Source organism: Salvelinus namaycush, unplaced genomic scaffold, assembly GCF_016432855.1.
Source record: "Salvelinus namaycush isolate Seneca unplaced genomic scaffold, SaNama_1.0 Scaffold18, whole genome shotgun sequence".
NCBI lineage: Eukaryota > Metazoa > Chordata > Actinopteri > Salmoniformes > Salmonidae > Salvelinus > Salvelinus namaycush.
Window position 1 is genome coordinate 638,811 of NW_024058563.1, and position 72,089 is coordinate 710,899.

At 44.0% G+C, this 72,089-nt stretch overlaps 1 long non-coding RNA gene and 1 pseudogene across 1 annotated transcript; one reads left to right on the top strand and one right to left on the bottom strand.

The window, feature by feature from the left end:
- The first annotated feature begins 319 nt into the window (after window positions 1–319).
- On the top strand, window positions 320–2,884 carry LOC120037645. Its single transcript, XR_005474837.1, has 5 exons — window positions 320–341; window positions 1,129–1,259; window positions 1,813–1,975; window positions 2,306–2,498; window positions 2,853–2,884. It is a non-coding gene; the product is annotated as an uncharacterized LOC120037645 (long non-coding RNA).
- Window positions 2,885–22,560: 19,676 nt separating this feature from the next.
- LOC120037653 lies at window positions 22,561–24,750 on the bottom strand (annotated as a pseudogene).
- Between the last annotated feature and the right edge of the window lie 47,339 nt (window positions 24,751–72,089).

Genomic DNA, 72,089 nt, shown 5'->3' on the forward strand with positions numbered 1-72,089 from the left:
TTGGTGTCTTGAAGTTTCCTATGACCTATAGGCCGAGGGAAATGCATTCATTTTGCAATGTATTAGCCTATTTCTTAGGTCTATAGAATATTTACTACACAACTGAAATATCAACATCAGTCATGTCGATTGTATAGGATTCCAGCGCCTTGACAGATGCACACACACCACTGTGGTGACACGTCCCCTATATGACTATCTCTGTCCCCACGTTGTGATTCCCCTCCCCCACTCCACTTTACCGCGCAGAGCCAGAGAGGGAAAATCACTTTCATCTGGAGAAGCTCGTCCGGTAACACGGGGCGGCCCATCTGCAGCTCCCCGCTGTTCCTAAAAGAAAGGTGAGCAATATCATATTTTCAAGAATTGAAATGATATGGAAAGTTATTTTCATGCTGTAGTACAATTCCACCACCATAAATCGTTGTATTGGTTTATGAACTATGTTAGCCTAGTTAGCTTGTTTGTTGCTAGTGCTAATGTTCGCTCACTATCTAGCTAATGCACTAGTGAGCCAATTTTGTTGACATTTGGGCGGGTAGCTTGATTAGTTAACATAACTGTGGATAAAGAGACTGATATTTTATGGCTATTTCAGTCAATTCTATCAGTGTGGTTATAAGTAACATGCATAGACAGCTAAATGGGACACGTGATCCCCATAGATGAACTTGAGTAGGTAGCAGTTTGATAACATTAGATGGTGTTAGTTTAGCAGCTAAAGTTGGCTGGCTGGAAACCAGGTGTTGTGCACCCCACCTTGCATCTCATAGCAGAGTGGAAGAGGGAAAGTCACATATGGAATTTTTTACTGCTTCTAACGTGCTTGTTTTGTAGTCATCTAACAAACATACATTATGTCTCTTCTAAATTGTAGGTTAAGCCATGAATGTTGATTGTCTGACAGCCTTGGTATAGTTAAGCAGTAAAGCACAAGGAAAGGTTGAGGACTGTTCTTACGTAAGAGGCAACGCGGAGTGCCTGCCTGGTTACAGCCCTTAACCTTGGTATATTGGCCATATACCACAAACCCCCGAGGTGCCTTATTTCTTACATATACCACAGTTTCAGCCAATCAACATCCAGGACCCAAACTACCCAGTTTATAATGTCTGCTTTATTCCACAGATTAAGGATTTGAGTTGGCCTGACGGAGAGATCTTCCAGGCGACTCCGGCCCATGGAGGATGCAGAGCATCACATCAGATCAAACATTGATAAACCAGTACTTTACCAGCGTTTTATCAATATCTTTAAAGGTAAGGTGAAGATTGAATATATTTCTGACAGTCCTAAATATGACAGCTATGAATTAGATGAATCAGATGTACATTTTAGAGGTTAGTGGGAAACAGTGAATTGGGATATATGGGCACAGTCACCCAGGAAAAAAGGTTTAAAGGAATAGCTTGCCATGTCTTTGTATTATGGTCATAGGATTCTTAAAGGTCCACTACAGTCACACGATGCTCCATCTGAAATCTCCTCCCACCTTGAAAACGAATCATTGGTTTAGAAGACAAAGTAAGAGTGACAACTGAATCTAGCCTCTTGAAAGACAGAGCAGCGCATCCCCCTCCCTAAACCCCCTGCTGCACACCTGAACCTCATTTTGATTGGCAGTGATATGTGTGAGATCACTTTTAGACAGTGTGAGGTCATTTTATGAGAACAGTTGTTTTTGGAGAAGCTTGGCAAGTTGAATGGGGTGATCATGTGACCGGAGTGGACCTCCAGACAGTGATTATTCTCTGTAATAATTGACAAGCACAATGCAATATCTCCTAATGTTTGTATTTTGTGTCTGCAAAGGACGGGGAGTTTTTGCCACTGAATTCATATCCAAAGGAGACTTTGTTGTGGAGTACCGAGGTGAACTGCTTACACAACAGGAGGGCGAGGTCCGAGCTGATCACTACAATGATTCTGCAAAGGTGTTTCTTTTCCATTTCCAATGGAAAGGAAGAACATGGTGGTAAGTAGGATTGATGAGAACAAAATAAACATATTAATGCCTTTTGAGATCTAAAAAAAAGCAACAACATTAAAATGGAGACAGACATTTAAATGGTTGGTGGCACAATATGCACTGTAGGCCTATCTCAGGCCCAGATACTAATTTGACCTTGTCCCTGACCTAAACAGTAAGGAACAATATTAGTCTTCAAACCAACTGGTTCGCTATCAGAGCATCTGCACTCCTTTTTTAAACAACGCGTTAGGGACTTTTCTGCCCCTTTTCTGAAATAGAAACCCTGTGCTGCAATATCTTCATTAAACTGTGACATGTTATGTTTCTATGCAGCATTGATGCATCTGAAGAAGACTCCTCCCTTGGGAGACTCGTTAATGATGATCACTAAAGACTCAATCTCAAAATGAAGGCCATACAAGCAAACGATGAGCCACACTTGTGCCTCTTCGCGACTCGAGATATTGCAGCTGGCGAAGAGTTGACTTATAGTTACGGTGATTCAGACTGGCCATGGAGAACACAGGTGAGGATTTTTTTCTTTAAGATGCTAGATGAAATTACCCCCCATCTTCATTAAACACAGGAGAGGAACTCTCTTTATTAAGATGCTAGATGAAATTACCACCCATCTTCATTAAACACAGGAGAGGAACTCTCTTTATTAAGATGCTAGATGAAATTACCCCCCATCTTCATTAAACACAGGAGAGGAACTCTCTTTATTAAGATGCTAGATGAAATTACCCCCCATCTTGGAAGAGCCGGGAGGATGAGCAATTCACTACCCTGTCATGCAATATGTTGTGATGCAGACAGTGTCTCTTAACTACTAAGATGTAATTCATGTCTAATTGTTGTCTTGGTTCACTTTTTTCAGGTCATCAAAGCTGATGTGTCGTCCAGCCCAAAACTTATGGCAAGAACTTTACTAAAGTCATAGATGAAATTAGGATTTATTTTTTCACATTTTCTTTTATTTATTTATTTACTATTTCACGTTCACAAATACACATTTATAGTCTAACATCAATTGCACTGGAATGCAGTGCACTTGTTACATACATCAAAAGTTAACTAAATATACAATACATTGAAATATATGAAATAAAAACATTATCAATAAGAACTCAGTAGTTAGGCTCTTGTGGGCTCATTTAGTAGCCCAACTCATGAGGGTATTGCTCTTCTCCTGAAAAGTTCAGTCCTGCATCTGACCAGAATAGGATGTTCAAAACTAAACGCTACACCAGGCATTTCCTGTGGGCTTTCTTATAGAGTAGGTCCCCAGATGTATACAATGCATTAGATCACGTTTTTTGATTTGAGGGGATTTTTCAGTGTTTAAAAAAATGTTGATTATGTTTCAGCATCCAGGGGTGTGTCAGTTTCTACTAAAACAGTCTCTTAGTGCAGAGATGTCTGTGACTATTTTGCCTGTTGGTCACAGGCTGGGAGCATCCAGGGGTGTGTCAGTTTCTACTAAAACAGTCTCTTAGTGCATAGATGTCTGTGACTATTTTGCCTGTTGGTCCCAGGCTGGGAGCAGAACAGGGGCTGTGGCAGAGCAGAGCACTTAGGGGTGAAGTCCCTTGCTCAAAGGCAAAACAGCAGTAGGTAGTACACAGGGATATTGAAGCCGGTAACCCACCGGGCTGCAATATCACCGTATACTACCTACTGCTGTTGTGCCCATCAGCAAGGCACTTTACAACACACACATCACAGGCTGATAGCAGGACAGGGTCTCCAAAAAATGATTGTTCTACGTAATAATTGACTAGCACAATACAATAACTCCTAATGTTTGTATTTTTGTGTCTGCTAAGGACGACAAGTTGATTTACGGGGAGAGGTCGGGTAATGTAATTATGTGCCCGAGCACAAAACAACATATATGTCATTTTTGTCCTGTCTAAATCTGCCATGTCAGTCATTTTTAATTCCAACCAGAATAACCTCATGTTTTTTGGTCACCTGAAAGTACTAGTCCCGTGCGAATCAACATCAAGTTTTATTTGTCACATGCGCCGAATAAAACAGGTGCTGACTTACAAGCCCTTAACCAACAATGCAGTTCAAGAAATAGAGTTAAGAAAATATATACTAAATAAAATAAGTCAGCTTTTGCAGACACGTCTCGCCCCGCATCAGTATAGAAAGGGTCCCTAGCAAACTGCATCACCTTTGTGGGGAGACTAAAATCATCAAATCTTGTTGCAAAGTTACAATGTGTATATCATTGACCGCTAGCCAGAAATAAAGCACACCTGGCACCATCGAGGTGCAGCTGTTTACTTTCTACACGGGTTGTTATTTTTCAGTTTCGTCCTAAGAACAGATTGTAGTGGTAAAATAAAAAGGGATACATTTTTCTGGTGCCATTTAGGTGAAATTGATCTCCAAGCTTCACTCCAGTCAAAACGGGCTTTGCGAGTGTTTGATTCCATTCATTTGCTATGGGCTGGCGCTAGTGCTCCAGCTTATTTGTATTTAAAACAACTTTTTAAACTTTTATTTAACTCGTCAAGTCAGTTAAGAACAAATTCTTATTTTCAATGACAGCCTAGGAACAGTGGGTTTATTGCCTTGTTCAGGGGCAGAACGACAGATTTTTACCTTGTCAGCTCGGGGATTCAATCTTGCAACCTTTTGGTTACTAGTCCAACGCTCTAACCACTAGGCTACCTGCCTCCCCAGCTTAGCCAACGTTTGCTTGCCATTTTTCTTCCTTGACCTTTTCCATTGTCCAGCCTAGCCTTCTATAGTTACCCACTGTAGGGAAAAGGTTTTGGGGGGGCTCATATCAGAGGAAAAAAGAAAAGCAGTCAATCATGTCAATAACTGTTTCATCCCTCCTCTGTAGTCCCAAATTAAGTCCAAGTGATTGATGCCACTCAATAAACCAACCTCAGCTACAAACTCCTCATCAAGCATTTACACTAGTATGTGTTGGGTTTGTTGTGGCGGCAATTGCAGAGAAATGCAATTATCTCCTCCCTAAACTCTCATACTCTCTTGAGAGCATTAGGCCTACCCTTACTTAGCTACCTAACATCATTATGTAAAAGTAGATCATGATGCTCAGCAGACTACGAAACGAGCCATGTTGAAGGATAAATGTTGATCGGATAAAGTTTATGATAGTCAAAGCTGAGTCCATTGTTTTTTAAGTCAGCTGAGTTTAGCCAAAGCATGTTCAGGCAGTGTGGTCTATCTGCGGCGAAAGAGCCAATAGGCGGGCAGACAGACCCTTGTACCCCTGTTAGCAGCTCCGATTGGCAGTAACTGGTATGTTATGTGGGAGTAAATATTAATAAGAAGACAGAATATAAAGTTGTACATCAGACCATAGGAAGAAAAGGTGACACATGGACGTATAGAACAGCTGAACACTGAAAACAGACCACAGGAAGACAGGGCGACACATAGGCGCCTAGGACAACTGGACACACTAAGGATAGGGGAGACACAGAGTCTGCTGATCCCAATAAGGGCAAACATACCAGAGAGTACACTAAGAGGCTAACTGCTGAGCTAAAAACAGAGGCCAAAGATTAGGCCTATAGGATAGATAGACATATATTATTTTTAGGATAAGAGAGGGTCCTGCCACCATTATAATCTAACTGAAAGCAGATATGGGCGTTATTGGGCGTGAACAAGCAGGAAGCCTGAACTAAAAGATAATGGTGGCGAATGACTTAAGGGAAGAAACTTAATTTGCATGTGGGATGGACATAATGCTTTGTGTGTATAAATACAAGAACCAGGGCTCTGGGAAACGGGGTGTGTCTAAATACAAGAACCAGGGCTCTGGGAAACGGGGTGTGTATAAATATAAGAACCAGGGCTCTGGGAAACGGGGTGTGTATAAATATAAGAACCAGGGCTCTGGGAAACGGGGTGTGTATAAATATAAGAACCAGGGCTCTGGGAAACGGGGTGTGTATAAATATAAGAACCAGGGCTCTGGGAAACGGGGTGTGTCTAAATACAAGAACCAGGGCTCTGGGAAACGGGGTGTGTATAAATACAAGAACCAGGGCTCTGGGAAACGGGGTGTGTATAAATATAAGAACCAGGGCTCTGGGAAACGGGGTGTGTCTAAATACAAGAACCAGGGCTCTGGGAAACGGGGTGTGTATAAATACAAGAACCAGGGCTCTGGGAAACGGGGTGTGTCTAAATACAAGAACCAGGGCTCTGGGAAACGGGGTGTGTATAAATATAAGAACCAGGGCTCTGGGAAACGGGGTGTGTATAAATATAACAACCAGGGCTCTGGGAAACGGGGTGTGTATAAATACAAGAACCAGGGCTCTGGGAAACGGGGTGTGTATAAATATAACAACCAGGGCTCTGGGAAACGGGGTGTGTATAAATATAACAACCAGGGCTCTGGGAAACGGGGTGTGTATAAATATAAGAACCAGGGCTCTGGGAAACGGGGTGTGATCCGTGGACCATTCCTGGCTTCTGATACGTTGTATTAAAAGTCTATATTGAATCCACAAGTTCTTGTTAGTGTTATATTTTGAAACCGATTTTCCACAACATATTTGGCGAGCTTAGACCAGGAGTGACAGGGACTTGGACGTTCTTGGCTGACGACGGGTTCTTTGGACAATCTGACAAACAAAGGCGGCCGCCCAACTGTAAAAAGGTAAGCGTGTTCTTACATAGTTGAAATGTTTGTGCAGATTGTTTCAGAGATCCTGTCTCAGCGGGGGGGACGTCACGTAGGTCTCTCTCAAATTTCCTAAAAAGAAAAAACAGTAAACGCTAAAGAACTTTTGAATTTAATGAATTTGCATGCATGTGTGATTTTGGGGGTTGTGAAATGTAAATATATAGGTGCATGTGTCGGGCGGAGGGGGCATGCACTCTTTCTAATCGGACCGTTCAAATGTGTGGCCTGACTGGTGCGGTTGTTTGCGCCCTCTGGCTGAGATGCCTGGCTATAATGTGGGACAGCCCATACGGTCAAAACAGATAAAGTAGGTAGAAAATCCTGTAATACCTCTTCAATAAAATTAGTAGAAGGAAAGCTTGGACAGGTTACTTATGAATACAGCTCTAAAAAGGATAGAGGACTGCATAAATAAGTAGTTAGAAAGTCCACGATACCGCCCTTTAAAAAGTAACATTTTAGAAAGGGGTCCGCTTGGGTGGCATAATTCATGGCTACCGCTCCTAGAAGGGGGACTGAACGGATGAATAGAATATGAAGACAGGCTGATCTGATTAGACAGTAGTCTCGTCATATCGTGTGAAATCCCATAGTAGAATTCCGGCTTAAATTGAGGAAATGGATTAAGTTAGTAGGAAAAACTATAGGTGATTTTAGGTAGAAGTACAGGGTGTGTATGAATGAATGGAAAAATAAACGAATGGATGAGAATTCTCTGTGTTGAAATGAGCAGATTAGAAAAAATAGGAAAATAGTGTGTGTGTGTGTGTGTGTCTGTGACCAACTGGTAGGAAGAGGAATGTGCAAGCCTCTCTGACAGTTAAGTGTAATTTGAGACGGAGAGTGCATTTAACTCTCACTGGGAAGAGGAACAAAATCGATAAAGATTGGGCAAAATAAGTTATAAATGAGGATAAAACATTGACGTGATAACGTGTTAAACGACCATTGTAGGAATACAATAGGTGTTAAAATAAATAATAATTAAGGAGGTATTAAACAAGGCACGAATAGTATATAAACGGAAAGAAAGTTAAAAATAAACTGAAATTATACTTTAAGGTTAAAATAAATATCTGTAAAGGGAAAAACACAGCGATATTGGAGGTACTGTACTAGAATAAGACATTAAGTCATCTGTAGTATTCAGAAATATAGTACAGATATTATAAAGTAGGCTTTGATAGGAGAAATTAAGTGATGAGACTAATGAATTATTATCTGGGAAAGGGATTAGCTCTACCTTGGAAAAGTAGTTGGAGCGAGTAGTCGTATTTCGCTTCGCTCCACAGGTAGTATTACATTTCAGTTCATTTCATTACAGTACAACGGTTTGATTTGTCTGATCTTAGCTAGCTACATAGCCGTCTTTGTATCAAAGATAATTGTGTAGTTTAGAGTAATTATCGAGGTTAGCTAGCCAGCTATTTTCGCACTTCTAACGTAGTCAACACTGCTAGCTAGCCAGCTAGCCAACTTCTACCGAAGTTGCTATTCTACCGAATAGCAGCACTGTAGAAACTATTACATTACAACGGAACTATTTTCGTCCGCCGCGCCACCGTTCTCCTACCTAGTCAACACTGCTAGCTAGCCAGCTAGCCAACTTCTACCGAATAGCAGCACTGTAGAAACTATTACATTACAACGGAACGACTTGATTAGTGTAGTGTTAGCTAGCTACATAGTTGTCTTTGCTGTCTTTGTATCTAAGATAATTGTGTAGTTTAGAGTAATTATCGAGGTTACCTAGCCAGTTATCGAGGTTACCTAGCCAGCTACACTTTCAAACAAAGTCAACAACGCAGCCACTGCTAGCTAGCCTACTTCACCAGTCAGCAGTACTGTATCATTTTAATCATTTTAGTCAATAAGATTTTTGCAACGTAAGCTTAACTTTCTGAACATTCGAGACGTGTAGTCCACTTGTCATTCCAGCTACACTTTCAAACTAAGTCAACAACGCAACCACTGCTAGCTAGCCTACTCCAACAGCCAGCAGCACTGTATCATTTTAGTCAATAAGAATTTTTATTTTATTTTATTAAAAAAAAATAATAATTTGCAACGAAAGCTTAACTTTCTGAACATTCGAGACGTGTAGTGTCATTCCAATCTCCTTTGCATTAGCGTAGCCTCTTCTGTAGCCTGTCAACTATGTGTCTGTCTATCCCTGTTCTCTCCTCTCTGCACAGACCATACAAACGCTTCACACCGCGTGGCCGCGGCCACCCTAACCTGGTGGTCCCAGCGCACACGACCCACGTGGAGTTCCAGGTCTCCGGCAGCCTCTGGAACTGCCGATCTGCGGCCAACAAGGCAGAGTTCATCTCAGCCTATGCTTCCCTCCAGTCCCTCGACTTCTTGGCACTGACGGAAACATGGATTACCACAGATAACACTGCTACTCCTACTGCTCTCTCCTCGTCTGCCCACGTGTTCTCGCACACCCCGAGAGCTTCTGGTCAGCGGGGTGGTGGCACTGGGATCCTCATCTCTCCCAAGTGGTCATTCTCTCTTTCTCCCCTTACCCATCTGTCTATCGCCTCCTTTGAATTCCATGCTGTCACAGTTACCAGCCCTTTCAAGCTTAACATCCTTATCATTTATCGCCCTCCAGGTTCCCTCGGAGAGTTCATCAATGAGCTTGATGCCTTGATAAGCTCCTTTCCTGAGGACGGCTCACCTCTCACAGTTCTGGGTGACTTTAACCTCCCCACGTCTACCTTTGACTCATTCCTCTCTGCCTCCTTCTTTCCACTCCTCTCCTCTTTTGACCTCACCCTCTCACCTTCCCCCCCTACTCACAAGGCAGGCAATACGCTTGACCTCATCTTTACTAGATGCTGTTCTTCCACTAATCTCATTGCAACTCCCCTCCTAGTCTCCGACCACTACCTTGTATCCTTTTCCCTCTCGCTCTCATCCAACACTTCCCACACTGCCCCTACTCGGATGGTATCGCGCCGTCCCAACCTTCGCTCTCTCTCCCCCGCTACTCTCTCCTCTTCCATCCTATCATCTCTTCCCTCTGCTCTTACCTTCTCCAACCTATCTCCTGATTCTGCCTCCTCAACCCTCCTCTGCTCCCTTTCTGCATCCTTTGACTCTCTAAGTCCCCTATCCTCCAGGCCGGCTCGGTCCTCCCCTCCTGCTCCGTGGCTTGACGACTCATTGCGAGCTCACAGAACAGGGCTCCGGGCAGCCGAGCGGAAATGGAGGAAAACTCACCTCCCTGCGGACCTGGCATCATTTCACTCCCTCCTCTCTACATTTTCCTCTTCTGTCTCTGCTGCTAAAGCCACTTTCTACCACTCTAAATTCCAAGCATCTGCCTCTAACCCTAGGAAGCTCTTTGCCACCTTCTCCTCCCTCCTGAATCCCCCCCCCCCCCCCCCCCCCTCCCTCTCTGCAGATGACTTCGTCAACCATTTTGAAAAGAAGGTCGACGACATCCGATCCTCGTTTGCTAAGTCAAACGACACCGCTGGCTCTGCTCACACTGCCCTACCCTGTGCTCTGACCTCTTTCTCCCCTCTCTCTCCAGATGAAATCTTGCGTCTTGTGATGGCCGGCCGCCCAACAACCTGCCCGCTTGACCCCATCCCCTCCTCTCTTCTCCAGACCATTTCCGGAGACCTTCTCCCTTACCTCGCTCATCAACTCATCCTTGACCGCTGGCTACGTCCCTTCCGTCTTCAAGAGAGCGAGAGTTGCACCCCTTCTGAAAAAACCTACACTCGATCCCTCCGATGTCAACAACTACAGACCAGTATCCCTTCTTTCTTTTCTCTCCAAAACTCTTGAACGTGCCGTCCTTGGCCAGCTCTCCTGCTATCTCTCTCAGAATGACCTTCTTGATCCAAATCAGTCAGGTTTCAAGACTAGTAATTCAACTGAGACTGCTCTTCTCTGTGTCACGGAGGCGCTCCGCACTGCTAAAGCTAACTCTCTCTCCTCTGCTCTCATCCTTTTAGACCTATCGGCTGCCTTTGATACTGTGAACCATCAGATCCTCCTCTCCACCCTCTCCGAGTTGGGCATCTCCGGCGTGGCCCACGCTTGGATTGCGTCCTACCTGACAGGTCGCTCCTACCAGGTGGCGTGGCGAGAATCTGTCTCCGCACCACGTGCTCTCACCACTGGTGTCCCCCAGGGCTCTGTTCTAGGCCCTCTCCTATTCTCGCTATACACCAAGTCACTTGGCTCTGTCATATCCTCACATGGTCTCTCCTATCATTGCTATGCAGACGACACACAATTAATCTTCTCCTTTCCCCCTTCTGATAACCAGGTGGCGAATCGCATCTCTGCATGTCTGGCAGACATATCAGTGTGGATGACGGATCACCACCTCAAGCTGAACCTCGGCAAGACGGAGCTGCTCTTCCTCCCGGGGAAGGACTGCCCGTTCCATGATCTCGCCATCACGGTTGACAACTCCATTGTGTCCTCCTCCCAGAGCGCTAGGAACCTTGGCGTAATCCTGGACAACACCCTGTCGTTCTCAACTAACATCAAGGCGGTGACCCGTTCCTGTAGGTTCATGCTCTACAACATTCGCAGAGTACGACCCTGCCTCACACAGGAAGCGTCGCAGGTCCTAATCCAGGCACTTGTCATCTCCCGTCTGGATTACTGCAACTCGCTGTTGGCTGGGCTCCCTGCCTGTGCCATTAAACCCCTGCAACTCATCCAGAACGCCGCGGCCCATCTGGTGTTCAACCTTCCCAAGTTCTCTCACGTCACCCCGCTCCTCCGCTCTCTCCACTGGCTTCCAGTTGAAGCTCGCATCCGCTACAAGACCATGGTGCTTGCCTACGGAGCTGCGAGGGGAACGGCACCTCCGTACCTTCAGGCTCTGATCAGGCCCTACACCCAAACAAGGGCACTGCGTTCATCCACCTCTGGCCTGCTCGCCTCCCTACCTCTGAGGAAGTACAGTTCCCGCTCAGCCCAGTCAAAACTGTTCGCTGCTCTGGCACCCCAATGGTGGAACAAACTCCCTCACGACGCCAGGTCAGCGGAGTCAATTACCACCTTCCGGAGACACCTGAAACCCCACCTCTTTAAGGAATACCTAGGATAGGATAAAGTAATCCTTCTAAACCCCCCCCCCCCCCCCCCCCCCTTAAAAGAGTTAGATGCACTATTGTAAAGTGGTTGTTCCACTGGATATCATAAGGTGAATGCACCAGTATTTAGGAAAAATAAATAAATAAAGAGTGGCATGAAAACAAAAGGACTGTACCCCCCCCCTAGCATAGAGAGATGAGGGATTTAATAAAGCCATGGAGTCACTGAAAGAAGACTGTTTCTCCCTAGCATAGAGAGATGAGGGATTTAATAAAGCCATGGAGTCACTGAAAGAAGACTGTTTCTCCCTAGCATAGAGAGATGAGGGATTTAATAAAGCCATGGAGTCACTGAAAGAAGCGCACATTAGTTCTACTGAATTCGGATTGAATATGAAAACTGGATAATGGAGGACACCATTACTCGGTACACAGGATAAATAAAATAAACAATTCAGGGAGGCAATTGGGAATTGGAACAATCACATAAAACCATAATAAGAAGCTCGATTTGCAGGCGTTCTGATGTCAACATTCTATCATCAGAAAATACATTACGATGGGGGACAAATATGATTCTGCTCGTCCTCGCAGACGTGCGGGTGGTTAGCAGAGCTCTAGAAAATATCTAAAGCATAAGAAGATGGCTCCCTGTTTTGGATATGGGGATATCGGGTATGGGAAAAATGAGTGTCAGGTGACACTGGAACTTACTGCGGTAGCAATAAATGCCGCTATACAAGAGTGTGCATCTTTGTCAAATGAACAAACAACTAATCATTTTTGAGGTTAGTAAGAATGGAATTTTCACTTGGCGGTGTATAGTCTCTGATCGAACAAGGAGTGGTTCATAGAGATTACAGGTTATATGTGGTCAAGAAGAAGTATTAGATCACGTTTGACTTGACTTCTAGTAGAGTACCGATGGGATTTTAATTGTGTTAGACATTCTATACCGTCATTCTCTGAAACTGCTAAGACGCTTATAGAATAAAATGAATATATAAGTAATAGTATTGGCTTGCTGATTAAAAGGTAACATTGTGAATGTTGTTGTTGTTGTGCACATTTCTTTTCCAGAAAAAAAGGGGTTTAATCTTCTCTGGTCAAAATGTCATTGGAGACTGCGATACTGGGGAAAGCAGTTCGTTAAAGTCAGCCGCTTTAAAAATAAAAATATCTGGATAAGGCTAAAAATGAAGTTCCGGATAAGTGAGGCCAGTTCCTGTATGTTCTTGGCCTATGGTTCACTAGTAAGTACACCATATACCGGGAATGAATATGCGTTAGTGGAGGGTTTTTTTCAATTCAGTTTCAAATTGGGTATGCAGAAGGATGGAAATGTTTTTGAAAAATGTATTTAAGTTGTTCCTAAAGAAAGGGGAGTGGAAACATTTTAATGGTGTCAAAATGCCCTGAATCCTAAGAATTTCCCGTGAAGATTGATCACCTTCACTAGAAATTGTTGGAACAGGTGGGATTTAATTAAAAACACCAGTCTCTATTCAAAGTGTATAGTTACTTTGAAAATCTATTATTTACCTGGGAAAATTATGAAGAGTTGTAATCTTAAATTGACTAAAGTTATTCAAATAGGTTTATTTTTATTTAACATGGGTTCATAGGTAAAATTATCAGTTCCCTGGGGTTATGGCCTTTGGGTAAATACACAAATGTGCTTTGTTCATTCTGCATATAAAAGGAAAATATGTTAAGTGATGAAAGTTACTCCAAAGGGTTTATTGGAGTGTGGGTCTCTGTGAGGGTTATGTTGATAACTACATCATCTGTAATTCGTCTGAGAGATCACCAGTAGAATAAGGGAGTTATCATAAGAAGGTGAAGTCAGAATGCTTTAAGGCATGGGAGAGAATATCACCACAACAAGTGGGTGTGGAGCTCAAACCCACCCTAACCGACTGAATAGTGAGGGACAACTGTGTCTGATGACCTGTGAACTGTATCTAAAAACAGACATGCTGGAATGATATGTGCTGGGAGAAGAAAGACTAAAAGGGATTGGGGTACTGACCTTTTATTACCAGGCCACTCATGAGAGAAAAACTGAGACAAAAGGGCTAATTGGAAAATAGATAGTACTGGTAATAAAAGTTTAATATAAATGTTAATTATTAACGGGATGATGTGTATTGAATAGATAAGGTCAAATTTGAGTTAAAGTAAACACTAAGGACTGTTATCCTGAATATTGGATTGGAAAATGCATTTAAAAAAGAACTGTTTAGTTAAGATTTGGATATAGAACTGTTTAAATTTACTAGGCCTGGGGAAGCTCTGGAAACTAATTCTGAGACAGGGTGGTTGACAACTTACAGAATATTGGATTATTAAAGGTTTTTTGTTTCTTTTGTTTTATAATGTCATTGTAATTGTAATGATAAATTGTAATAATATAAACAACTGAATAAAAAGGTAGTCTGTTGTGCGATGATACCCAAGGATGAAGGAGAAAGAGACCGACAGAAACATTGGCTTAGAATGAAACGGATGGACGTCTTCCCCAGGTTTAATTACATAAAAAATAGTGGTAATTTATTGCAAATGTGCAGTTATTATAATTTACTTTTTCTCTTTTTCTTGTTTGGCCAATTTATTTTTTTAAGGAACATAAGTGTATATTGTTCCTGAGGAGGGAATGATATAAATTGATTAAAATTGAATTGAGAATGTTTAAGTATGTATCAAACTATGGAAGGAAATTAGGAGTAGTGACTCATGTGTTATGGGTTAGAAAAACTGGGACTACATTGGGGATATGAGGGGGCTCATAAATGAAGGTTATGGTAGTGAAGGGGTGTTATTTCTAGAAATTAGGTATATAATTAGAGGAGATAACTCACAGAAAAGGAAAGACAGCTGGCTGTGTAAAATATAGGGACAATTCTAAAGTAAATAGAACAATTCACATACCTAGATTATGGTAAAAGTAAGAAGTGGTGGCATTTTGAACACTAGAGCAAAAGTTTAAGAAACTTATGACTTAGTTTTGTGAGGATTGGATATTCTTCCAACTGGAAGACACTTGACTGATTACATGTTATTTTACAGCAGTTGCTGTAGGGACCATCATTTGACTATCATTATGAATATTTCTGTGGCAGGAGGCCAGGTATTTGAGGCAGAATGTTTACATAGGGCTATTATTTAAAAATTAAGAATTAGTGATCTTGCTATAAGAAGAAAGTCTGTTGTCAGGAAATAACCCATGTGTTAGTGTGTATGTCCTCAGGAAAAAACAGCCAGAGATGGAAGGGCTGAATTCTGGAGACTGAGTGTACATCAAGATACACCAAGCTGGGAGTATACTTCTTACAGCACTATAGTGGTAAAGATCATCATGTCTCTCTTTGGTGGGTGCATAAGTCTCACGAGAAGTGAGGTCCAGCTGAATAATGGGTGAGCTTGAAAACACCATGACAGAGGACGTGGAACCAGAGAGAGAGAGAAAGACTAGATTCCACTATAGACATACTGGGTTGAGTTTGGGGGCTACTTGTTTCATTTTTTAATGCATCATGTGAAAAAGAATAGATGTTAGGGTATTGTACTCTAAACAAACATGTTGAAGGCATTGATGTGAAAGCATATACAGTGTTGAATTACTTCAAGAAGAGATAATGTTGATTAAGGTTATGCACATGATTATCAGTTGAAATGGAGCAGATGGGAAACTAAGTAAAAAATGACATGATTTGGGAACACCTCTCAGAACCTGGGGCCGAAAGGGGAAGACTGGGTGGAAGCATGAGGAAGCTTTTTAGGGCTTTTATTTTTGTGGAGCCCAGCAGAAAAATATCCTGGAGGCATAGTCAGGCGAAGAGAGAGTGGGAATTGTCATGGTCTCAGATTTCAGTTTTCAGGAATATATTTATGCATAACACATAACATGGTCAATACTGTTATGTTTTGTCTGTTGTTTTCCAAGTCTTATGTTTAGGAAACCAGAAAGAGAGGGGTTCGCCAGCTTCAGCTGGAATGTCAGTTTGTTGTGTGATGAGTGATGGAAGTAAGAGGATGTATGGTGTAATCATAGAACAGAGGCCATAAGTCTCTAAGTCTGAATGCCTCACAGAAAGAAGGCAGAAACCTGAACCAGGACGAGAGGTTCTGCGTCTGATGATCCAAGGGGACCAGAAGGATCTCTCCCAGTGATACCAGGAGATCTAGTCCACGTTGGAGGGATCCGGAGGAAGTGGGATCAATCGAGGAGAGAAGGACCCTACGAGGTGGCCAAAGCAACAAGAACGGCCGTCCAAGTGAAAGGAAGCCAGACGTGGTACCATCTGAACCACTGCAGCTGAGTCCCAACAGAGAGAAGGACACAACCACATAGAGATGAGGACACAGAGGATGCTGATTCACCAGGAGGAAGCCTGGAGGGAGCAGGAGCAGCGGAAGTGATCGAGACGCCAGGGAGGAGCCAAGAAAACAGCAAATCAAGTGAAAGCCAAAATGCGACAGGTGCACCGACTAATGCACCCAGAAGAGGAGGAGAGGCCTCACAAGGTACAGAATGAGAACATCTCTTCCCTAAAATTGACATCCTTCCAGATGGAAGCCCAGTCCGGCCTGAGGAGGGAGCCTCAGGTGAAGAAAGAGGAGGAGAAGTCCTGCAAGCTGAAGAAAATGGGGATTTCCCCACAATTGACTTTTCAACTCTTGAATGATCTCCTTTACAGACAATTGAAGTTAGAACAACAAAAGAATAATGACATTGACATAACAGAAGTAACAGTGAATGCTAGTATAGAAACAACAGACTCATGCACATTCAAGATGTATGGTGGAAACAGGAAGAGAAGAGAGGAACCAGTTGAACAATCCAAAAAGACTGATAAGGTGAGAATCTCTGTTCCACCTCAACTCATAACAGAATCAGGAGAACTGAAATCTATCTCAATAATAAGGATCAAACCCTTACCGGAGATTGCACTCTGTGGATGGACACATCACCAAACAAAGGGACAAGTCGTTTGGGATCCGAAAGGATGTGACCTGACATTAATCAAAGAAAAAGACGAGAGGGTGCTCATCATGAATCAGATTGAACCAGTTGAAGGTGAAGAATTAATAGTTGAAATAAGAACAACAGTGACCGAAGGGAGTAGCACCACGGTCATTAAGATTGATCCTACCCCTGCACCTGAGCAGGAAGAACCTGTGACAACAACAAGGGTGGCGGTTGCTGTGACGACCACAGTAGCTACTACTAAGATGACATCGACCTCCCTTACCAAGCAGACCACCGTATCCACAAAGAACCCACACCGTATCCACCAAGCAACCTGAGACATCAGAGTCAGGAGAATTTTTTACTGACATTTGGAACTTTCTGATAATCTCTAATGATCTACCTCAAGATAAGAACATTGAAAAAGCAACAGAATTAGATGTATCAGAATCAGAACCACTCAAGGACACCACACGAGAAGGAGTGACGAACGAGTGATACGAATGGGCTAAGTATACGGCAAACAAACACAGAATGGACAATTGTATTTTGTGTAGAAAATCACCTTTGTCTGATCTTTTAATAGTCTCTGAACCGGCATCATTTAAAAACTGTAAGTTGGAAAAATGACCATTGTACCAATAGAAAGTATTCTATTCCCTTGTGTGACATAGAATGTAGGATTGCTCTGGGTAGCACTAGGGGTAGAACTATGTTGAATAAGACCATGCTGGGAGACAACGATTGTGCTGCCTATAACATTAGAACTGAATCAAATGGACCTCAATTAGACAGAAGTACCGTGGTTAAAGGAAGATATGAATGTTTTTACAGCCATAACACCGAAGGAATTGACGTAGGAAACACCACTGTTGAATGTGATACTATTTTGGTATTAGAGAATGTGGGAGTACGTAAAAGTAATGATAAAGGGTTGATTATGAATAGAAAAGGGTTGTGTGGTCACATAACTCAGGTTGCGCCATCTCTTACTATGTTGAAAAATCAAGACAGAGGTATTGCTGATAGTTTCTGGATGTGTGGAAAAAACAAATTGTTGAATGTATTGCCTAATGAATGGATTGGTCTTTGTGTCTTAGTAAGAGCAATTCAACAGGTTACCATTATTAAATCACCCCACGATGACTATGTTAATTCTAGAGTTAAAAGGAAGTATGAGAAAAACTCTGAGGTATACCTTGATGCAATTGGACAGCCTAGAGGTGTACCTCGAGAGTTCAAGGAAGAGATGAAGTTAAATCAGGATTTGAATCTATGTTTTTGTGGATAACACCAAATAAAAACTTAGAGTGGATTAATTATATATATTATAACCAACAGATATTCATTAACTATACTGATTCGGCTCTAACGGCGTTGGGGGAACAGGTACAGGCATGCTGACACATGCACATTTGTGGTCTGCTGGAGGTCATTTTGCAGGGCGCTGGCAGTGCACCTCCTTGCACAAAGGCGGAGGTAGCGGTCCTGCTGCTGGGTTGTTGCCCTCCTACGGCCTCCTCCACGTCTCCTGATGTACTGGCCTGTCTCCTGGTAGCGCCTCCATGCTCTGGACACTACGCTGACAGACACAGCAAACCTTCTTGCCACAGCTCGCATTGATGTGCCATCCTGGATGAACTGCACTACCTGAGCCACTTGTGTGGGTTGTAGACTCCGTCTCATGCTACCACTAGAGTGAAAGCACCGCCAGCATTTAAAAGTGACCAAAACATCAGCCAGGAAGCAAAGGAACTGAGAAGTGGTCTGTGATCACCACCTGCAGAATCACTCCTTTTTTGGGGGTGTCTTGCTAATTGCCTATAATTTCCACCTTTTGTCTATTCCATTTGCACAACAGCATGTGACATTTATTGTCAATCAGTGTTGCTTCCTAAGTGGACAGTTCTCATACACTGCCTGAGCAGCCTCAACCTCACCCGGCATTACCTCCTCTGAACAATGCAGACGATGCCATGGTAATGTATACTGATATGGTAATGTATACTGTGATTACACTTTGCTTGTGTCTATTTCCTGTTGGTAATATGATTCTCTTTCTCTCAAGTATATGGCCGATGACGAGGAGAGAGATGACTAGGTGGCAATCTATGGAGGCCTAACTATACCAACCCCTTTTATTCCTTTCTGCAATAGAGGTTGTGTTCTTTGAAAATGGATGCTGTCACGATGTCCTGCTGTGGGAATGGATGTATTGACATGTAATGTTTTGTAATGTACTATTTCAATAAATGTGACTGGTTATTCCATCTCTGAACAATATTGTCTTTATTCACATATAGATATGGACATTGAATACACCACAAGCACTTTGTAATGGCACATGTACCAAGCGATATGAGGGATTCCATATGCTATCCACCTATATCTTTACTAATCTACACAGTGTGTGGCATATCTGACACCTGGTTGATGTTCCAGGTCTTCACCCCCAACCATCTGGTTCATGGGTCGGGTTGCAAATATTACCTTTTCAAGGCTGCTGATGTGGGACAGTACACTTATGATCACTGAGAAGCGTGCACCTGTCCCAATCGTAAACCTCAAGTTATCAAACGCCACCTTGCTGCGTAGTAAGACCGATCTACCACGGCTGGTCTGGGCCCATCCATGTATCGGCCAGATGCACAGGTCAACAAGATCCGTAGACCTGCCTTGTATTGTGATCCACTGGCTATTAGAGACTGAGTAGATGTTGTCTTCCAGTTAAACACCACAGAAAACACAGAGACGTCAGGCCTTTACCGTAGTAGCAAACTAGAGTGATATAAACTCCCATCAAGTTTATACACACTGAGTAGATGTTGTATAACAGTTAACAGGCCGGTGCCGGTACACTTATGACAACAGCCCGTCCAAGTGCAGGGCGCGAAATTCAAAAGATATTCTTTAGAAATATTTAACTTAAACACATTAACAAGTCCAATACAGCAAATGAAAGATAAACATCTTGTGAATCCAGCCAACATGTCCGATTTTTAAAATGTTTTACAGCGAAAACACCACGTATATTTATGTTAGCTCACCACCAAATACAAAAAAGGACAGACATTTTTCACAGCACAGGTAGCATGCACAAAACCAACCTAACTAACCAAGAACTAACCAAACTAACCAAGAAACAACTTCATCAGATGACAGTCTTATAACATGTTATACAATAAATCTGTTTTGTTCGAAAAATGTGCGTATTTGAGGTATAAATCAGTTTTACATTGCAGCTACCATCACAGCTACCGTCACAAATAGCACCGAAGCAACCAGAGTAATTACAGACACCAACGTGAAATACCTAAATACTCATCATAAAACATTTCTGAAAAATACATGGTGTACAGCAAATGAAAGACAAGCATCTTGTGATTCCAGCCAATATTTCCGATTTCTTAAGTGTTTTACAGCGAAAACACAATATAGCATTATATTAGCTTACCACAATAGCCAGAAACACAAGCCATTTACCAGCAGCAAAAGTTAGTGATCGTAACAAACCAGCAAAAGATATATAATTTTTGACTAACCTTGATAAGCTTCATCAGATGACAGTCCTATAACATCAGGTTATACATACACTTATGTTTTGTTCGAAAATGTGCATATTTAGAGCTGAAATCAGTGGTTAAACATTGTGCTAACGTAGCATCTTTTTCCCAGAATGTGCGGATATTTTTATGACACTCAACTATTCTGACCAAATAACTATTCATAAACGTTACTAAAACATACATGTTGTATAGGAAATGATAGATACACTAGTTCTTAATGCAATCGCCGTGTTAGAATTCTAAAAATAACTTCATTACGACATCCAGCTTAGTTATAGCGAGAGAGTGCCCAAAATCTGGGCGCAAACTACTAGTTCACATGTTCGACAGATATATGAAATAGCATCATAAAATGGGTCCTACTTTTGATGATCTTCCATCAGAATGTTGTACAAGGGGTCCTTTGTCCAGAACAATTGTTGTTTGGTTTTAGAATGTCCTCTTCTCCAGTCAATTAGCATGGAGAGCTAGCAAAGTGGCGCGAAGCTCTCCTTCGTGAACAAACGCAGACAAAGCAACACGCCTAACGTCCCCAAAAAATGTCAATACTCAATAAAACTATATTGAATAAACATACTTTACGATGATATTGTCACATTTATCAAATAAAATCAAAGCCGGAGATATTAGTCGTCTATAACGACAGCAAAGTGTGGAAACACTTTGTTGCTTTTATGAATTTTGTCTTGCTGCTTTTTGTTCTATGTTGCTCTGTCTGTATGCTACGTCTTGCTTGTCCTATGTTGCTATGTCTTGCTTGTTCTATGTTGCTATTGTCTATATTGTAATTGTTTATAATAACCTGCCCAGGGACTGCGGTTGAAAATTAGCCGGCTGTCTAAAACCGGCACTTTTACTGAAACGTTGATTAATGTGCACTGTCCCTGTAAAAATAAAAATAAACTAAACTAAGCTTTACAGAAGGCAATACCAGGTCCCTTCTCGCGCGTTCCAGGAAACAGGAAATTGGGGTCACGTCATGCCAAGAGCTTTTATTCGACCTCAGATGATGTTATACTCTCCATTTCTTCTCTCACTGCCTGTTGAAATCTAGTGGAAGGCGTATGAAGTGCATGTATACTAATATATATCAAGCCCATTTATTGGCAGGCCCTAGAACAGAGCATTGATTTCAGATTTTCCTCTTCCTGTCAGGAAGTTTGCTGCAAAATGAGTTCTGTTTTACTCACAGATATAATTCAAACGGTTTTAGAAACTAGAGAGTGTTTTCTATCCAATAGTAATAATAATATGCATATTGTACGAGCAAGAATTGAGTACGAGGCCGTTTGAAATGGGCACCTTTATCCAAGTTACTCAATACTGCCCCTGCAGCCATAAGAAGTTAAACACCACAGAAAACACAGACGTCAGGCCTTTACCGTAGTAGCAAACTAGAGTGATATAAATTTGATAGTCTCCCATCAAGTTTATACACATGGTACGGTTTCATCAATGTCACCCGGTAAGTAACGTTCCAGGTGTCATATTCCCTACAAATGTCCCCGTAGCAATAACCTTTGTCTACCCCAATGAGGTCAGGCATAGAGTGGTCACTCAAACCACCTTGGATAGACCGGGACACTCTAGATCTCCCTTGTAACCCGGGTCTGTCAAACTCAGGTCCTCCACTTACAAACCCGTGTACTCCATCAAACTCAGGTTCCCCATCCATAACCTGGTATTCTCCATCAAGGTCAGGTCCCCCATCCATACCCGGGTATTCTCCATCAAACACAGGTCCGTCACTGATGTCACTGTGCTGTCCGTACAGATGCACACATAGATACAAACGCATTGCTGCAACAAAGATGAACAGATGACCTGTAACAGCCATGCTGAATATAGCTGATACCTCTTCCCCAGTCTTGAGACATGTAAACTGTTGTAACAACCCAACCTGTAGTTTAGGTACTTCCCTGTAGTAGTACGTTGGATACAATAGCAACTGTTTGATAATGGAGACGGGGTTGGCTACACTACTGATAAATGGATGTATTGTCACAGCTTTCGCATTCCACCCACGGGCCACTGTGTGCGTTCGCGCAGTCTGCCCCCCGTGTGCCCTTGGGCCCCGTGTGAGTTTGGGTATCGATTTTAAAAATGCCCCCCCTCTACACTACCGTCCCTGTGTTGTGGACATTGTGCCATTGGGTATGATTGTTATCCCTCCCGTCGTCCTTGCATTGTGTCTAGACCCTGCGTCCTCCGGATCACCCTGTCCTGTATTGGCTAAAGGCCCAATGGGCGCAAGTGTGACAGTATGTGTGTGAACAGCCTTTTCAGATGCTTTTATTACACCTGCAGCACACCGTGTGTGACTTGGAGTCCTTCTTCGGTGGGCAGAGCTGACACCTCTCCCTCTTACTTGCCCCGGTGGCCGGGGCGGCGAGCTCCTCGGGTTGTTGATCACGAGCCGCGACAAGGACTTTGACAAGCGCTGACGCCTCTTCGGTGCGGGGGAGATGCTGCCTTCTTTGGATCAGCGGCTTGACAAGTGCCTTTCCCAGCTGCTCCAGGAACACCCTCCTCTTGTTCCGCTTGGGAGGCATCCAGTCAGGCTTGATCTCTCGCCATATGACAAAAGCGTTGTAGGAGGACACGTCGAGGATGTTGTGGAAGACGACCAGGGGCCAGCGGGCAGTCATCCGTCTGCAGCTGTAGGTGCCGACCACCTTGTCTAGGTTGTCCACGCCGCCCTTGTTGCAGTTGTAATCTAGGATGAGGGCCGGCTTCCTGTCTCGGCGATCGCTGACTTGGGCCTCTGTGTGCAGTGTGCTCAGAAGCAGCACGTTCTTGTTTTTCTTTGGCAGATAGGAAACTAGAGTGGTGGTGTCCCCAGATAGGAAACTAGAGTGGTGGTGTCCCCAGATAGGAAACTAGAGTGGTGGTGTCCCCAGATAGGAAACTAGAGTGGTGGTGTCCCCAGATAGGAAACTAGAGTGGTGGTGTCCCCAGATAGGAAACTAGAGTGGTGGTGTCCCCAGGTAGGAAACAAGAGTGGTGGTGTCCCCAGGTAGGAAACTAGAGTGGTGGTGTCCCCAGATAGAAAACTAGAGTGGTGGTGTCCCCAGATAGGAAACTAGAGTGGTGGTGTCCCCAGATAGGAAACTAGAGTGGTGGTGTCCCCAGATAGGAAACTAGAGTGGTGGTGTCCCCAGATAGGAAACTAGAGTGGTGGTGTCCCCAGATAGGAAACTAGAGTGGTGGTGTCCCCAGATAGGAAACTAGAGTGGTGGTGTCCCCAGATAGGAAACTAGAGTGGTGGTGTCCCCAGGTAGGAAACTAGAGTGGTGGTGTCCCCAGATAGGAAACTAGAGTGGTGGTGTCCCCAGGTAGGAAACTAGAGTGGTGGTGTCCCCAGGTAGGAAACTAGAGTGGTGGTGTCCCCAGATAGGAAACTAGAGTGGTGGTGTCCCCAGATAGGAAACTAGAGTGGTGGTGTCCCCAGATAGGAAACTAGAGTGGTGGTGTCCCCAGATAGGAAACTAGAGTGGTGGTGGGCGTGAAGGTAAACTTTGACGAGAGGACCCCTCTGTCCCTTGACCCAAGCAGTGCAGGGGGGAGATCAGGCTTATTCTTTCCAACCGTGCCAACCATGGTGATGTTCCTCTGGAGGAGCTGCCATCCGAGTTCATAAGACATAAAGAAATTGTCACATGTGACATTGTGACGCCTCAGTCCCTGTGTCAGATCCAGGACAACCAACATCCGCTGGTCTTCTCTGGGCCTCTGTTGGTCGCTTTCCCTGTGTAGACTTGCATATTCCAAGCGTAGCTGGATTTGGCGTCGCAGGCCACCCATGATTTGATCCCGTATTTCGCTGGCTTGCTGGGCTGCCGGAAAGGACAGCGACCTTTCGAAACAAGAGATTAGCACGATGATGATGATGATGGGTAGCGATTAGTATCGGTGTCACAGAAACAGCCACACAAGTCAGTAGTGGAAAATGACCTTTATTATATACACACACACACGACCTCTGAATGGAACCCGTTGCTCGTCCACTGTCACGTCAGGCCCTGGGTTGTAAAGGACTGGCAGCCGCTTCACCCACTTGTCCCAGACCTCTCTTCTGGCTGCCAGTTTGTCCGTGGCGCGTCTTGCGGGTCTCGACTCACGGTCATCGAATCGTAGCAGTCTCGAGTAGTTGTGAAAGAGCTTGGGCGGCATGGTGGCACGGAATATGGCCCTTCTGCTCTCGGCATCCCATCTACTGGCTGCGGCCTCACCTGGGACCTGTGTACACCGGCTAAGATTAGCAGTCCTATGTAGGCGTGCAGGTCGGTGCCGTCCATGGCTTGCCAGCCGTCTCCGTTTTTTCCAACCCCCTCCAGATTTGTCATGTCCAAGATGATTCTTGGTATTGCCGGTGTGATGAACAGGGAGAACGTCGACGCCGTGTCACGGGCATGGGACACGGCGTAGGTTGTGGGTCCCCGGGTCATGCCCGGGCCCCTAAGCTCTGCCATCCTGGCCTGGTTGTGATTGGCCACAGAGGACCATTTGATGTTGCCGTTTTTTTACAGCAACGTCTCTCTTTCGGTCTGAGCGACGTCGACGTCTTCGTCTTCCTCTGAAGAGGACGAGTCCCGCTCGGGGTCGTATTCCTCCCCGTCTTCGTCTTCTGACACATCTTCTTCTTCTTTGGGATGCGAGTAGTCTTGCTGGACATTTGAAGAAAGCTGTTCTAGGACCTGCTCTGCAGTGAACCTCTCAGTAATGGCTTCAGCCCCCTTTGTGGAAGACCACGGTTCTGGACATGTAGGGACTGGACTGGACTGGGCTCAGTGTAGGACAGGTCGCCCAATCACAGGTTCGATAACACCTTGGAGGATGACTTTGGCTTCACTGAGCGACAGAGGCTATTGTGTTCACTGAGCCACATGTCTTATGGGAATGGCTATAAGTGTACTCCGCCCTTGTACCACTTGGCTCAGTGTAGGATGGCTCGTCCTTTCACATGTTCAATAATTACACCGTGGAGGATGACATTGGCTTCACTGAGCGAAAGAGGCTATTGTGTTCACTGAGCCACATGTCTTATGGGAATGGCTTGAAGTGTACTCCGCCCTTGTACCACTGGGCTCAGTGTAGGACGGCTCGTCCTTTCACATGTTCAATAATTACACTGTGGAGGATGACATTGGCTTCACTGAGCGACAGAGGATATTGTGTTCACTGAGCCACATGTCTTATGGGAATGACTGTACGTCTACTTGTACCACGGGGCTCAGTGTAGGACGGCTCAGCCTTTCACACGTTCAATAATATCACCCTGGTCATTGGCCCCACAAGTCCCGACATGTACGCAAGCACTTATACCCATGACAATAGTAGCACAGTGGATGTGGCGGAACCGGTTCAACCTGGCCACCAGGACAGCGGGGAGATGTTTGCACAAGCTCTCGCTGTCTCCCTCTCACAGATGCTACACAGCAAAATAAAGAACTATCATTCATCTTTTGGTAGTGGGGCCCGGGTCACTTTGACCCCAGGACAGCAGGGACCCTGTGATCAGGGCCAGGTCAACGGGACCCCAGGACAACGGGAGGGTTAAATATATTTTTATTTGGATTTCATGTAATGGACATACACAAAATAGTCCAAATTGGTGAAGTGAAAAAATATATATCTTGTTTCACAAAATTAAAACAAATTTAAAACTGAAAAGTGATGGGTGCATATGTTTTCACCCCCTTTGCTTTGAAGCCCCTAAATAAGATCTGGTGCAACCAATTACCTTCAGAAGTCACAACGTGGCTGGGGGAGGAGGGCCAGAGACGGACTGCTGGGAGACAACATGACCAGGAGATGAGGACCAGAGAGTGTCTGCAGGACGACAGAATTGCTGGGGGTGGGTTCGAGAGACAGGGGTCCTACACTGGGTTGAGTCCTGAGGAAGACCAGAGAGTGTCTGCAGGACGACAGAATTGCTGGGGGTGGGTTCGAGAGACAGGGGTCCTACACTGGGTTGAGTCCTGAGGAAGACCAGAGAGTGTCTGCAGGACGACAGAATTGCTGGGGGTGGGTTCGAGAGACAGGGGTCCTACACTGGGTTGAGTCCTGAGGAAGACCAGAGAGTGTCTGCAGGACGACAGAATTGCTGGGGGTGGGTTCGAGAGGCAGGGGTCCTACGCTGGGTTGAGTTCTGAGGAAGACCAGAGAGTGTCTGCAGGACGACAGAATTGCTGGGGGTGGGTTAGAGAGACAGGGGTCCTACACTGGGTTGAGTCCTGAGGAAGACCAGAGAGTGTCTGCAGGACGACAGAATTGCTGGGGGTGGGTTCGAGAGACAGGGGTCCTACACTGGGTTGAGTCCTGAGGAAGACCAGAGAGTGCCTGCAGGATGACAGAATTGCTGGGGGTGGGTTCGAGAGGCAGGGGTCCTACACTGGGTTGAGTCCTGAGGAAGACCAGAGAGTGTCTGCAGGACGACAGAATTGCTGCGGGTGGGTTAGAGAGACAGGGGTCCTACACTGGGTTGAGTCCTGAGGAAGACCAGAGAGTGTCTGCAGGACGACAGAATTGCTGGGGGTGGGTTCGAGAGACAGGGGTCCTACACTGGGTTGAGTCCTGAGGAAGAGAGGTTTATATGTAGGATGTTAATTTGATCACTCTTTAGTTGCTGAGAATTTCCCTGGAAATGCAGATGAGCTCTATGATTTACATACATTCACTAAACACACTAATACAAGGTTATGTTAATGGAGATTTACATACATTCACTAAACACACTAATACAAGGTTATGTTAATGGAGGATTTACATACATTCACTAAACACACTAATACAAGGTTATGTTAATGGTTGATTTACATACATTCACTAAACACACTAATACAAGGTTATGTTAATGGATGGAGGACGGGTGGCTGAACATTGGGGGTTGAGGTCAGAAAGGATTGTTGGACAACTGCTGGAACGTTGCAGGAAGGCTCTGTCAGCAGAAGAGGGGTGTCACGATCGTCTTGAGGACAATGAGTGGACCAAGGCGCAGCGTGTGAAAAATACATCTTCTTTTATTGGAAGACGACAACGAACGAAAACAAAACAACAAACGTGAAGCTATAAAAGACTAAGTGCTAACATGCAACATAGACATATACAATTACCCACAAAGCCTAATGCCTATGGCTGCCTTAAATATGGCTCCCAATCAGAGACAACAATAAACAGCTGTCTCTGATTGAGAACCAAACCAGGCAACCATAGACTTTCCTAAACATCTCTACTGAACACAACCCCATACACTCAACAAAACCCCCTATACAATACAACCACCCAAGACGAGACAAATACACACAAACATCCCCCCCTGTCACACCCTGACCTAACTAAAATAATACAGAGAACAAAGATAACTAAGGCCAGGGCGTGACAAGGGGATTCTGCTCAAGAGTTACTACAGAAAGACAAGATGAAGACGCTCCATTTCCCAGACTAAGGATTCCACCCAACATCCCAGAGTCAGACAGACTAAGGATTCCACCCAATATCCCAGAGTCAGACAGACTAAGGATTCCACCCAATATCCCAGAGTCAAACAGACTAAGGATTCCACCCAATATCCCAGAGTCAGACAGTCTAAGGATTCCACCCAATATCCCCGAGTCAGACAGACTAAGGATTCCACCCAATATCCCAGAGTCAGACAGACTAAGGATTCCACCCAATATCCCAGAGTCAGACAGACTAAGGATTCAACCCAATATCCCAGAGTCAGACAGACTAAGGATTCCACCCAATATCCCAGAGTCAGACAGACTAAGGATTCCACCCAATATCCCAGAGTCAGACAGACTAAGGATTCCACCCAATATCCCAGAGTCAGACAGACTAAGGATTCCACCCAATATCCCAGAGTCAGACAGACTAAGGATTCCACCCAATATCCCAGAGTCAGACAGACTAAGGATTCCACCCAATATCCCAGAGTCAGACAGAAAGGCTTTAGTAGTGGATGTGAGAGGGTTGGAAGAGGTGGGTTTGGATGAGGTGAATGGGAAGGAGATTTATATAGAGGGTTGGAAGAGGTGGGTTTGGATGAGGTGAATGGAAGGAGTTATATAGAGGGTTGGAAGAGGTGGGTTTGGATGAGGTGAATGGGGAGGAGTTATATAGAGGGTTGGAAGAGGTGGGTCTGGATGAGGTGAATGGGAAGGAGATAACTCCTTCTCATTCACCTCATCCAAACCCACCTCTTCCAACCCTCTATATAACTCCTTCCCATTCACCTCATCAAACCCACCTCTTCCAACCCTCTCACATCCACTAATAAAGCCTTCCTGTCTGACTCTGGGATGTTGGGTGGATTCCTTAGTCTGTCTGATTCTGGGATATTGGGTGGAATCCTTAGTCTGTCTGACTCTGGGATATTGGGTGGAATCCTTAGTCTGTCTGACTCTGGGATATTGGGTGGAATCCTTAGTCTGTCTGACTCTGGGATATTGGGTGGAATCCTTAGTCTGTCTGACTCTGGGATATTGGGTGGAATCCTTAGTGTTGGAAATGTGGCGTCTTCATCTTGTCTCTTTGTAGTAACTCTTGAGCAGAATCCCCTCTTCTGCTGACAGAGCCTTCCTGCAACGTTCCAGCAGTTGTTCAACAATCCTTTCTGACCTCAACCCCCAATGTTCAGCCACCCGTCCTCCAACCATTAATATAACCTTGTATTAGTGTGTTTAGTGAATGTATGTAAATCAGCCATTAACATAACCTTGTATTAGTGTGTTTAGTGAATGTATGTAAATCAGCCATTAACATAACCTTGTATTAGTGTGTTTAGTGAATGTATGTAAATCCCCCATTAACATAACCTTGTATTAGTGTGTTTAGTGAATGTATGTAAATCAACCATTAACATAACCTTGTATTAGTGTGTTTAGTGAATGTATGCAAATCATCTATTAACATAACCTTGTATTAGTGTGTTTAGTGAATGTATGCAAATCATCTATTAACATAACCTTGTATTAGTGTGTTTAGTGAATGTATGCAAATCATCTATTAACATAACCTTGTATTAGTGTGTTTAGTGAATGTATATAAATCATAGAGCTCATCTGCATTTCCAGGACAATTCTCAGCAACTAAAGAGTGATCAAATTAACATCCTACATATAAACCTCTCTTCCTCAGGACTCAACCCAGTGTAGGACACCTGCCTCTCGAACCCACCCCCAGCAATTCTGTCGTCCTGCAGACACTCTCTGGTCCTCATCTCCTGGTCATGTTTTCTCCCAGCAGTCCCTCCCTGGTCATCCTCCCCCAGCCATGTTTTCTCCCAGCAGTCCCTCTCTGGTCCTCATCTCCTGGTCTTGTTTTCTCCCATCAGTCCCTCTCTGGTCCTCATCTCCTGGTCTTGTTTTCTCCCAGCAGTCCCTCTCTGGTCCTCATCTCCTGGTCTTGTTTTCTCCCAGCAGTCCCTCATCTCCTGGTCTTGTTTTCTCCCAGCAGTCCCTCTCTGGTCCTCATCTCCTGGTCTTGTTTTCTCCCAGCAGTCCCTCTCTGGTCCTCATCTCCTGGTCTTGTTTTCTCCCAGCAGTCCCTCATCTCCTGGTCTTGTTTTCTCCCAGCAGTCCCTCTCTGGTCCTCATCTCCTGGTCTTGTTTTCTCCCATCAGTCCCTCTCTGGTCCTCATCTCCTGGTCTTGTTTTCTCCCAGCAGTTCCTCATCTCCTGGCCTTGTTTTCTCCCATCAGCCCCTCTCTGGTCCTCATCTCCTGGTCTTGTTTTCTCCCAGCAGTCCCTCTCTGGTCTTCATCTCCTGGTCATGTTTTCTCCCAGCAGTCCCTCTCTGGTCCTCATCTCCTGGTCATGTTTTCTCCCAGCAGTCCCTCTCTGGTCCTCATCTCCTGGTCTTGTTTTCTCCCAGCAGTCCCTCATCTCCTGGTCTTGTTTTCTCCCATCAGTCCCTCTCTGGTCCTCATCTCCTGGTCTTGTTTTCTCCCAGCAGTCCCTCTCTGGTCCTCATCTCCTGGTCTTGTTTTCTCCCATCAGTCCCTCTCTGGTCCTCTAACCCCAGTCATGTTTTCTCCCATCAGTCCCTCTCTGGTCCTCATCTCCTGGTCTTGTTTTCTCCCAGCAGTCCCTCTCTGGTCCTCATCTCCTGGTCTTGTTTTCTCCCAGCAGTCCCTCTTCTCCTGGTCTTGTTTTCTCCCATCAGTCCCTCTCTGGTCCTCATCTCATGGTCTTGTTTTCCCCCAGCAGTCCCTCATCTCCTGGTCATGTTTTCTCCCAGCAGTCCCTCTCTGGCCCTCATCTCCTGGCCATGTTTTCTCCCAGCAGTCCCTCTCTGGTCCTCTAACCCCAGTCATGTTTTCTCCCAGCAGTCCCTCTCTGGTCCTCATCTCCTGGTCATGTTTTCTCCCAGCAGTCCCTCTCTGGCCCTCATCTCCTGGTCATGTTTTCTCCCAGCAGTCCCTCTCTGGTCCTCTACCCCCAGTCATGTTTTCTCCCATCAGTCCCTCTCTGGTCCTCATCTCCTGGTCTTGTTTTCTCCCAGCAGTCCCTCTCTGGCCCTCATCTCCTGGTCATGTTTTCTCCCAGCAGTCCCTCTCTGGTCCTCATCTCCTGGTCATGTTTCCTCCCAGCAGTCCCTCTCTGGTCTTCATCTCCTGGTCATGTTTTCTCCCAGCAGTCCCTCTCTGGTCTTCATCTCCCAGCCATGTTGTCTCCCAGCAGTCCCTCTCTGGTCCTCATCTCCTGGTCTTGTTTTCTCCCAGCAGTCCCTCTCTGGTCCTCATCTCCTGGTCATGTTTTCTCCCAGCAGTCCCTCTCTGGTCCTCATCTCCTGGCCATGTTTTCTCCCAGCAGTCCCTCTCTGGTCCTCTAACCCCAGTCATGTTTTCTCCCATCAGTCCCTCTCTGGTCCTCATCTCCTGGTCATGTTTTCTCCCAGCAGTCCCTCATCTTCTGGTCATGTTTTCTCCCATCAGTCCCTCTCTGGTCCTCATCTCCTGGTCATGTTTTCTCCCAGCAGTCCCTCTCTGGTCCTCATCTCCTGGCCATGTTTCCTCCCAGCAGTCCCTCTCTGGTCCTCATCTCCTGGTCATTTTTTCTCCCAGCAGTCCCTCTCTGGTCCTCATCTCCTGGTCATGTTTTCTCCCTTGGTCTCCCCCTGTAGGTCAGACCTCCCTGCTACCCACATGAACCATTAGTTAGGTCTCCAGCCTCTCCAGAAAGTACAGACAGGGGTGTGGAAGTACACAAGCTGTGAGTGATGTCTAGGAGAGAGAGGGCCCGGTATGCACAGTTCTAAACCTGCAGGAAGACTCTTTATAATCAAGCTGTAATCATGACTGTAATGTAATCTGATGTCACATGCCACACACTGCCATCATGCCCTGAAGCAAGGCCTTTGACCTGAGGTGCTGCGTACCAGTACATTCCCAGCTTCATGGTACAGCAGCTGTAAAACGGTGAGCACATAACTCATGAACAACTTCTATTGAATGTCAATGACTATCGTTGTCTTGGATGGTTTCCACTGGATTTAGTTTAGTTTAGAGTTTATTTCAGAAAGGAAACACCACATAGAAATATGTTTAACCATTCATTAAATAATGAATACTGCAAGTGCTTGTGATATAGTCTCTGCTCCTTCAGGGTAGCTCACTGCCCAAGCACAGCGTCATTATATAAAACTACCTACAAGCTGAGAGTGCAGTAAACTCTACCAATCCCCCCGGCAGGAGCACAGAACCCAACAGTTAGAGGCTGGGGTGGTGGTGGGAGAAAGAAACCAGCACATAGTAGCAGGAGCATCAATGTAGAGCAAGAACATCAATGTAGAGCAAGAAACAGCACATAGTAGCAGGAGCATCAATGTAGAGCAAGAAACCAGCACATAGTAGCAGGAGCATCAATGTAGAGCAAGAAACCAGCACATAGTAGCAGGAGTATCAATGTAGAGCAAGAAACCAGCACATAGTAGCAGGAGCATCAATGTAGAGCAAGAAACCAGCACATAGTAGCAGGAGCATCAATGCAGAGCAATAAACCAGCACATAGTAGCAGGAGCATCAATGTAGAGCAAGACACCAGCACATAGTAGCAAGAGCATCAATGTAGAGCAAGAAACCAGCACATAGTAGCAGGAGCATCAATGCAGAGGAAGAAACCAGCACATAGTAGCAGGAGCATCAATGCAGAGCAATAAACCAGCAAATAGTAGCAGGAGCATCAATGCAGAGCAATAAACCAGCACATAGTAGCAGGAGCATCAATGTAGAGCAAGAAACCAGCACATAGTAGCAGGAGCATCAATGCAGAGGAAGAAACCAGCACATAGTAGCAGGAGCATCAATGCAGAGGAAGAAACCAGCACATAGTAGCAGGAGCATCAATGCAGAGCAATAAACCAGCAAATAGTAGCAGGAGCATCAATGCAGAGCAAGAAACCAGCACATAGTAGCAGGAGCATCAATGTAGAGCAAGACACCAGCACATAGTAGCAAGAGCATCAATGTAGAGCAAGAAACCAGCACATAGTAGCAGGAGCATCAATGTAGAGCAAGAAACCAGCACATAGTAGCAGGAGCATCAATGTAGAGCAAGAAACCAGCACATAGTAGCAGGAGCATCAATGCAGAGGAAGAAGCCAGCACATAGTAGCAGGAGCATCAATGCAGAGCAAGAAACCAGTACATAGTAGCAGGAGCATCATTGTAGAGCAAGAAACCAGCACATAGTAGCAGGAGCATCAATGTAGAGCAAGAAACCAGCACATAGTAGCAGGAGCATCAATGTAGAGCAAGAAACCAGCACATAGTAGCAGGAGCATCAATGCAGAGGAAGAAGCCAGCACATAGTAGCAGGAGCATCAATGCAGAGCAAGAAACCAGTACATAGTAGCAGGAGCATCATTGTAGAGCAAGAAACCAGCACATAGTAGCAGGAGCATCAATGTAGAGCAAGAAACCAGCACATAGTAGCAGGAGCATCAATGTAGAGCAAGAAACCAGCACATAGTAGCAGGAGCATCAATGTAGAGCAAGAAACCAGCACATAGTAGCAGGAGCATCAATGTAGAGCAAGAAACCAGCACATAGTAGCAGGAGCATCAATGTAGAGCAAGAAACCAGCACATAGTAGCAGGTGCATCAATGTAGAGCAAGAAACCAGCACATAGTAGCAGGAGCATCAATGTAGAGCAAGAAACCAGCACATAGTAGCAGGAGCATCAATGTAGAGCAAAAAACCAGCACATAGTAGCAGGAGCATCAATGTAGCGCAAGAAACCAGCACATAGTAGCAGGAGCATCAATGTAGAGCAAGACACCAGCACATAGTAGCAGGAGCATCAATGTAGAGCAAGAAACCAGCACATAGTAGCAGGAGCATCAATGTAGAGCAAGACACCAGCACATAGTAGCAGGAGCATCAATGTAGAGCAAGAAACCAGCACATAGTAGCAGGAGCATCAATGTAGAACAAGAAACCAGCACATAGTAGCAGGAGCATCAATGCAGAGCAGGAAACCAGCACATAGTAGCAGGAGCATCAATGTAGAGCAAGAAACCAGCACATAGTAGCAGGAGCATCAATGCAGAGGAAGAAGCCAGCACATAGTAGCAGGAGCATCAATGCAGAGCAAGAAACCAGTACATAGTAGCAGGAGCATCATTGTAGAGCAAGAAACCAGCACATAGTAGCAGGAGCATCAATGTAGAGCAAGAAACCAGCACATAGTAGCAGGAGCATCAATCTAGAGCAATAAACCAGCACATAGTAGCAGGAGCATCAATGTAGAGCAAGAAACCAGCACATAGTAGCAGGAGCATCAATGTAGAGCAAGAAACCAGCACATAGTAGCAGGAGCATCAATGTAGAGCAAGAAACCAGCACATAGTAGCAGGAGCATCAATGTAGAGCAAGAAACCAGCACATAGTAGCAGGAGCATCAATGTAGATTCAAGAAACCAGCACATAGTAGCAGGAGCATCAATGTAGAGCAAGAAACCAGCACATAGTAGCGGGAGCATCAATGTAGAGCAAGAAACCAGCACATAGTAGCAGGAGCATCAATGTAGAGCAAGACACCAGCACATAGTAGCAGGAGCATCAATGTAGAGCAAGAAACCAGCACATAGTAGCAGGAGCATCAATGTAGAGCAAGAAACCAGCACATAGTAGCAGGAGCATCAATGTAGAGCAAGACACCAGCACATAGTAGCAGGAGCATCAATGTAGAGCAAGAAACCAGCACATAGTAGCAGGAGCATCAATGTAGAACAAGAAACCAGCACATAGTAGCAGGAGCATCAATGTAGAGCAAGAAACCAGCACATAGTAGCAGGAGCATCAATGTAGAACAAGAAACCAGTACATAGTAGCAGGAGCATCAATACAGAGCAAGAAACCAGCACATAGTAGCAGGAGCATCAATGTAGAGCAAGAAACCAGCACATAGTAGCAGGAGCATCAATGTAGAACAAGAAACCAGCACATAGTAGCAGGAGCATCAATGTAGAGCAAGAAACCAGCACATAGTAGCAGGAGCATCAATGCAGAGGAAGAAGCCAGCACATAGTAGCAGGAGCATCAATGCAGAGCAAGAAACCAGCACATAGTAGCAGGAGCATCAATGTAGAGCAAGAAACCAGCACATAGTAGCAGGAGCATCAATGTAGAACAAGAAACCAGCACATAGTAGCAGGAGCATCAATGTAGAGCAAGAAACCAGCACATAGTAGCAGGAGCATCAATGTAGAGCAAGACAAAGGCACATAGTAGCAGGAGCATCAATGTAGAGGAAGAAACCAGCACATAGTAGCAGGAGCATCAATGTAGAGCAAGAAACCAGCACATAGTAGCAGGAGCATCAATGTAGAACAAGAAACCAGCACATAGTAGCAGGAGCATCAATGCAGAGCAGGAAACCAGCACATAGTAGCAGGAGCATCAATGTAGAGCAAGAAACCAGCACATAGTAGCAGGAGCATCAATGCAGAGGAAGAAGCCAGCACATAGTAGCAGGAGCATCAATGCAGAGCAAGAAACCAGTACATAGTAGCAGGAGCATCATTGTAGAGCAAGAAACCAGCACATAGTAGCAGGAGCATCAATGTAGAGCAAGAAACCAGCACATAGTAGCAGGAGCATCAATCTAGAGCAATAAACCAGCACATAGTAGCAGGAGCATCAATGTAGAGCAAGAAACCAGCACATAGTAGCAGGAGCATCAATGTAGAGCAAGAAACCAGCACATAGTAGCAGGAGCATCAATGTAGAGCAAGAAACCAGCACATAGTAGCAGGAACATCAATGTAGAGCAAGAAACCAGCACATAGTAGCAGGAGCATCAATGTAGATTCAAGAAACCAGCACATAGTAGCAGGAGCATCAATGTAGAGCAAGAAACCAGCACATAGTAGCGGGAGCATCAATGTAGAGCAAGAAACCAGCACATAGTAGCAGGAGCATCAATGTAGAGCAAGACACCAGCACATAGTAGCAGGAGCATCACTGTAGAGCAAGAAACCAGCACATAGTAGCAGGAGCATCAATGTAGAGCAAGAAACCAGCACATAGTAGCAGGAGCATCAATGTAGAGCAAGACACCAGCACATAGTAGCAGGAGCATCAATGTAGAGCAAGAAACCAGCACATAGTAGCAGGAGCATCAATGTAGAACAAGAAACCAGCACATAGTAGCAGGAGCATCAATGTAGAACAAGAAACCAGTACATAGTAGCAGGAGCATCAATACAGAGCAAGAAACCAGCACATAGTAGCAGGAGCATCAATGTAGAGCAAGAAACCAGCACATAGTAGCAGGAGCATCAATGTAGAACAAGAAACCAGCACATAGTAGCAGGAGCATCAATGTAGAGCAAGAAACCAGCACATAGTAGCAGGAGCATCAATGCAGAGGAAGAAGCCAGCACATAGTAGCAGGAGCATCAATGCAGAGCAAGAAACCAGCACATAGTAGCAGGAGCATCAATGTAGAGCAAGAAACCAGCACATAGTAGCAGGAGCATCAATGTAGAACAAGAAACAGCACATAGTAGCAGGAGCATCAATGTAGAGCAAGAAACCAGCACATAGTAGCAGGAGCATCAATGTAGAGCAAGACAAAGGCACATAGTAGCAGGAGCATCAATGTAGAGGAAGAAACCAGCACATAGTAGCAGGAGCATCAATGTAGAACAGGAAACCAGCACATAGTAGCAGGAGCATCAATGCTGAGCAAGAAACCAGCACATAGTAGCAGGAGCATCAATGTAGAGCAAGAAACCAGCACATAGTAGCAGGATCATCAATGTAGAGCAAGAAACCAGCACATAGTAGCAGGAGCATCAATGCAGAGCAAGAAACCAGCACATAGTAGCAGGAGCATCAATGTAGAGCAAGAAACCAGCACATAGTAGCAGGAGCATCAATGCAGAGCAAGAAACCAGTACATAGTAGCAGGAGCATCAATGCAGAGCAAGAAACCAGCACATAGTAGCAGGAGCATCAATGTAGAGCAAGAAACCAGCACATAGTAGCAGGAGCATCAATGTAGAGCAAGAAACCAGTATATAGTAGCAGGAGCATCAATGCAGAGCAAGAAACCAGCACATAGTAGCAGGAGCATCAATGTAGAGCAAGAAACCAGTATATAGTAGCAGGAGCATCAATGTAGAGCAAGAAACCAGCACATAGTAACAGGAGCATCAATGCAGAGCAAGAAACCAGCACATAGTAGCAGTGGCGTCAAGCGGCAGCAGGATGAGTGAACAGACCCGATCAGCTTAAATAGACCACCAAATAAGGTAGGAGTGATTGTGCTCGTATCTAATTGGTTCCATCTCAGCTGATGGGACTCCTTTCTGAACTGCCTTCACTTCATTGGTCACATGCACAGGGTCACAGATGTGATTGGAGGGCGCACGTGTGTTTATCTGTATGTGTGTATGTTTCCACCCCCTCTCTGTCCAGTGAAGAAGATGTCAATAACCATTGAAACAGGGTTACACCTCTCTGTCCAGTGAAGAAGATGTCAATAACCATTGAAACAGGGTTACACCTCTCTGCCCAGTGAAAAAGATGTCAATAACCATTGAAACAGGATTACACCTCTCTGTCCAGTGAAGAAGATGTCAATAACCATTGAAACAGGGTTACACCTCTCTGTCCAGTGAAGAAGATGTCAATAACCATTGAAACAGGGTTACACCTCTCTGTCCAGTGAAGAAGATGTCAATAACCATTGAAACAGGGTTACACCTCTCTGTCCAGTGAAGAAGATGTCAATAACCATTGAAACAGGGTTACACCTCTCTGCCCAGTGAAGAAGATGTCAATAACCATTGAAACAGGGTTACACCTCTCTGCCCAGTGAAGAAGATGTCAATAACCATTGAAACAGGGTTACACCTCTCTGCCCAGTGAAGAAGATGTCAATAACCATTGAAACAGGATTACACCTCTCTGTCCAGTGAAGAAGATGTCAATAACCATTGAAACAGGGTTACACCTCTCTGCCCAGTGAAGAATATGTCAATAACCATTGAAACAGGGTTACACCTCTCTGTCCAGTGAAGAAGATGTCAATAACCATTGAAACAGGATTACACCTCTCTGCCCAGTGAAGAAGATGTCAATAACCATTGAAACAGGGTTACACCTCTCTGTCCAGTGAAGAAGATGTCAATAACCATTGAAACAGGGTTACACCTCTCTGTCCAGTGAAGAAGATGTCAATAACCATTGAAACAGGGTTACACCGCTCTGTCCATGTCAATAACCATTGAAACAGGATTACACCTCTCTGTCCAGTGAAGAAGATGTCAATAACCATTGAAACAGGATTACACCTCTCTGTACAGTGAAGAAGATGTCAATAACCATTGAAACAGGATTACACCTCTCTGTCCAGTGAAGAAGATGTCAATAACCATTGAAACAGGATTACACCTCTCTGTACAGTGAAGAAGATGTCAATAACCATTTTAACTTATCTGTTTTTCTGTTCAGGAAAAAATGGTCATGTCTGTAAAACAACAATCAAAAATAGTCAATGGGTGATGAACATGTTTAATTTGACTTCGTTAAACATTAACATACAACACAAAGGAGGGTTTCCATCAGAACTGGACCAGTTTGCTCCATTCTCTGTATTATTCACTATAGTGTTATGAACATAAAAGGTGGGAAACCAAAGTAAGCCCAGTCTTCTGCTATGTAAATCATTACAGAGTTTAAGACTAAAGTATATGGAATGTAATGGAATGGGAAATTCATTAACACATATATTTATACACTGCATATTTTGCATTAGATATATTAGACATCAGCAAACAATAAGAAAGGTAAATACATGTTTATAATGTTTATAATGTAGCACAGTTTTGCCAGTTAATTTTGTTATCTAGCATTATCAGGGTTGTGTGATTGAGCCCCTTTATACACATCTCATTCTCAACTGACTAGAGAGAGTTTTATCTGAGAACTAAGTCAGCACTAGCACTGTCCCTATATAGCACTGTCCCTAGAACTGTCCCTAGAACTGTCCCTATATAGCACTGTCCCTAGAACTGTCCCTAGCACTGTCCCTAGAACTGTCCCTATATAGCACTGTCCCTAGAACTGTCCCTATATAGCACTGTCCCTAGAACTGTCCCTATATAGCACTGTCCCTAGAACTGTCCCTAAAACTGTCCCTGGAACTGTCTCTATAACTGTCCCTAGAACTGTCCCTGGAACTGTCCCAATAACTGTCCCTAGAACTGTCCCTAGCAGTGTCCCTAGCAGTGTCCCTAGAACTGTCCCTATATAGCACTGTCACTATACAGCGTCCTTTATGGCATTGACCTCTTCTTCTGCCTCCTCTAGTGTTAACTCCTCATCCTGGAGAAAAGGTGTGATACCCTCACATGCATGGAGTGTATCCTTTAATAGTCCCTCTTTAACTACGAGGGTGCGGTCAACTGGCAGATGGAATGCCAGGGTCACATGGTCCCACATGAAATACTCATAATCACGTCCTAGTTCTTCTGTTTCAACTGTTCCACTCTCTCTGTTGATGATCAGCTTCTTTGTCTGGGTTTCACATATTGCTTCTGCACGCCAGACAATTTGACCATCTTTATAAATGCATATTGCCTCATCATCCTCATCAGCAAGAAGTGGGTACTCATCAACCTCTGTCACCTCTGGACCGTGGACAACCACAACGTACATCCTCTGGACCGTGGACAACCACAACGTACATCCTCTGGACCGTGGACAACCACAACGTACATCCTCTGGACCGTGGACAACCACAACGTACATCCTCTGGACCGTGGACAACCACAACGTACATCCTCTGGACCGTGGACAACCACAACGTACATCCTCTGGACCGTGGACAACCACAACGTACATCCTCTGGACCGTGGACAACCACAACGTACATCCTCTGGACCGTGGACAACCACAACGTACATCCTCTGGACCGTGGACAACCACAACGTACATCCTCTGGACCGTGGACAACCACAACGTACATCCTCTGGACCGTGGACAACCACAACGTACATCCTCTGGACCGTGGACAACCACAACGTACATGATCTCCTGCCGGTGAAACACGGTTTCATAGACTCTCAGGACAGGCTTCTCTCCCTCACAGATCTGCTCTGTGTACATCTGCATGAGATCCTCCAAGGGGAAGGTAACGTTCCCATACCGAGATCCCTTTTGGAAGACAGGGGAGGTGGTGAATTCCCTCAGGAAGGTAACGTTCCCATACCGAGATCCCTTTAGGAAGACAGGGGAGGTGGTGAATTCCCTCAGGAAGGTAACGTTCCCATACCGAGATCCCTTTAGGAAGACAGGGGAGCTGGTGAATTCCCTCAGGAAGGTAACGTTCCCATACCGAGATCCCTTTAGGAAGACAGGGGAGGTGGTGAATTCCCTCAGGAAGGTAACGTTACCATACCGAGATCCCTTTAGGAAGACAGGGGAGGTGGTGAATTCCCTCAGAAAGGTAACGTTCCCATACCGAGATCCCTTTAGGAAGACAGGGGAGGTGGTGAATTCCTTCAGGAATGGATTGTGTCTTTTTTCTTCACCCGTTTTTGGGTCAAAGGAAAGCTGTTCCTTTTCAAGGAAGCGATTCTCTGCTGCCTCAATTTCATCTTCTGTAATGTGAAGAGCCCACCATGTGAAACCCCCTCTCTGCCCTGCTGTAAATCCACTCAGATCCATGACTCCTGTCAGGCCTGTTGGAGTGGTTACATGACAGACTTTGTCCATGTGAAACCCCCTCTTTGCCCTGCTGTAAATCCACTCAGATTCATGATTCCTGTCAGGCCTGTTGGAGTGGTTACATGACAGACTTTGTCCACGTGAAATTCCGCTTTGTCAGCTTTGGGGTACAGTGGAATGTCTTTTGAAATATAACGTCCACAACTTAGTACGGGCACCATTTTCAAGGTTTCTATACTCTTATGCTCCCCAGGGAAATAGGTCTCCGTTATTCCTCTTCTGTTTTGTCGCTGCCGTGGACAACCACAACGTACATCCTCTGGACCGTGGACAACCACAACGTACATCCTCTGGACCGTGGACAACCACAACGTACATCCTCTGGACCGTGGACAACCACAACGTACATCCTCTGGACCGTGGACAACCACAACGTACATCCTCTGGACCGTGGACAACCACAACGTACATCCTCTGGACCGTGGACAACCACAACGTACATCCTCTGGACCGTGGACAACCACAACGTACATCCTCTGGACCGTGGACAACCACAACGTACATCCTCTGGACCGTGGACAACCACAACGTACATCCTCTGGACCGTGGACAACCACAACGTACATCCTCTGGACCGTGGACAACCACAACGTACATCCTCTGGACCGTGGACAACCACAACGTACATCCTCTGGACCGTGGACAACCACAACGTACATCCTCTGGACCGTGGACAACCACAACGTACATCCTCTGGACCGTGGACAACCACAACGTACATCCTCTGGACCGTGGACAACCACAACGTACATGATCTCCTGCCGGTGAAACACGGTTTCATAGACTCTCAGGACAGGCTTCTCTCCCTCACAGATCTGCTCTGTGTACATCTGCATGAGATCCTCCAAGGGGAAGGTAACGTTCCCATACCGAGATCCCTTTTGGAAGACAGGGGAGGTGGTGAATTCCCTCAGGAAGGTAACGTTCCCATACCGAGATCCCTTTAGGAAGACAGGGGAGGTGGTGAATTCCCTCAGGAAGGTAACGTTCCCATACCGAGATCCCTTTAGGAAGACAGGGGAGCTGGTGAATTCCCTCAGGAAGGTAACGTTCCCATACCGAGATCCCTTTAGGAAGACAGGGGAGGTGGTGAATTCCCTCAGGAAGGTAACGTTACCATACCGAGATCCCTTTAGGAAGACAGGGGAGGTGGTGAATTCCCTCAGAAAGGTAACGTTCCCATACCGAGATCCCTTTAGGAAGACAGGGGAGGTGGTGAATTCCCTCAGAAAGGGATTGTGTCTTTTTTCTTCACCCGTTTTTGGGTCAAAGGAAAGCTGTTCCTTTTCAAGGAAGCGATTCTCTGCTGCCTCAATTTCACCTTCTGTAATGTGAAGAGCCCACCTCTTTGCCCTGCTGTAAATCCACTCAGATCCATGATTCCTGTCAGGCCTGTTGGAGTGGTTACATGACAGACTTTGTCCACGTGAAACCCCCTCTTTGCCCTGCTGTAAATCCACTCAGATCCATGATTCCTGTCAGGCCTGTTGGAGTGGTTACATGACAGACTTTGTCCACGTGAAATTCCGCTTTGTCAGCTTTGGGGTACAGTGGAATGTCTTTTGAAATATAACGTTCACAACTTAGTAGGGTCACCATTTTCAAGGTTTCTATACTCTTATGCTCCCCACGGAAATAGGTCTCCGTTATTCCTCTTTTGTTTTGTCGCTGCATTTTCTTTCCCTGAAAAGATGAACGTTGACAATTAGATGAATCGTGTGTCTCTTTATTTAACTAGATTGTTTGCACAAAATCATTACGAGGTGATGACAAATGTTCTGATATAAAGGTTTAGATGGAGCTGGATGCAACGATGTGAACGTCCTGAAGATCCACATCATAGTTGTAATATAAAGGTTTAGATGGAGCTGGATGCAACGATGTGAACGTCCTGAAGATCCACATGATAGTTGTAAACATTTTGAAGCTGTGTCGCTTATTTACAAAGACAAAAGACAACAGAAACTTACAGTGGAATAATAGCAGATGTAATTGTGTGTTACAACAGCGTGAGACAGGATAAGTTCACAAGGTTTATTTCTATTTGATATTATTCTAGAATCAATACAGGATATCAAACAAAACATGAAAATAAAATTACAACAAAATAAGATTACTTTCAAAAAGAGATTCCATTGTAATGAGTTGTATCATTTGAGTATTTGTAATGTGTTTTAGACAAAGATACAATATCTATTGAACACAACTCCTGGAAGTAATCAGCTCTACAACTACATATATTTATAATCAAAAGACATCTGTATAATGTGTTCCTTTTATACGGTACATAAATAATACTAAATTAGGAACGTTTTCAGTCAAACCATTAGCTAAACAAATGTACTAAAATGTATCATTCTAAAACACAAACTAAACAAGCGTTTCCATAGCAGCGTTTGGATTCCTTCATTGTGTGCAGTAGGGTACTTAACGTGAGAGTATGTTTCAGGAAGTAAGACCTAGCAAATACTAACTGGATCTCTTGTCTTCACTTAACCAATAAGGCACGAGGGGGTGTGGTATATGGCCAATATACCACGGCTAAGGGCTGTTCTAAGACATTGCGGAGTGCCTGGATACATCCCTTAGCCGTGGTATATTGGTCATATACCACAGAGGTGGTAAACAGAGGTGGTAAACTGGTTACCAACGTAATTAGAACAGTAAAAATACATGTTTTGTCATACCCATGGTATACGGTCTGACATACCACAGCTGTCAACCAATCAGCATTCAGGGCTGGAACCACCCAGTTTACAATTAAATGACTAATACGTTTGCTTGGTTAAGTATTTATTCCCTGTCACTAAAACAGTCACACACTGTCATCGTTGCACTCTGCATACTGTACTGTAGGTTATATAGACTATATGACCAAAAGTATGTGGACGCATGCTTGTCGAATATCTCATTAAAAAATCATGGGCATTAATATGGAGCTGGTCCTCCTTTGCTGTTATAACAGCCTCCACTCTTCTGGGAAGGTTTTTCACTAGATGTTGGTACATCGCTGTGGGGACTTTCTTCCATTCAGCCACAAGATCATTAGTGAGGTCGGGCACTGATGTTGGGTGATTAGGCCTGGCTCGCAGTCGGCGTTCCAATTCATACCAAAGTTGTTTGATACATTTGAGGTCAGGGCTCTGTGCAGGCCAGTCAAGTTCTTCCATTCAGGCAGGTAGCGTTCTCCTGGCATCCACCAAACCCAGATGGTTAAGCGTGATTCATCACTCCAGAGAACGTGTTTCCACTACTCCAGAGTCCAATGGAAACGAGCTTAACACCACTCCAGCCGATGCTTGGCATTGCACATGGTGATCTTAGGCTTGTGTGCGGCTGCTTGGCCATGGAAAGCCACTTCATGAAGCACCAGACGAACAGTTATTGTGCTGACGTTGCTTCCAGAGACAGTTTGGAACTCAGTAGTGAGTGTTGCAACCGAGGAAAGATGATTTTTAAAGCGCATCAGCACGCGGCGGTCCCGTTCTGTGACCTTGTATGGCCTACCACTTCGCGGGTGAGCCGTTGTTGCTTCTAGACGTTTCCACTTCACAATAACAGCACTTAGGGTTGACCGGGGCAGCTCTAGCAGGGCAGACATTTGTTGAACTGACTTGACTTTTCAAAGCTGTTTAAAGGCACAGTCAACTTAGTGTATTTAAACTTCTGACCCACTGGAATTGTGATACAGTGAATTATAATTGAAATAATCTGTCTGTAAACAATTGTTGGAAAAATGACTTGTGTCATGCACAAAGTAGATGTCCTAACCGACTTGCCAAAACTATAGTTTGTTAACAAGAAATTTGTGGAGCGGTTCAAAAACGAGTTTAATGACTCCAACCTAAATGTATGTAAACTTCCGACTTCAACTGTATGTTGTTTTATATTATACTGTCAAACCTCCATAGGGAACCTATTGAAATGATAGAAACATAGATAATAGAATAGACACGACCATTTAAATTGACATTCAACGGTGGATGGACCGGATGTCATCTTTGTGGTAGTAATTACAAGTTAACATTTCAATTTAAACGTCAATGTTGTACCATTGGGGACCGAGTGGCGCAGCAGTCTAAGGCACTGCATCTCAGTGCAAGAGGCATCTCTGTAGTACCTGGTTTGAATCCAGGCTGTAGCACATCTGGCTGTGATTGGGAGTCCCATAGCGCGGCGCACAATTAGCCCAGTGTGGTCCGGGGTTAGGGGAGGGTTTGGCCGGGATAGGCTGTCATTGTAAATGAGCATTTGTTCTTAACTGTCTTGCCTGGTTAAATGAACATGAAGCCAGATAATTGTCCCAGTGTGGTCCGGGTTAGGGGAGGGTTTGGCCGGGGTAGGCTGTCATTGTAAATGAGCATTTGTTCTTAACTGTCTTGCCTGGTTAAATGAACATGAAGCCAGATAATTGTCCCAGTGTGGTCCGGGTTAGGGGAGGGTTTGGCCGGGGTAGGCTGTCATTGTAAATGAGCATTTGTTCTTAACTGTCTTGCCTGGTTAAATGAACATGAAGCCAGATAATTGTCCCAGTGTGGTCCGGGTTAGGGGAGGGTTTGGCCGGGGGAGGCTGTCATTGTAAATGAGCATTTGTTCTTAACTGTCTTGCCTGGTTAAATGAACATGAAGCCAGATAATTGTCCCAGTGTGGTCCGGGTTAGGGGAGGGTTTGGCCGGGGGAGGCTGTCATTGTAAATGAGCATTTGTTCTTAACTGTCTTGCCTGGTCAAATGAACATGAAGCCAGATAAAACTGCAGAGGTCTAAAGGGTCCATTCTATTTCTATGATTGACATGACAACCACCTGTAGTCAAGAACATGTTGTGTCTCAACTGATAGCTGGCACAACATTAAAACCTCAGATGGTATGAAATAGGGTCTAAGCTATGTTATGAGAATATATAAAAAATCATCTTTTACACGATTTATATAAATGACAGTAAAGGTTTTAAAATGTCAATATTTTTTTCAAAAACATTTAAATAAATGATAAAATAATTGGACAACACTGTTTGTGAGCTTGTAGCCCTTTCCTGCAGTTAAACGACCTAGTGGCCTCAAGAGTGAAATGTTAGTAATATCTTTCATAATTTCATAAATAATCAACAGTCATTGATCTTAATGCCAAAAACCTGGTGTTTCTATCACAAACAGATTTGTTATATTTCACAAAAAAGTGTTAAACTAATAAAAGTATATTTTAATCTGTCCTTTGGTCTGATATCTCAAATGTGAGATATTTGGTTCCAACTGCCATGTCTTCGTGAGAAGCAGAGTAGGTGAACGGATGATCTCTGCATGTGTGGTTTCAACCGTGAAGCATGGAGGAGGAGGTGTGATGTTGTGGGGGGTGCTTTGCTGGTGACACTGTCTGTGATTTATTTAGAATTCAAGGCACACTTAACCAGCATGGCTACCACAGCATTCTGCAGCGATATGCCATCCCATCTGGTTTGCGATTAGTGGGAATATAATTTGTTTTTCAACAGGACAATGACCCAACACAACTCCAGGCTGTGTAAAGGATATTTGACCAAGAATGAGAGTGATGGAGTGCTGCATCAGATGACCTGGCCTCCACAATCACCCGGCCTCAACCCAATTGAGATGATTTGGGAGGAGTTGGAACGCAGAGTGAAGGAAAAGCTACAAGTGCTCAGCATATGTGAGAACTCCTTCAAGACTGTTGGAAAACATTCCAGGTGAAGCTGGTTGAGAGATTGCCAAGAGTGTGCAAAGCTGTCATCAAGGCAAAGGGTGGCAAGCAAAGATCTCAAGTATAATATATATTTTGATTTGTTTAACACTTTTTTGGTCACTACATGGCTCCATATGTGTTATTTCATAGTTTCATGTTGAAAATAGTCAAAATTAAGAAAAACCCTTGAATGAGTAGGTGTGTCCAAATGTTGTACTGTTAATGTATTTAAAGTGTGATATTGGGATGCAAACTCATTATTGAATACATTTAAACACTACATGTATATCTGACATGGTACAGGTGTCTTATTTTTTAAAGCCCATAACCATGTGTGGGAGGTGTATAATTTTGTTTCTCTTTTAAAGTGATGAAGACATGGATGTCTCATGGTTTGGTGGGGGATGCAGTGGGTCAACTTTGAGCACCTTTATCTCCTGAATGTTTTGGCATTAAGGTCCAAAATGTCACTTTCTGACAACTTCTTCCATCGGCAAACATTTATGGAAAGTTGTGTTTCAATCAAAAAGGATGCTGTCAAAAAGTGGTTGAATTCAAATGGATTTACCCCCTTTTGAGACCGCACCTAAGCAGACCTGACTGTCATCTATTCAGTTGTCTGTCTCCCTCACGTTGTCTGTGCCGTGACAAGCCTTAATGCATATGCATGGTTTTTAAATGCTCAATATGACAGGTTAAGAGAATATTTTTATATTTAAACCCACTTGACTGACTGGACCTGAATTGTTCTACCACTAACTTCACACCTGTTTTGAAAATATGATTTTTCCTGTTCTCCTTCATCTAAGATTGTTGCATTGTACATAGTTTTGTTGTTGTGAATCCTGTCATTATTATTGGTAGTAAATTGTGTACTCTGTGTTGATTGTCGTGTTATTCATGTAACAATTACATTGCAACTTATTAATGGACAAAACTTAAGCTGTTTTTAATGATCTGTTACATTAAAGCGGTAATCTGGGATTCAAAAAATAACAAAGGCGTCACCCTGCCATTCTTTGGGGGTAAACATCCGAGGGATGGGGTAAGTTATATTCTTCAAGAATCAATGGCTACACTATTTATCATTCATTTAAAAGTCCACAAATGCATCATGTACCAATCACAGATTTCTGCTTTAAATGCCTGGACACATTATGACATAACAATCCCTCAAAGAAGCAACAATGTCATTAATCACTAAGTCAAAATACATTGTAGATAACGGTGTCAGAAGTAACATATTTATTTGATTTTAGTTTCATATAAACTTCATCAAAGATGATGCCTATATCTCTATTTAATACATTCAACTCATTGGTTATTTGTCATCCAATCAAACCATTGCCATTTGAATGCATTAGGCAGCTATGCTATCGTAAATACAGTATCTTATGCATTCTAAATAACCGCCCATTTGGAAAAGGAAAATGTAATATTTACTCTGAGCTGCGCTTCGATCGGTTGGTAGGCTGCGATCCCCGTACAGGGATCAACACCCGGGGAAATTTCAGAGTGACTAACTAAAAACACAACGTCGTAACATTAAACATTCTTGAAAATGCAAGTGTCTTACATCCTTCAAAAGATTAGAATCTTGGTAATCAAACTACGTTTTCCGATTTAAAATAGCTATTACAGAGAACAAATGCCATGCTTTTGTTTGAGAAGAGCGATCAACAACAACAAACATTTTCCACCATGACAGTTTTGACAAATTCACATCTGAAGGTAAAATTATGACTTACATTCTGATATCTTGCTCTTATTTCTCTTCCTGAGGGTCTCAGTGATCAAATTAAGTGCCGTTTTCTTTGATAAAACCGTTTGTGTCGTGATTTACATCTCTATCAACTTTTTACGGAGCATTCGACGTAATTACACACACTAAACAATCGTGTATCTAGTCATGGTTGGTTTCATTGCAATCCTCTGGATGTTTATAACACAGCCAAACTGATTGTTTTTTTTGCGGGGAGTATTGACCGAAGTGATTAGCGAAGCTTCGTTGATTGACTGTATTTCTGCCCAATGACCACTGATCTTCTTGAAATCTAGCTGGGTAGATAGCCAATGAGCTGAGGTAAACGCCAGTATGTGATGGTTATGGGTTGGACTACCATCCCTGTTTGTAAACGCACGCGTAACGAAAACATTCTCGCCATTGACCAACAGACTAGTTGCAGTCACGCTTGTTACGCACAGCAGTGTTTTGGAAAGTAGTATTTTGGAAAGTGTTTTTTCAACGATTTCATTGAAGACATCAAGGCGAATAAATCAGGAAAAGCGAAGTCCAAGTCTAAGTATACAGGTTTGCACCAGATTATAGAAGAGATTGATCGGGAAAGTGAGACAGATTTTTTGTTTGAAGAATCTTTGAGTGAACACAGTTATGATTCAAACATTGAGGAGCGGTTTCTGCAGGACAGGACGTACTTCTGGACCGGTAAGTGTTATGATCCAAACATTGAGGAGCTGTTTCTGCAGGACAGGACGTACTTCTGGACCGGTAAGTGTTATGATCCAAACATTGAGGAGCTGTTTCTGCAGGACAGGATGTACTTCTGGACTGGTAAGTGTTATGATCCAAACATTGAGAAGCTGTTTCTGCAGGAGAGGACGTACTTCTGGACCGGTAAGTGTTATGATCCAAACATTGAGGAGCTGTTTCTGCAGGACAGGACGTACTTCTGGACCGGTAAGTGTTATGATCCAAACATTGAGGAGCTGTTTCTGTAGGACAGGACGTACTTCTGGACCGGTAAGTGTTATGATCCAAACATTGAGGAGCTGTTTCTGCAGGACAGGACGTACTTCTGGACCGGTAAGTGTTATGATCCAAACATTGAGGAGCTGTTTCTGCAGGACAGGACGTACTTCTGGACCGGTAAGTGTTATGATCCAAACATTGAGGAACTGTTTCTGCAGGACAGGACGTACTTCTGGACCGGTAAGTGTTATGATCCAAACATTGAGGAGCTGTTTCTGCAGACAGGACGTACTTCTGGACCGGTAAGTGTTATGATCCAAACATTGAGGAGCTGTTTCTGTAGACAGGACGTACTTCTGGACTGGTAAGTGTTATGATCCAAACATTGAGGAGCTGTTTCTGCAGACAGGACGTACTTCTGGACCGGTAAGTGTTATGATTCAAACATTGAGGAACTGTTTCTGCAGGACAGGACGTACTTCTGGACTGGTAAGTGTTATGATCCAAACATTGAGGAGCTGTTTCTGCAGGACAGGACGTACTTCTGGACCGGTAAGTGTTATGATCCAAACATTGAGGAGCTGTTTCTGCAGGACAGGACGTACTTCTGGACCGGTAAGTGTTATGATCCAAACATTGAGGAGCTGTTTCTGCAGGACAGGACGTACTTCTGGACTGGTAAGTGTTATGATCCAAACATTGAGGAGCTGTTTCTGCAGACAGGACGTACTTCTGGACCGGTAAGTGTTATGATCCAAACATTGAGAAGCTGTTTCTGCAGGAGAGGACGTACTTCTGGACCGGTAAGTGTTATGATCCAAACATTGAGGAGCTGTTTCTGCAGGACAGGACGTACTTCTGGACCGGTAAGTGTTATGATCCAAACATTGAGGAGCTGTTTCTGCAGACAGGACGTACTTCTGGACCGGTAAGTGTTATGATCCAAACATTGAGGAGCTGTTTCTGCAGGACAGGACGTACTTCTGGACCGGTAAGTGTTATGATCCAAACATTGAGGAGCTGTTTCTGCAGGACAGGACGTACTTCTGGACCGGTAAGTGTTATGATCCAAACATTGAGGAGCTGTTTCTGCAGGACAGGACGTACTTCTGGACCGGTAAGTGTTATGATCCAAACATTGAGGAGCTGTTTCTGCAGACAGGACGTACTTCTGGACTGGTAAGTGTTATGATCCAAACATTGAGGAGCTGTTTCTGCAGACAGGACGTACTTCTGGACCGGTAAGTGTTATGATCCAAACATTGAGGAGCTGTTTCTGCAGGACAGGACGTACTTCTGGACTGGTAAGTGTTATGATCCAAACATTGAGGAGCTGTTTCTGCAGGACAGGACGTACTTCTGGACCGGTAAGTGTTATGATCCAAACATTGAGGAGCTGTTTCTGCAGGACAGGACGTACTTCTGGACCGGTAAGTGTTATGATCCAAACATTGAGGAGCTGTTTCTGCAGGAGAGGATGTACTTCTGGACTGGTAAGTGTTATGATCCAAACATTGAGGAGCTGTTTCTGCAGGACAGGACGTACTTCTGGACTGGTAAGTGTTATGATCCAAACATTGAGGAGCTGTTTCTGCAGGGCAGGACGTACTTCTGGACCGGTAAGTGTTATGATCCAAACATTGAGGAGCTGTTTCTGCAGGGCAGGACGTACTTCTGGACCGGTAAGTGTTATTGTCATGTTTTGTCATTGATTATCATGTCTTGTCCCTGTGCTTCCCTTCTATTCGTTTCCCTCTGCTGGTCTTATTAGGTTCTTTCCCTCTTTCTATCCCTCTCTCTCCCCCTCCCTCTCTCGCTCTCTCTCTCTCTCTATCGTTCCGTTCCTGCTCCCAGCTGTTCCTCATTCTCCTAACTACCTCATTTACTCTTTCACACCTGTCCCCTATTTTGCCCTCTGATTAGAGTCCCTATTTCTCCCTCTGTTTTCCGCTTCTGTCCTTGTCGGATCCTTGTTTGATGTTTGCTGTTCTGTGTCCTTGTTCCGCCCTGTCGTGTTTTTGCCTTCTTCAGATGCTGCGTGTGAGCAGGTGTCTATGTCAGCTACGGCCTGTGCCTTCCCGAAGCGACCTGCAGTCTGTGGTCGCGTCTCCAGTCGTTCCTCTCTACTGACGAGAGGATTTCAGTTTTCCTGTTTTGTATTTACCTAAGATAATATCCAGGAGTATCGTTTTTGTTTAAGACTGGAATAAAGACTCTGTTTCTGTTAAGTCGCTTTTGGGTCCTCATTCACCAGCATAACAGTTATGATCCAAACATTGAGGAGCTGTTTCTGCAGGGCAGGACGTACTTCTGGACCGGTAAGTGCTAATGCCATTTTATGAAATATAAATATATATTTATTTATTTTGCAAAAATATATATATATTTTTTTTTTGCAATTTGCAATGAAATGTGTGATAATGTGTAAAGTACACATTGGCTATAATGTTTCTGTGTGTATGTATGTGTACGACCCATAACCTGTGTGTGTGTGTGTGTGTGTGTGTGTGTTGTTTGTTTGTTTGGGTGTGTGTGTGTGTGGGAGTATATGTATGTGTATGTCAGATATATATATTTTCCATTTTTTATTCAAATGGAATGGAGTAGAACAGCAAACACACACATATGTTCATATGCCACAGTTCATTACTGCAGGCATGACTGAGCCTCAGTGCCAAAAGGGCAAAGCATGGAGGCGTCGTTGTGTTCTGTGTGGCATGAAGTCCCCCATCACCTGCACCACTTGTTCAGTTTGCCTCTGCTTTACAGCAGAAAGAGACTGCTATGGGACATGGCACAGGCAGCAACATATTGTGTAGAGGACATCCAAAGGCTAGGTTCCTGCAAGAACCCCCACCAACTAAAGAGGTTCCTCGATGAACCTCACCTCCTATTGGGTTCTTGGATGAACCTTTTGGGGGCCACAGACAGAGAGAGAGAGAGAGAGAGAGAGCGTGAGAGACAGACAGACAGACAGACAGACAGACAGACAGACAGACAGACAGACAGACAGACAGACAGACAGACAGACAGACAGACAGACAGACAGACAGACAGACAGACAGACAGGCAGACAGACAGACAGACAGACAGACAGACAGACAGACAGACAAGAGGAGCAGGAAACAGCCCTAAGGGATTCTCTGTGTTTAATGAAACAATCCCATAACTCTGTTAGACTGCTCTGCTCTCCCTCCACAGCAGCTCATATCTCTGTGTGTTTAATGAAACAATCCCATAACTCTGTTAGACGGCTCTACTCTCCCTCCACAGCATCTCATATCTCTGTGTGTTTAATGAAACAATCCCATAACTCTGTTAGACTGCTCTGCTCTCCCTCCACAGCAACTCATATCTCTCAGAGAGTCACTGATGTCACCCAGCCCATCAGGGCTCAAAGGCCCCCAATTACCAAATATAAAGCAACTTCCACACATCCTCTGTCTACCCTCCATCTCTCTCTCTTTCCGTCTGTTCTGACTCTCTACCCTCCCTCTCTCTCTTTCCCTCTGTTCTGACTCTCTACCCTCCCTCTCTCTCTTTCCCTCTGTTCTGACTCTCTCCCCTCCCTCTCTCTCTTTCCCTCTGTTCTGACTCTCTACCCTCCCTCTCTCTCTCTTTCCCTCTGTTCTGACTCTCTCCCCTCCATCTCTCTCTCTTTCCCTCTGTTCTGACTCTCTCCCCTCCCTCTCTCTCTTTCCCTCTGTTCTGACTCTCTCCCCTCCCTCTCTCTCTTTCCCTCTGTTCTGACTCTCTACCCTCCCTCTCTCTCTCTTTCCCTCTGTTCTGACTCTCTCCCCTCCCTCTCTCTCTCTTTCCCTCTGTTCTGACTCTCTCCCCTCCATCTCTCTCTCTTTCCCTCTGTTCTGACTCTCTCCCCTCCCTCTCTCTCTTTCCCTCTGTTCTGACTCTCTACCCTCCCTCTCTCTCTTTCCCTCTGTTCTGACTCTCTCCCCTCCCTCTCTCTCTCTTTCCCTCTGTTCTGACTCTCTACCCTCCCTCTCTCTCTCTTTCCCTCTTTTCTGACTCTCTACCCTCCCTCTCTCTCTCTCTTTCCCTCTGTTCTGACTCTCTACCCTCCCTCTCTCTCTCTCTTTCCTTCTGTTCTGACTCTCTACCCTCCCTCTCTCTCTCTTTCCCTCTGTTCTCACTCTCTACCCTCCCTCTCTCTCTCTTTCCCTCTGTTCTGACTCTCTACCCTCCCTCTCTCTCTTTCCCTCTGTTCTGACTCTCTACCCTCCCTCTCTCTCTCTTTCCCTCTGTTCTGACTCTCTCCCCTCCCTCTCTCTCTCTTTCCCTCTGTTCAGACTCTCTACCCTCCCTCTCTCTCTTTCCCTCTGTTCTGACTCTCTACCCTCCCTCTCTCTCTTTCCATCTGTTCTGACTCTCTACCCTCTCTCTCTTTCCCACTGTTCTGACTCTCTCGCCTCCCTCTCTCTCTCTTTCCCTCTGTTCTGACTCTCTACCCTCTCTCTCTTTCCCTCTGTTCTGACTCTCTCCCCTCCCTCTCTCTCTCTTTCCCTCTGTTCTGACTCTCTACCCTCCCTCTCTCTCTTTCCCTCTGTTCTGACTCTCTACCCTCCCTCTCTCTCTCTTTCCCTCTGTTCTGACTCTCTCCCATTCCTCTCTCTCTCTTTCCCTCTGTTGTGACTCTCTACCCTCCCTCTCTCTCTTTCCCTCTGTTCTGACTCTCTACCCTCCCTCTCTCTCTTTCCATCTGTTCTGACTCTCTACCCTCTCTCTCTCTCCCACTGTTCTGACTCTTTCCCCTCCCTCTCTCTCTCTTTCCCTCTGTTCTGACTCTCTACCCTCTCTCTCTTTCCCTCTGTTCTGACTCTCTCCCCTCCCTCTCTCTCTCTTTCCCTCTGTTCTGACTCTCTACCATCCCTCTCTCTCTCCTTCCCTCTGTTCTGACTCTCTCCCCTCCCCCTTTCTCTCCCCCTCAGGGCTCCAGATCCTCTATCAGTTCTGACTCTCCACCCTCCCAGTATAGTATACACAGACTGGACAACAGGACAATGATCCTAAGCCCGGACTTGAACCCGATCGAACATCTCTGGAGAGATCGGAAAATAGCTGTGCAGCGACGCTCCCAATCCAACCTGACAGAGTTTGAGAGGATCTGCAGAGAAGAATGGGAGAAACTCCCCAAATACAGGTGTGCCAAGCTTGTAGCGTCATACCCAAGAAGACTCAAGGTTGCCAAAGGTGCTTCAACAAAGTACTGAGTAAAGGGTCTGAATACTTATGTAAATGTGATATCTAAGTTTTTTTAAATAAAAATGTGCATAATTCTGGGTTATTGTGTGTTGATTGTGGAAAAAAGCAATTTATTCCATTTTAGAATAAGGCTGTAACGTGACAAAATGTGTAAAAAGTCAAGGGGTCTGAATACTTTCTGAATGCACTGTATATCAGTATATTAGACTCTCTCTCTCTGCAGTGATGTTGTTTTCATCACTTCTGGTTTAACACTGCCATCAAGTGGTGATTGTCCAAACTGCACCACTGTTAAGATATAAAGCGAAAGATGCAGAGAGAGAGAAGAGAGCGAGCAGAGAGAGCAAGAGAACAGAGAGAGAGACCAGAGAGAGAGACAGCAGAGAGAGCAGAGAGCAGAGCGAGGGCAGAGAGAGTAGAGAGAGAGTAGAGAGAGAGCAGAGAGAGAGAGCAGAGAGAGGGCAGAGAGAGCGAGCAGAGAGCAGAGAGCAGAGAGAGCAGAGGGCAGAGAGAGAGAGCAGAGAGAGTGAGCAGAGAGAAAGAGCAGAGAGTGAGCAGAGCGAGAGCAGAGAGAGAGTAGAGAGATACAGCAGAGAGAGCAGAGAGTAGAGAGAAGAGAGAGGAGAGAGAGAGAGTAGAGAGAGAGATACCAGAGAGAGCAGAGAGAGAGCAGAGAGATACCAGAGAGAGCAGGGAAAGCAGATAGCAGAGAGAGCAGAGAGAGCAGAGAGAGCAGGGAACGCAGAGAGAGCAAGAAGAGCTTAGAGAGCAGAGAGAGAGAGCAGAGAGAATAGAGAGCAGAGAGAGCACACAGAGAGAGAGCAGAGCGAGAGCAGAGAGAGCAGAGAGAGCGAGCAGAGATGAGAGAGCAGAGAGAGAGCAGAGAGAGAGCAGAGAGAGCGAGCAGAGATAAGAGAGAGAGAGAGCAGAGAGAGAGCAGAGAGAGAGCAGAGAGAGAGAGCAGAGAGAGCAGAGAGAGAGAGCAGAGAGAGAGCAGGCAGAGAGAGCAGAGAGAGCGTGTCTAGAATATCCCTCTCTGATGATGACGTCACAGGGTTCCCAAGAAGACAGTCCTCTGGTCTGGAGAGATTCCACCTGGGCATCACAACACTAGGTTGCTATAGTGACTCTGCATCACAACACTCTGTTGCTATAGTGACCCTGCAACACAACACCCTGTTGCTATAGTGACCCTGCATCACAACAATGTGTTGCTATAGTGAACATGCATCACAACACTCTGTTGCTATAGTGACCCTGCATCACAACACTCTGTTGCTATAGTGACCCTGCGTCACAACACTCTGTTGCTATAGTGACCCTGCATCACAACACTCTGTTGCTATAGTGACCCTGCATCACAACACTCTGTTGCTATAGTGACCCTGCATCACAACACTATGTTGCTATAGTGACCATGCATCACAACACTCTGTTGCTATAGTGACTCTGCATTACAACACTCTGTTGCTATAGTGACCCTGCATCACAACACTATGTTGCTATAGTGACCCTGCATCACAACACTCTGTTGCTATAGTGACTCTGCATCACAACACTCTGTTGCTATAGTGACCCTTCATTACAACACTCTGTTGCTATAGTGACCCTGCATCACAACACTCTGTTGCTATAGTGACTCTGCATTACAACACTCTGTTGCTATAGTGACCCTGCATCACAACACTCTGTTGCTATAGTGACCCTGCATCACAACACTCTGTTGCTATAGTGACCCTGCATTACAACACTCTGTTGCTATAGTGACCCTGCATCACAACACTCTGTTGCTATAGTGACCCTGCATCACAACACTCTGTTGCTATAGTGACCCTGCATCACAACACTCTGTTGCTATAGTGACCCTGCATCACAACACTCTGTTGTACAATTTGTTTAATTCAATTCCACATATTTAATTGTTTGTATTTCATTTCATATTAGTTTCATGTTTCAACCAGTCGCAGGTTAACGTCAACCTGACAGAGGAAACGTAACATCAATAACCAAACTGTTTTCACAATTAACATGCTTTTCTTGTTTCAAGTGTGTTTTATTATGAAAAGTACAATATATCCTTGTATACTTGTACAACTATGGAGCGTATGTCCATATATAATTATACAATTTGTTATTCAACATAAAAGACAACAAATTATCACATTGTTATTTTAAGAGTTTAAATGTTTAAATAAAAACAGTATAAAACATTGGTATTTTAACAGTGTTATTGTAACACAATTATAGGAAGATGCGTATGTGTGTGTGTGTCCTGTGTGTCCACTGTGAGTGTGTGTTTGTGTGTGTGTGTCCTGTGTGTCCAGTGTGTGTGTGTCCACTGTGTGTGTGTGTGTGTGTTTGTCCAGTGTGTTTGTTTGTCCAGTGTGTGTGTGTGTGTGTTTGGTTGTCCAGTGTGTGTGTGTGTGTGTGTGTTTGGTTGTCCAGTGTGTGTGTGTGTGTGTCCAGTGTGTGTGTGTCCAGTGTGTGTGTGTGTGTCCACTGTGTGTGTGTCCAGTGTGTGTGTGTGTGTGTGTTTGGTTGTCCAGTGTGTGTGTGTGTGTGTGTGTTTGTCCAGTGTGTGTGTGTGTGTTTGGTTGTCCTGTGTGTGTGTGTGTGCGTGTCCAGTGTGTGTGTCCTGTGTGCTTGTTTGTCCAGTGTGTGTGTGTGAGTGTGTTTGTTTGTCCAGTGTGTGTGTGTGTGTGTCCAGTGTGTGTGTGTGTGTGTCCAGTGTGTGTGTGTGTGTGTCCAGTGTGTGTGTGTCCAGTGTGTGTGTATCCAGTGTGTCTGTTCAGCGTGTGTGTGTGTGTTTGTCCAGTGTCTGTGTGTGTGTGTGTGTGTGTTTGTCCAGTGTGTGTGTGTGTGTGTGTCTGTGTGTGTGTTTGTCCAGTGTTTGTGTGTCCAGTGTGATTGTGTCAAGTGTGTGTGTGTGTGTGTGTGTGTGTGTGTGTGTGTGTGTGTGTGTGTGTGTGTGTGTGTGTTTGTCCAGTGTGTATGTGTGTTTGTCCAGTGTGAGTGTGTGTTTGTCCAGTGTGAGTGTGTGTGTGTGAGTCCAGTGTGTGTGTGTGAGTCCAGTGTGTGTGTGTGAGTCCAGTGTGTGTGTGTGAGTCCAGTGTGTGTGTGTGAGTCCAGTGTGTGTGTGTGAGTCCAGTGTGTGTGTGTGAGTCCAGTGTGTGTGTGTGAGTCCAGTGTGTGTGTGTGTGTGAGTCCAGTGTGTGTGTGTGTGAGTCCAGTGTGTGTGTGTGTGAGTCCAGTGTGTGTGTGAGTCCAGTGTGTGTGTGTGTGAGTCCAGTGTGTGTGTGAGTCCAGTGTGTGGACGTGTGTGTGTGTCATGTTATTTACAGGGACACTGAGTCACCATCAAACCAAACCCTAAACCCTGGATAGAGGGGCTCAGTGAATGTGGAGGTGAATGTGATCAGGTGGGTCAGTGTGTCAGAGGAGGCTCTATAGAAGGACAGAGTGCCGGCTGGCCAGTCCAGATACACTCCTACTCTGTGGGAGCTGGAGGAGGGGACGTCTATGGTAGTGGGATTATTATTGTGCCTGGCAGTGTAACTGTTGTCATAGCAGATCAGACTCCAGGACTTGTCATTCCATCCAAGACAACAGTCATCACCCCATCCTCTCCTGCTGATTCCTTTATATGTCACTCCTATAACAGCCCAACTCCCACATAACTACCTCCCAGTAACAGCGTCCAGTTAGACCCTCTCTACACAGCACCTGTCTACAGTCCTCAAATCTCTCTGGGTGATCAGGATACGGCTGCTTCTCTCTCCTACATGTCACCTTTCTGTTCTCCTCAGACAGAGAGAGGCGTCTGTTTACTGTGTTTGGGTCCAGTGTGAGATCACAGACATCTGATGGATGAAACCAGACACAATATTAGAAATCATCATCATTCACATTAGAATGTTAACTCACTTTTCACTAATTCATTTAATGTAGATGTTTCTAGGTATCAACAGGAGAAGTTAAGGTAACTTGAGACTTGTTGAATGATCATATGTTATACTGTATGGTCATATAAAACACACTTATTCCCATTAATTACACACACACACACACACACACCACACACAGACACACTCATTGTCAAAGCAACTCTTTGTAAACGTTGGTGTCCCTGATTTCTGCTTCTGTAGAACTACAGCTGATATTTAATATGACCAAGTAAGTAATGATGGTGGTCTTTGACTTTGACTTAACTTGAATTAAGACTTATTCTTAGTCATATTCTTCACAGCAGTCAACACTCACATTTTCTAAGCCCAGGTTTCATTGTGTACTCTCCACCATGTTCCACACTGTAGCGGTAAGCAGAAGAACAGACAGTCATTGAGGGATACACCTGAACTCACACACACACACACACACACACACACACACACACACACACACACACACACACACACACACACACACACACACACACACACACACACACACACACACACACACACACACAGGACACACACACAGGACACACACACACACACACAGTCAGCATATAACTCTGTCCAAGTGGTGGTAAGAATGTTTGTCTTAATGAGCCTGATAAGTCAAACATGTCTGATATGAACATTGACATAAACCCTCTACATACTTGAGTTTCTCCAGTCTGCAGTGTGGATCCTCCAGTCCAGCAGAGAGCAGTCTGACTCCTGAGTCTCCTGGGTGATTGTAGCTCAGGTCCAGCTCTCTCAGGTGTGAGGGGTTTGACCTCAGAGCTGAGACAAGGGAAGCACAGCCTTCCTCTGTGACTAGACAGCCTGACAGCCTGCAAAGAGTCAACTCATTTTAAAAGCACACTGCTCTTCTTTGGTGGTGAAAACAGAATGGCAGTATATTTTTTCAACATATAAAGATGTATCATTGTCCTGAAACCTGCCATATGTATTCATAAATGGATGTATCATCATTATAATGATATTATCATTATAATCATTATAATTTAGGGAATTCTCTTCGATTATATAATCACAGCCGTATATATTCCCCCCCAAGCAGACACATCGATGGCCCTGAACGAACTTTATTTGACTCTTTGCAAACTGGAAACCACATATCCTGAGGCTGCATTCATTGTAGCTGGGGATTTTAACAAGGCTAATCTGAAAACAAGACTCCCTAAATTGTATGAGCATATCGATTGCGCAACCAGGGCTGGTAAAACCTTGGATCATTGCTATTCTAACTTCCGCGACGCATATAAGGCCCTCCCCCGCCCTCCTTTCGGAAAAGCTGACCACGACTCCATTTTGTTGCTCCCTGCCTACAGACAGAAACTAAAACAAGAAGCTCCCGCGCTCAGGTCTGTTCAATGCTGGTCCGACCAATCTGATTCCACGCTTCAAGACTGCTTCGATCACGCGGACTGGGATATGTTCCGCATTGCGTCCAACAAAAACATTGATGAATACGCTGATTCGGTGAGCGAGTTCATTAGAAAGTGCATTGACGATGTCGTACCCACAGCAACGATTAAAACATTCCCAAACCAGAAACCGTGGATTGATGGCAGCATTCGCGTGAAACTGAAAGCGCGAACCACTGCTTTTAACCAGGGCAAGGTGACCGGAAACATGACCGAATACAAACAGTGTAGCTATTCCCTCCGCAAGGCAATCAAACGAGCTAAGTCCCAGTATAGAGACAAAGTAGAGTCGCAATTCAACAGCTCAGACACAAGAGGTATGTGGCAGGGTCTACAGTCAATCACGGATTACAAAAAGAAAACCAGCCCCGTCGCGGACCAGGATGTCCTGCTCCCAGACAGACTAAATAACTTTTTTGCTCGCTTTGAGGACAATACAGTGCCACTGACACGCCCCGCTACCAAAACCTGCGGGCTCTCCTTCACTGCAGCCGAGGTGAGTAAAACATTTAAAAGTGTTAACTTCTACTTAGTACTCATCCCGGATCCGGGAGCACCCTCATCAGTAAAAAAGCTGACTAGCATAGCCTAGCATCACAAGTAAATACTAGCATCTAAATATCATGAAATCACAAGTCCAAGACACCAGATGAAAGATAGACATTTTGTGAATCCAGCCATCATTTCTGATTTTTTAAATGTTTTACAGGGAAGACACAATATGTATTTCTATTAGCTAACCACGATAGCAAAAGACCCAACTTTTTTTTCCCACCATTTTTTTACTGCATAGGTAGCTATCACAAATTCGACCAAATAAAGATATAAATAGTCACTAACCAAGAAACAACCTCATCAGATGACAGTCTGATAACATATTTATTGTATAGCATAGGTTTTGTTAGAAAAATGTGCATATTTCAGGTATAAATCATAGTTTACAATTGCAGCCCCCATCACAACTCTCACTAAAATGACTAGAATAACTACAGAGACCATCGTGTATTAGCTAATTACTCATCATAAAACATTTCTTAAAAATACACAGCGTACAGCAGATGAAAGACACAGATCTTGTGAATATAGCCAATATTTCAGATTTTCTAAGTGTTTTACAGCGAAAACACAATATAGCGTTATCTTAGCTTACTACAATAGTCAGTCACACAGCAGCATTGATTCAAGGCAAAAATAGCAATAACGTTATAAACCACCAAACCCTATTAATTTTTTCACTAACCTTCTCAGAATTCTTCAGATGACAGTCCTGTAACATCATATTACACAATTCATATAGAGTTGGTTCGAAAATGTGCATATTTATCCGCACAATTCGTGGTTACACAACGTGATTTGTGGGCAAAAAAATCAAGCAATCTGTCCTGCGCCATCTTGGAAAGGCACCTATTCTTATCGAAAGCTATTCATAAACTTGACTAAAAAAATACAGGTTGGACAGCAATTGAAAGACAAATTAGTTCTTAATGCAATCGCTGAGTTAGATTTTTAAAATTAACGTTACTAGACATACAGTGTGCGTTACAGCCAGACTAGTGCCGCAATAATGGCGGGCAAATACGTTTACATTTTTCCACATAAATACGGAATAACATCATAAATAGCTCTTACTTTTGGACGAGCTTCCATCAGAATCTTGGCGAAGTGGTCCTTTGTCCAAAAGAATTGTTGCTTGGTTGTAAAACGTCGTGTTCAACTTCGGAAGTAGCAGCTAACAAGTAGCTATGAGGCCACAGCATGCCCAAATCTTCAAACTCAATACTAAGGAAATTCCGAAAATAGCAATATACTCGCATAAACTGATATAACTCGGTTTAAAATAACTTTGTTATGATGTTTCTAACACCTATAACGAATTAAATTACAGACGGATATATCTAAGGTCGATAACTGAGCGTTTCAAAATGCCATCCTGAGGTCTTGCTTTGCGTAATGGCGAGCGTTGAAAAGAGAGGTCCTCTCGCTCCTTGGCCTTTTATAAACTCTGGGAACTACGCAGAAAGTCCATTCCACTTCTCATTGGTTACTGACATCCAGGGGAAGGCGAGTGCAGTTCATGTCGACCCATAGGATACATACAGAGCTTTAAACTGATCTGAGAGCAGAGCCTAGTTTTCAGACCTTCGCAGTTCCTGTCATGGATTTCGCTGCAGAAAGAGTTCTGTTCCACCCACAGACATAATTCAAACGGTTTTAGAAACTAGAGAGTGTTTTCTATCCAATAGTAAGAATAATATGCATATTGTACGAGCAAGAATTGAGTACGAGGCTGTTTAAATTGGGTACAATTTTGTGCTATGTCGAAATGGCACCCCCCTAGTGGCAAGAATTAAACTGATATAAACTGATATAACTCAGTTTAAAATAACTACATTATGATGTTTTTAACACATATATCAAATTAAATCAGAGCCGGAGATATCTAACTTATAAAACGAAAGCTTTTCAGAGCGCAATGCAAGACGTCCATCTTGCGTCAGGCCAGACGATGGAAAGACCAGTCCTTCCGTTCCAACATCTTTTGTTCAGCCTCAGATCTAGCTAGACACCCCATTCCAATTCTCACTGCTTACTGACATCTAGGGGAAGGCGTATGCAGTGCATGTCGACCCATAGATTACATGCAAATTTATAAACTGACCCTGGAACAGAGCCCCCGATTTGAGATTTTTCAGTTCCTGACAGGAAGTTTGCTGCAAAATGAGTTCTGTTTTACTCACAGATATAATTCAAATGGTTTTAGAAACTAGAGAGTGTTTTCTATCCAATAGTAATAATAATATGCATATTGTAGAGCAAGAATTGAGTACGAGGCAGTTTAATTTGGGAACTAATTTTTACAAAGTGAAAACAGCGCCCCCATATTGAGAAAAGGTTAACCCTCGCAAGGCTGCAGGCCCAGACGGCATTCCCAGCCGCGTCCTCAGAGCATGCGCAGACCAGCTGGCTGGTGTGTTTACAGACATATTCAATCAATCCTTATCCCAGTCTGCTGTTCCCACATGCTTCAAGAGGGCCACCATTGTTCCTGTTCCCAAGAAAGCTAAGGTAACTGAGCTAAACGACTACCGCCCCGTAGCACTCACTTCCGTCATCATGAAGTGCTTTGAGAGACTAGTCAAGGACCATATCACCTCCACCCTACCTGACACCCTAGACCCACTCCAATTTGCTTACCGACCCAATAGGTCCACAGACGACGCAATCGCAACTACACTGCACACTGCCCTAACCCATCTGGACAAGAGGAATACCTATGTGAGAATGCTGTTCATCGAATACAGCTCAGCATTTAACACCATAGTACCCTCCAAACTCGTCATCAAGCTCGAGACCCTGGTGTCACGATCGTCGTAATGATGAAGAGAGGACCAAGGCGCAGCGTGATACGAATACATCTTATTTTAATATAACGAAGACGAAACAAACACTTTTACAAACTAATACAAAAAAAACAACAAACGACCGTGAAGCTACAAACCTACGTGCACACATGCAACATAGACATAGACAATTACTCACAACAGCCCAATGCCTATGGCTGCCTTAAATATGGCTCCCAATCAGAGACAAATGAATGACAGCTGTCTCTGATTGAGAACCATTCAGGCAACCATAGACATACCTAGAAACCTACACTCAACACTAACCCATACCCTCGAACAAAACCCCCTAGACACTACAACCACCCAAGACAAGACAAAAAAACAAACCTCCCCCCTGTCACACCCTGACCTAACCAAAATATTACAGAAAATAAAGATAACTAAGGCCAGGGCGTGACACCTGGGTCTCGACCCCGCCCTGTGCAACTGGGTCCTGGACTTCCTGACGGGCCGCCCCCAGGTGGTGAGGGTAGGTAACAACATCTCCACCCCGCTGATCCTCAACACTGGGGCCCCACAAGGGTGCGTTCTGAGCCCTCTCCTGTACTCCCTGTTCACCCACGACTGCGTGGCCATGCACGCCTCCAACTCAATCATCAAGTTTGCAGACGACACTACAGTGGTAGGCTTGATTACCAGCAATGACGGGACAGCCTACAGGTCAGGGCACTCGAAGTGTGGTGTCAGGAAAATAACCTCTCACTCAACGTCAACAAAACAAAGGAGATGATTGTGGACTTCAGGAAACAGCAGAGGGAGCACCCCCCTATCCACATCGACGGGACAGTAGTGGAGAAGGTGGAAAGTTTTAAGTTCCTCGGTGTACACATCACGGACAAACTGAATTGGTCCACCCACACAGACAGCGTTGTGAAGAAGGCGCAACAGCGCCTCTTCAACCTCAGGAGGCTGAAGAAATTCGGCTTGTCACCAAAAGCACTCACAAACTTCTACAGATGCACAATCGAGAGCATCCTGTCGGGCTGAATCACCGCCTGGTACGGCAACTGCTCCGCCCACAACCGTAAGGCTCTCCAGAGGGTAGTGAGGTCTGCACAACGCATCACCGGGGGCAAACTACCTGCCCTCCAGGACACCTACACCACCCGATGTCACAGGAAGGCCATAAAGATCATCAAGGACAACAACCACCCGAGCCACTGCCTGTTCACCCCGCTATCATCCAGAAGGCGAGGTCAGTACAGGTGCATCAAAGCAGGGACCGAGAGACTGAAAAACAGCTTCTATCTCAAGGCCATCAGACTGTTAAACAGCCACCACTAACATTTAGTGGCCGCTGCCAACATACTGACTCAACTCCAGCCACTTTAATAATGGGAATTGATGGAAATTATGTAAAAATGTATCACTAGCCACTTTAAACAATGCCACTTAATATAATGTTTACATATGCTACATTACTCATCTCATATGTATATGCATATACTGTACTCTATATCATCTACTGCATCTTGCCATCTTTATGTAATACATGTATCACTAGCCACTTTAAACTATGCCACTTTATGTTTACATACCCTACATTACTCATCTCATATGTATAGACTGTACACTATACCATCTACTGCATCTTGCCTATGCCGTTCTGTACCATCACTCATTCATATATCTTTATGTACATATTATTTATCCCTTTACACTTGTGTGTATAAGGTAGTAGTTGTGGAATTGTTAGGTTAGATTACTTGTTGGTTATTACTGCATTGTCGGAACTAGAAGCACAAGCATTTCGCTACACTCGCATTAACATCTGCTAACCATGTGTATGTGACAAATAAAATTTGATTTGAATTAGAAATGATCAAAATATTGCTTGTAGAGAGAAACATGTATAGTACACATATTTGAGTAGACTGACCAGACCAGTTTAAAAAGCAGTATCAGTCAGAAGACAGACAGTGAGGTATCAGATTTATATTGTATTGAGTATACAGTCCACACCATATCTATTTTGACAGTGAAGCTAACATTTTAAATGTGGCTCTGTATTTTGGATTTCAGATCAAAAGTTTACAGAGGTGACAGAATATAATGTCACCTTTAATTGAGGGTATTTTAATACATATCTGTTTCACCATTTAGAAAAATAAAAGCACTTTATGTATCTAGTCCCCCTATTTGAAGAAGTCATAAGTATTCTGACCAATTCACTCATTGTGTATTAATGTATTATATGTATTAATTTGGTCCCATAATCTTTGAACACAATGAGTACATCAAGCCTGTGACTGCCATGATTGAGAAAGTTAATAACAGAGGCTACAAAAAAAAATGCTAACATCTCACCATTACAAATTACAGAGGCTACAACAAAACATGCTAACCTCTCACCATTACCAATAACAGAGACTACAACAAAACATGCTAACCTCTCACCATTACCAATAACAGAGGCTACAACAAAACATACTAACCTCTCACCATTACCAATAACAGAGGCTACAACAAAACATGCTAACCTCTCACCATTACCAATAACAGAGACTACAACAAAACATACTAACCTCTAACCATTACCAATAACAGAGACTACAACAAAACATACTAACATCTAACCATTACCAATAACAGAGACTACAACAAAACATACTAACCTCTCACCATTACCAATAACAGAGGCGACAACAAAACATGCTAACCTCTCACCATTACCAATAACAGAGGCTACAACAAAACATGCTAACCTCTCACCATTACCAATAACAGAGACTACAACAAAACATACTAACCTCTCACCATTACCAATAACAGAGGCTACAACAAAACATGCAACCCTGTCACGATTACCAATAACAGAGGCTACAACAAAACATGCTAACCTCTCACCATTACCAATAACAGAGACTACAACAAAACATGCTAACCTCTCACCATTACCAATAACAGAGGCTACAACAAAACATACTAACCTCTCACCATTACCAATAACAGAGACTACAACAAAACATGCTAACCTCTCACCATTACCAATAACAGAGGCTACAACAAAACATGCTAACCTCTCACCATTACCAATAACAGAGACTACAACAAAACATGCTAACCTCTCACCATTACCAATAACAGAGGCTACAACAAAACATGCTAACCTCTTACCATTACCAATAACAGAGGCTACAACAAAACATGCTAACCTCTCACCATTACCAATAACAGAGACTACAACAAAACATGCTAACCTCTCACCATTACCAATAACAGAGGCTACAACAAAACATGCTAACCTCTCACCATTACCAATAACAGAGGCTACAACAAAACATGCTAACCTCTCACCATTACCAATAACAGAGACTACAACAAAACATGCTAACCTCTCACCATTACCAATAACAGAGGCTACAACAAAACATACTAACCTCTCACCATTACCAATAACAGAGGCTACAACAAAACATACTAACCTCTCACCATAAACCTCAAATAAAAGGTCAAATTTTGTACTGTCACCTAATATGAAATATTCTATCTCAAATCTAAAATGCTGGAGCATAGCGCCAAATGTAAAACTGTGAGCTTCACCAGCAGCATACCACCCTGCATACCACTGCTGGCTTGCTTCTGAAGCTAAGCAGGGTTGGTCCTGGTCAGTCCCTGGATGGGAGACCAGATGCTGCTGGAAGTGGTGTTGGAGGGCCAGTAGGAGGCACTCTTTCCTCTGGTCTAAAAAATATCCCAATGCCCCAGGGCAGTGATTGGGGACACTGCCCTGTGTAGGGTGCCGTCTTTCGGATGGGACGTTAAACGGGTGTCCTGACTCTGAGGTCATTAAAGATCCCATGGCACTTATCGTAAGAGTAGGGGTGTTAACCCCGGTGTCCTGGCTAAATTCCCAATCTGGCCCTCAAACCATCATGGTCACCTAATAATCCCCAGTTTACAATTGGCTCATTCATCCCCCTCCTCTCCCCTGTAACTATTCCCCAGGTCGTTGCTGCAAATGAGAACGTGTTCTCAGTCAACTTACCTGGTAAAATAACGGTAAAAAATAATAATAATAATAATAATAAATAAATAAAAACTGTCAGCATAGCGTAAAATAATAAATAAAAATCACTTGTTGACCAACTACAGGAATACTGACCTCAGAGTCTCCAGTTTACAGTGGGGATTCCCCAGTCCAGCAGAGAGCAGCTTCACTCCTGAATCCTTCAGGTCATTGTTACTCAGATCCAGCTCTCTCAGGTGTGAGGGGTTTGACTCCAGAGCTGAGACCAGAGAAGCACAGCCTTCCTCTGTGACTCCACAGCCTGACAGACTGACAAAGAGATCATTATGATTTCACAAACAGAAGGACAACATATAGATTCATCTTCTGTCCCCTAGAATTGTCTGGTCATATTGTTATACTAATGTGAAAATCAATGCATTTATTCAATATGTTATTAATATAATATTATATACATATTATATTACATATTTTTCACAAAAGTGAATATTTGTTCCTGATGACTAGTTCTTATATGTCATTTTATTTACTCACAGAACAGCTCTGGAGGCTTTGACCACTGGCAGCAGCCTCAGAAGACCTTCCTCTGATCTGGAGTATTTCTTCAGGTCAAACACATCCAGCTCCTTTTCTGAAGTCAGCAACACAAAGACCAGAGCTGACCACTGTGCAGGTGACAGTTTGGCTTCTGAGAGACTTCCTGATCTCAGGAAGCTTTGGATCTCCTCCACTAGAGAATGGTCATTCAGTTCATTCAGACAGTAAAACAGATTGATGCTCCTCTCTGGAGAGGGATTCTCCCTGATCTTCTCCTTGATGTACTTGACTGTTTCTTCATGGCTCTGTGAGCTGCTTCTTGTCCTTGTCAGTAAAACTTGTAAGTGCTTCTGATTGGACTCCAGTGAGAGGCCCAGAAGGAAGCGGAGGAAAAGGTCCAGGTTTCCAGTCTCACTTTGTAAGGCTTTATCCACAGCACTCTTGTAGAAAGTAACTGCAGACTTGTTGTTTGTTTGCAGTTTGTCCATTAGATTCTCATTGTTGTTGATGAATGAGAGGAACACATATACAGCAGCCAGAAACTCCTGAATGCTCAGATGAACAAAGCAGTACACCTTGTCCTGGTACAGCCCACATTCCTCTTTAAAGAGCTGTGTGCACAATCCTGAGTACACTGAGGCTTCATTGACATCAATGCCAGCCTCTTTCAGGTCTTTTTCATAGAAAATCAGATTGCCATTCACAAGCTGTTGAAAAGCCAGTTTTCCCCGTGACAGAATGATATCTTGATTCCAGTGTGGACCTGTCTCTTCTTTCCCAAGATACTTTTCATTCTTCTGTTTGGTATGAAACACCACAAGGTGTGTGTACATCTCAGTCAGAGTTTTGGGCATCTCTTCTCTCTTATGTTTCAGCATGTGTTCAAGGACTGTTGCAGAAATCCAACAGAAGACTGGAATGTGGCACATGATGTGGAGGCTCCTTGATGTCTTTATGTGTGAGATGATTCTGCTGGCCAGGTTCTCATCACTGAATCTCTTCCTGAAGTACTCCTCCTTCTGTGGGTCATTGAACCCTCGTACCTCTGTCACCTGGTCAACACACCCTGAAGGGATCGTATTGGCTGCTGCAGGTCGGGTAGTTATCCAGAGGAGAGCAGAGGGAAGCAGATTTCCCTTGATGAGATTTGTCAGCAGAACATCCACTGAGGTTGACTCTGTGACGTCACAACAGATCTTGTTATTCTGGAAGTCTAGGGGCAGTCGGCACTCATCCAGACCATCAAAGATGAACAGAACTTTGTACTTGTTGTAGTTGGAGATTCTTGATTGTTTGGTTTCCATTGAGAAGTGATTGAGAAGTTCAATGAAAGTGTGTTTTTCCCCTTTCATCAAATTCAGCTCCCGAAAAGGGAATGAAAATACAAATTGGACATCCTGATTTGCTTTTCCTTCAGCCCAGTCCAGAATGAACTTCTGCACAGAGACTGTTTTTCCAATGCCAGCGACTCCCTTTGTCAGTACAGTTCTGATAAGGTTGTCTTGTCCAGTTAAGGGTTTGAAGATGTCGTTACATTTGATTGCAGTCTCTGGTCTTGCTTGTTTCCTGGTTGTTGTCTCAATCTGTCTCAGCTCATGTTCATTATTGACCTCTCCTGTTCCACCCTCTGTGATGTAGAGCTCTGTGTAGATCTTATTGAGAAGTGTTGGGTTTCCTTGTTTAGCGATCCCCTCAAATACACATTGAAACTTCTTCTTTAGATTAGATTTGAGTTCACGTTGGCAAATCACAGCAAGCTCATCTGAATCTAGAAATAACACAGAGGATATTAATATTACGTCTGTTTTAATGCCTACAGTATTGGAGGACTGTTATTAAGTTTGAAATTATTTTCATTTATTCTCTTAACTGACTGTATAAATGTGTAAATGTTTTCATAATGCATTACAGACTGGTGTGACTGATTATATTATTATTGGTATTATTGATGGTATTATTAATGTTGTCTCTCTCTGTAAATTAATCACCACAACACATCCCTGCTGCTACTTGATGAGGTCACTAGGTGTTGTGTTAAGGCTGCTACAATATCATTGAGTTACACAGCTACTTTATCTGTACTTGAGCTACAGCTTTTAAATGTTATAAAACAGCCTTCAACATGAGGCAGACAGATCTTACATTTCTCCAGTGTGTCAGCAAGCTCCTTCTGGTTCATTTTCCTCAGGATGTGCAGTGTGATCTTCAGAGCCCCCTCTCTGGCACTGCTCTCCTGCTTCTCATCTTCAGCATCCACCACTTCCTTATCCTGCTTCTGCCTCTCAAAGCCTTCTGGGAGTTCTGGACTAAGAATCCTCTTGAACATCTTCAGCTCGTTCTTCACAAATGTCATAATATTCTCTTCAAGCATCTGAAATAAATAAAGTAAATAAGTTAAGCAAGAGAATAAATGCTTTCTCATGGACACATTAATGAATGATTGACAGATCAACTTTACTTGAGGTAAACAAAAACAAATGTACATAACAGGACCACATACACTGAATATGGAGGCCAGGTCTGTTTGATGACTCTGGGAAGACGGACCACTGAGAATCTCTGACTCTGATCTCTCCTGTTGGTTTCTGTGGACAAAACATGAGATTACATCTCCTCATCCAGGGAGTACACACACACACACACACACACACACACACACACACACACACACACACACACACACACACACACACACACACACACACACACACACACACACACACACACACACACACACACACACATACACACACACACACACACACACACACACACACACACACACACACACACACACACACACGGAGAGAATGTTGTGTTTGTTTAATATTGTTTTAGGACTATGCAAATTGAAAAAAGGATTAGCCTATGGATTATGAAGACAACAAAATAAATGTGAAAATGGGAGAGGAGAAATGACTAGATACAGTGTTGTTTAACTCACTGACCATGACCCATGAGTTCTTCTTACCTTTGTTCAGTAGAAAAGTCTCCCTCTCTAAAGGATATAGGATGATGCATAGACCAGTCACTCTTCATGGACACACAGCTGGGTACAGGGGAGGCTGGTCTCTCCTGCTTGATTGGGCTTCAACACAACAGAGACAAACATTACATCTCTCATCTACTCTGAGCTCAGATGGGGAAACATAAGAAGAGTTTCATTCCAAAACGCTATATATCACTTTTCAGAAATGTTGGTAAATTCGATGTTATTGTTTGAAGAAATTATGAAAGAGATTGGTGTGTTTTTTCACTATTTAATCATGGCATGGGATTGTTCAATGACAGACATGTATTTTTTTTAAACTATCACTTGATGGCTACATTTCAGATAGACAAAAATTCATGTTTTTTTGCAAAATGCTGTATCTGCCTCACTCTTGCTAGGTTTTACACAGTAATAATAAATATCTGTCTCACTCTCAGTGAAATCAGTAGTACTGCTAGGTTTTACACAGTAATAATATATATCTGCCTCACTCAGAGAAATCAGTAGTACTGCTAGGTTTTACACAGTAATAATATATATCTGCCTCACTCAGAGAAATCAGTAGTACTGCTAGGTTTTACACAGTAATAATATATATCTGCCTCACTCAGAGAAATCAGTAGTACTGCTAGGTTTTACACAGTAATAATATATATCTGCCTCACTCTCAGAGAAATCAGTAGTACTGCTAGGTTTTACACAGTAATAATATATATCTGCCTCACTCAGAGAAATCAGTAGTACTGCTAGGTTTTACACAGTAATAATATATATCTGCCTCACTCTCAGAGAAATCAGTAGTACTGCTAGGTTTTACACAGTAATAATATAAATCTGCCTCACTCAGAGAAATCAGTAGTACTGCTAGGTTTTACACAGTAATAATATATATCTGCCTCACTCAGAGAAATCAGTAGTACTGCTAGGTTTTACACAGTAATAATATATATCTGCCTCACTCAGAGAAATCAGTAGTACTGCTAGGTTTTACACAGTAATAATATATATCTGCCTCACTCAGAGAAATCAGTAGTACTGCTAGGTTTTACACAGTAATAATATATATCTGCCTCACTCAGAGAAATCAGTAGTACTGCTAGGTTTTACACAGTAATAATATATATCTGCCTCACTCAGAGAAATCAGTAGTACTGCTAGGTTTTACACAGTAATAATATATATCTGCCTCACTCAGAGAAATCAGTAGTACTGCTAGGTTTTACACAGTAATAATATATATCTGCCTCACTCTCAGAGAAATCAGTAGTACTGCTAGGTTTTACACAGTAATAATATATATCTGCCTCACTCAGAGAAATCAGTAGTACTGCTAGGTTTTACACAGTAATAATATATATCTGCCTCACTCAGAGAAATCAGTAGTACTGCTAGGTTTTACACAGTCAAATGTGACCAACTGTGTCGATTCGTTCGCCAAATTTGAAATTGTGTTTTTTACATTGGATAAAAGTAGAGACTCAGGGCTAGAAAATAGTATACACTACAGTTGAGGAACAATGGGAAAGTCATTCTTCTTTGAACATTGATAAACTTGTAACCTCACTTTTGAGAAAATGTCCTTTGAATATTTTGGTTCCTACTGGAGAGCTCTTCTTTGTCTACAGGGCTTTTACTTTGGCAGATAGAGTCACCCATC